General features: G+C 34.2%; 3 protein-coding genes and 1 long non-coding RNA gene across 7 annotated transcripts; all 4 read right to left on the reverse strand.

Annotated features, from left to right (window-relative positions):
• Positions 1-9,055: 9,055 nt before the first annotated feature.
• LOC114393380 (DNA-(apurinic or apyrimidinic site) lyase, chloroplastic) lies at positions 9,056-14,518 on the reverse strand. 4 transcript variants are annotated; one of them, XM_028354704.1, is made up of 12 exons: positions 14,373-14,518; positions 13,964-14,139; positions 13,757-13,857; positions 13,570-13,649; positions 13,142-13,378; positions 12,644-12,966; positions 12,147-12,257; positions 11,545-11,682; positions 11,401-11,448; positions 10,727-10,807; positions 10,019-10,178; positions 9,056-9,387 (listed from the first exon to the last, which is right to left on the reverse strand). In XM_028354704.1, the coding sequence occupies exons 2-12, from the start codon at positions 14,084-14,086 to the stop codon at positions 9,266-9,268; spliced, it is 1,524 nt and encodes a 507-aa protein (XP_028210505.1). In that variant the 5' UTR covers positions 14,087-14,139; positions 14,373-14,518; the 3' UTR covers positions 9,056-9,265. The 4 variants fall into 4 exon arrangements, 3 of the variants coding, with proteins under 3 accessions (XP_028210505.1, XP_028210495.1, XP_028210513.1); XM_028354694.1 differs by having other exon boundaries at positions 13,964-14,147; positions 14,373-14,517; XR_003662556.1 differs by having other exon boundaries at positions 9,251-9,387; positions 10,019-10,150; positions 13,964-14,147.
• A 4,198-nt stretch (positions 14,519-18,716) lies between these two features.
• On the reverse strand, positions 18,717-19,028 carry LOC114371618. Its single transcript, XR_003658064.1, has 2 exons — positions 18,988-19,028; positions 18,717-18,909 (listed from the first exon to the last, which is right to left on the reverse strand). It is a non-coding gene; the product is annotated as an uncharacterized LOC114371618 (long non-coding RNA).
• A 971-nt stretch (positions 19,029-19,999) lies between these two features.
• On the reverse strand, positions 20,000-21,779 carry LOC114375810. The gene is made up of 5 exons (XM_028333678.1): positions 21,474-21,779; positions 21,168-21,386; positions 20,811-21,074; positions 20,131-20,732; positions 20,000-20,009 (listed from the first exon to the last, which is right to left on the reverse strand). Exons 1-5 carry the CDS (start codon positions 21,777-21,779, stop codon positions 20,000-20,002), a joined length of 1,401 nt encoding a protein of 466 aa, XP_028189479.1.
• Positions 21,780-64,528: 42,749 nt separating this feature from the next.
• LOC114375829 (zinc finger BED domain-containing protein DAYSLEEPER-like) lies at positions 64,529-66,216 on the reverse strand. Its single transcript, XM_028333694.1, has 4 exons — positions 65,649-66,216; positions 65,110-65,442; positions 64,918-65,025; positions 64,529-64,725 (listed from the first exon to the last, which is right to left on the reverse strand). The coding sequence occupies exons 1-4, from the start codon at positions 66,214-66,216 to the stop codon at positions 64,529-64,531; spliced, it is 1,206 nt and encodes a 401-aa protein (XP_028189495.1).
• Between the last annotated feature and the right edge of the window lie 4,884 nt (positions 66,217-71,100).

Below are 71,100 nucleotides of genomic sequence, written 5' to 3' on the forward strand. Positions count from 1 at the left end.
AATAGGAATTTACTTAATCTTTCATACCAAGCCCTAGGTGCTTGTTTTAGGCCATAAAGTGCCTTCTTTAATCTATAGACATGGTCTAGTTTTTGTGAATCTTCAAACCCAGGAGGTTGTTCCACATATACCTCCTCCTGAATTAGACCATTTAAGAAAGCACTTTTGACATCCATTTGATATAGTTTAAAATTCATAATAGATGTATATGCTAATAACATCCTAATGGCTTCTAATCTAGCTACAGGTGCAAAAGTTTCTTCATAGTCTATACCTTCTTCTTGGTTATATCCTTTTGCTACAAGTCTAGCTTTATTCCTAATTACTATACCATTTTCATCCAATTTATTTCTAAATACCCATTTAGTTCCTATGATTGGATAATCTGAAGGTTTTTCTACTAATTCCCATACATTATTTCTTTCAAATTGATTTAATTCTTCGTGCATAGCTACTATCCAATGGTCATCTATAATAGCTTCTTTAAAGTTTTAGGTTCTATTAATGAAACAAATGCCATATTATTGCATAAATCTTTAAGAGAGTGTCTAGTTGTTACCCCTTTTGAGATATCACCGGTGATGTTATCAAGAGGATGATTTCTTGAAGTTTTCCATTCTTTAGGAAGATTATCATTTTCTTGTGTTGTGTCATCTTGATCATCCTTTTCTTCATCATCTCTCTTTCTTTTCATTTTGAGTATCTTCCAAAGTATCTGCAATATCATCAACAAACTCCTTTCTCGGGGCGGTAATGTTAACTTCATCAAAAGTAACATGTATTGATTCCTCAATCGTCATAGTTCTTTTGTTGTATATTCTAAATGCTTTACTATGTAAGGAATACCCAAGGAAGATACCCTCATCTGCCTTGGCATCAAACTTTCCTAGACTTTCTTTACCATTGTTTAGAACAAAACATTTATATCCAAACACATGTAAATGTGCAATATTTGGTTTTCTTTTGTTAAAAAGTTCATATGGGGTTTTCTTAAGAATAGGTCTAATTAAGGCTCTGTTCATAATATAACATGCGGTGTTAACTGCTTCTGCCCAAAAGTATTTTGGAAGAAGTGTGTCATTTAAAAGAGTTCTAGCAATTTCTTCTAGGGCTCTATTTTTCCTTTCTACTACTCCATTTTGTTGGGGTGTCCTTGGTGCAGAAAAGTTGTGTTCTATGCCATACTCATCACAAAACATTTCAAAATCATTATTTTCAAATTCACCTCCATGATCACTTCTGATGGAGATGATTTTGAGATTCTTTTTGTTTTGAATGACTTTGGCAAGCCTTCTAAATGCATGAAATGCATCATTCTTATGAGTAAGAAATAAAGTCCAAGTATATCTAGAATAATCATCAACAATTACTAATGCATAGTAACTTCCACCGAAACTCATTACCCTAGATGGTCCAAACAAATCCATGTGTAATAATTGCAATAGTTGAGTGGTAGAAACAATATTTTTAGATTTAAAGGATACCTTTTTTGTTTACCTTTTTGGCATGCATCACATAACTTATCTTTTTCAAATTTTAATCTAGGCAATCCAATAACTAGATCTTTTAAAATTAACCTATTTAGATGATCCATGTTAATATGAGCAATTCTCTTATGCCATAACCATGGATCACAATCTTTACTTAAAAAGCATCTATCATTTATAGATTTTTGTTTTAGATCAATCATGTAGACATTATTTTCTCTAAAACCTATATGTTCAATATCTTTGTCATGCTCATGCTTAATAACACATTTTTCAGAATCAAAAGATACTTTATATCCTTTATCACATAATTGACTAACACTTAATAAACTATGCTTCAAACCTTCTACAAGCAACACATTTTCAATAGGAGTAGAAGAACTCTTACCTATTTTACCGACTCCAATAATTTTGCCCTTGTTGTTGTCGTCGTATGTAACATGTCCACTTTTCTTGGGAGAAATAGTTGTGAATTTGGATACATCACCAGTCATGTACTTGGAACATCCACTGTCTATGTACCATTTCTTCCTTATAGAATCTTCTTTGTTATTTTCATCATATTTTGTCATGAGACACAAGTTGACTTGGTCTTCATCATGATCTTTGAGTAACCTGTTCCTGAAAATACTTTTTAAAGACAAAGAATCTAAAGAGGCCATTCTATAAGAAACCTGCTCTGATACCACTTGTTGGATCGAGTGGCCTCAGCATAATTAAGAAGGGTGGTTGAATTAATTATTCCTAAACCTTTGCCAATTAAAAAAATTACTCTTTTAAGGCTTTTACTTTTGTTGTTAAGAGAATATGGAGTAGAAGAGAAACTTAACAGAAAGTAAAAGCGGAAATTAAATGCACAACGGAAAGTAAAAGAGTAGGGAAGAAGGAAACAAACACACAAGAGTTTTTATACTAGTTCGGCAACAACCCGTGCCTACATCCAGTCCCCAAGCAACCTGCGGTCCTTGAGATTTATTTCAACCTTGTAAAAATCCTTTTACAAGCAAAGATCCACAAGGGATGTACCCTCCCTTGTTCTCTTTGAACCTAGTGGATGTACCCTCCACTAGAACTGATCCACAAGAGATGTACCCTCTCTTGTTCTCAGCCAAATCCAAGTAGATGTACCCTCTACTTGTACCACAAAGGATGTACCCTCCAATGTGTTAAGAAAAAGATCTCAGGCTGTTAAACCTTTGATACTTTGTGAATGGGGATACAAAAGAATTCTCAAGCGGTTAGTCCTTTGAACACTTTTGTATTAGGGAATGGGAAGAATCAAAAGAATTCTCAGACTGTGTCGTTTTGAATTCTTTGACAAGGGAGAAGGGAGACACAAAAGAATTCAGGCGGTTAGTCCTTTGTTCTTTTGGAAAAGGGAGAAGAGAGACACAAAAGAATTTAGGCGGTTAGTCCTTGGCGAATTCTTTTTGGCAAAGGGAGAAGAGAATGAAAAGATGAATAGTACAAGTTTTCAAGGTTTGGAAAACCAGAAAACTTCAGAAAGTTCTTGGTACAAAGAAGAAGAAGAAGTTCAAAGAGATTCAAGGCTTGTAAAGGATTGATTGGAAAAGTAAAAGTATTGAATGAATTAATTGAATTTGCAAAACAAAGCCTTGCTTTTATAGACTCTTCGTGTCTAGTCAAGAAGACCATTTAGAAGAGTTATAACTTTTAGAAAAACTTAAAACCAATTTGAAAAAGTCAAAAACCTTTTGAAGAGTTACATCTTTTGATTTATCAGAAACAGTCACTGGTAATCGATTACCAAATTAGTGTAATCGATTACACAAGGCTTTTAAGTGAAAGGATGTGACTCTTCACATTTGAATTTGAATTTCAACGTTCAAGGGCATTGGTAATCGATTACCAAAACATTGTAATCGATTACAACTTTTTGAAAATAATTGGAACGTTGTAAATTAAGTTTGAAAACTTTTTCAAACTCATTTTGCTACTGGTAATCGATTACAACAATATGGTAATCGATTACCAGAGAGCAAAAACTCTTTGGTAAAGGTTTTGGTCAAAAACTCGTGCTATTCAAAGTTTTGAAAAAAACTTTTTAATACTTATCTTGATTGAGTCTTTTCTTCATTCTTGAATCTTGAGTCTTGAATCTTGATCTTGATTCTTGAGATCTTGAACCTTGAATCTTGATTCTTGATTCTAGGCTTTCTTCTTGAGTCTTGAATTCTTCTTGATTCTTGAACTCTTGACTTGTTCTTGATTCACTTGAGATGTTCTTTGATTCACTTGAGTTGTTCTTTGATCTTTGAGATTTTTGTCTTGTTGTCATCATTGTTATCATCAAAACACCTTTGAATCACTTCACCATGAATTTGCGTATCTTACGAGTTAGATACGCAACTACATTTTTAGCATGTTAACTAAATTCATAATTATGCAATTACCTGTACAAAATGATTTCCATACACATGACCAATGCATATTACACAATGAACAAAAGAAGCTGGCGACGACTGACTTCTAAGAGGAAAAAATGTCATGCTTTGTTGTCGTGAAAGATAAACAACGATCACGTTGTATCGTGAAGCAATGACGTATCCCATATCCGTAATATTCATCCACTTGTCCATCGTAACCTACATGTAACAGACAACAAATAGTGGTTAGTTAAAATGTTATTTTAACAAAAAATTACATAATAATAAAATTACGCACCTTAGATAACTCGTCAACAAGTAGAGAACGCTTTAATTCTTCAAATCTCTCTGTCACCAACCAGGTTCATATACTATTCGAACCAGCTACTCAATTCTTTATGCAGATGGTTCCTCACCAATGTCCACGATTCTTCACTCATACCCAATAACACAGCTATTGCACGATAACCCAATTATCATCTGCTTTGACATCAATAATGTTTTCAATAGAATCCTAGATGCAAGGATGAAATTGATTCAACATTGGAATATTTTGTCTCTGTATTGGGTCCTAAGATGACGATGCACTATGTTTCACTGAGGAATTATTATTTTGCACAGAGTGTAACGCATCAACATACTCCCAATAAGACGGATCGCGTTTTGTTGACTTTTGATTTTTGGCAAGCGGATTTTTTGGAGCACCTTTAGTCTTCACTTTCCATGGAGGAGGACACATGGAGTTCATATCAGGGTAAACAATATCTCGTAGCTTTGACTTCAAATGTATTTTACCACAAACATCGAGCTGCTCAAAGCGTTTCGATATGGTTTCCATCTCCTCAGTTATGGTCACCTGTGTCTCACTTAACCCTTGATCTGAAAAACTAAGTCTCCTCCAAAAAATGAGAATTGTCTCCAGTGGGTACTCCTCATGACACATCCACATCGTGAAGGATTTTTGTCCGTATAAGCTACACGCTCAAACTCAACAACAATTTCATTTAAAGCATACCTTGATACCATGCCAAGTAGTTTTTTGTACAAGGTTACTTTAAACACATGTCCAACCACATGCGTGCTTGTCTCAAAAGATGCTTTAATCTGGGTGTGTTGAAGTGTCATCGTATTATTCATTGCCTCCCAAACACTGCATATGTCACCCCCAGAGTTTTGTAGGAGTCTCTTTAGTGACCAATGAGCACTCTTAACCCTATAGATGAAATATACAAAAACATGTAAACAATCACATCATTGTCATTTAAATATTCACTTCAACAAATGAAAACAAACAAAAATCAATATGCATACCTATTAGTGATTGTGTTTCCTAGATGCATCACTTTGTTTGTCCATCCTTTCACAAATCTTTCTTTGTGTGGAATGACCCATGTTTGACACACATAGTCCACAAACATAGGCCACGAAGAGCAAGCCATTTCAAAGTTTTTAAGGTACTCATCAAGAGAACTCTCATTGGGACAATCAACCAAACTCCCCCAAGCCTCCATCACATAATCCCATGCATTCTTTTGAGCAACTAGGGTTTTGCACTTTGCCTTGACATTCTTGTCAATGTGGAACCGACACAGCAAGTTCGTAGCATCTGCGAATACAATTTTCACTGCATTCATCAAAGACAAATCTCTGTCAGTCACAATAACCCCGGGGAGTGTATCAGCTCTCATGAAAAGACCCTGAAACCGCTCTAGAGCCCAAACAACATTATTAAGAAGTTCTCCTTCCAAGTAAACAAAACCAGCGGAGAATGTCATTCCTGTTGGTGTAACACCAACAATATCAAGCAACGACAGTTTGTACCTATTTGTTTTGTAGGTACTGTCGATCAAGAAAACCAAATTACAAGAATTGGTTAACTTTACTGCATCTGGATGACTCCAAAACAAGTCATGTACAACACTATCATCCTTCACCCTAAGCCAGTGAATATACTGATCTCGATCAAGCAACATCATCAATTGTTGCATTTCGGTGCTACTCCCTCTTATGGAAGAACGGCAAGCATGTCTTGCATTGTAAATTTGTTTGATTGTTGTATAATTGTTATCATCGTGCTCCTTCAACGTCAACAAGATATTTCTTGGTTTCACCATGGATATCGACAACAACATTCTTCTCATCCTTTGTCAGTCGACCTGCATATGGATGCCCATCCAATGACTTTGTCATTTCGTGATTGTGAATCCCACAAATTAACTTCACCATCCAGTCGTTTCATCCCGAAACTAGCTTCGCATGTAACTTAAACGGGAATTCACATTTTCTACTGCCACTTCATGCTCTTACCAAATTATGTTTCTTAGGCCTATATTGCCCACTCCTTTCACAAGCTATCAACAGAAATGAGACTCTTCCTCGATCACCGGTATTGGTGTCGAACCTCATTATAACGGCAACAAATCCGATGTCATGAGCCAATGATCGAGCCCATTGTAAAACTTCCTCATGGCTACCAAACAACTACACCACAATTCAAATCAGGTTTGCCATGAGTAAACATCTATGTAATATAATTACTTTACCAACAACAACAAATTGCACAAATACCTCAGAAGTATTAAAGGCATCAGAGCAATCAACTTTAACACCAACATCTTCCTCATTTTCGACATTCATTTCAACTTCTTCAGACATGATACTATCATACATCTACTGGCCTTCATCCATCTTAATAAACCATTTAACAAATTCAAATACAATTCACTCAAATATAGTTGTTTACACAATAAATATTTTTCAGGACTTTTTCATTAAAATATCATATAAATCTAATAAATACATCCTTCAATAAAAAACATTAAACACATAATCATTCTCATATAAATTTATTTAATTATTAATCATTAGTATATTCATTTTTAAGCAATGTAATATTACAAAAATTACTAAAAACATAAATTAACTAAATAATTAATAATTAATTTAACAATTGAAAACAAAAAAAAAACAATTGTATGGTAATACAGATAATCTGTATGACCCATACGGATCGCCAATCCGTAATTTTTTCGCGTACCTCTTCTTCTCTGGCAATGAAAACCAACCAAAATTTACCGTATACTCCTCACCAACACACGTACACCACCAGAGAACAAATAGGCTTCCAAACAGCCCTTAATGGAAGCAACATACACTGACTTACAGAAATTTTACAAAAAAAGCAGAAATAAAAAAATTCTACTGCTATTTATAACCGAAAATACCATATTTTCAGCATTTAGGAAATTCGTTAGGTGTCCGGTGCCCCAAGCAATTCTCTTTCTTAAGGGACACCAGCCCTAATCTTTAAAAAAAAAAAAAAAACATACAACTCGACCAGTGTCTTTTCATAGCAGGTCTGAAGGCCGGATTAAGGAGGAGGGTTGTGTTATGCCCTTTGCAGATAACATAAAACTTGATGTTATACTTATCATGGTTTTCTTAATACTAGCGCTGCTCAGTATTTAAACTTGATGTTCTAGCATCTTCAACTATGCAGTGGAATAGATTTCCTCCCCCTATCCCCCGAGCTCTATGCTTGACTAAGGTGTAAACAATTTGTCTCAAAAGTTACTCCCTGGAGGCAAAGATCTACAACCATAGAAGATGCCCAACGAAAAGCATAAGCTTCAACTACCCTCGGCTCGAGCTCTGACTCCATAAATTTTATTGTGGTGGTTATTACTTCCCCTTGAGAATCACAAACTATCAAACTCATGCTCCTGCCTATGTTATTCTTTATCTCGACATGTATCTTATATAACCCTTTCTGTGGAGCTTTCCACAATACTGGAATCTGAGCTTGCTCTTGAGGGATACTGTCACCTTGGAACAAGTTTCTCGAGTTTGGAAACATCTTTTGAAGGGTCTACTCGCAACAAGGAGTTCTGGAATTGAAAACAAGTTTATTCCTACTGTGCCACAACTACAAAAAGAAGTTTTCGCACTCACAAAAAGTGGCACAACTACAACCCTCTCACAGTAATCATAACAGAGAAACGTCGCTAGTAATCTTTGTAATCAGAGTTCAAGGCTGAAATGTCCTCGCTATCTTTTCTGATATACATGTCCTCTGCTCCTGATTTATTTTTCACTAAGCTTTACTTTTCCACTTAAACAAATTAATTAGATGGTTGAAACTCACCTGATTTGATCTTTTCAAGTGACTCATAAAAATGTATTATGAATTGAATAATCCTTAATACATTTGTATTATAAACTACTCAATATGTAACTATGAAAGTGATGAGATGCAATGCTTGGAGGTCCATGGGTCACGTGGCGGTGGTGGGTAGTTTGGGTGGCAGCACAATGGAAGGTTTGGTGCAATGTGGAAGTGGCGTTGGTTGTTGCAGTGTTGGTGGTGGTTGCGTGCGGAGGTCATGAAGGCTTGGGGGAGAAACAGTTAGGGTTTGCTTGAGAGAGGAAGAGTAAGAAGGGAATATTAGAAATTTTGGAGATGCACCAAGAAAACAAAAAAAAAAAAAAAAAAAAAAAAAAAAAAAAAAAAAAAAGAGGAGTGCATCAATTAATTACCCGTCAACAACATCTTCAATATCTTTAATATGACTAGGCCGCTATTGCCACTCCGACTTTCATTAGAGGGCATTGCTATGGCTCTCCTTAACACCTCTTGACCCGCTGACTAACTTAGTTTCCGTTTCTCACTCTACAAACATTTTCATGCTAGTATTTTCTATTCTCATCGCAATTTGAATTTGAACTCAGGAAAACATAATGCCTGCAAAATTTATCGAGGATACATAAAATGAATTAGACGGTCTAGGGAAATTATATTGAATTTGTGTAACACAAGTTCGAAAGCATAAAGAAAAATGTATGACCAAAGGATGGTCCACCATTGCTGACAATCATGAAACTCTCAAAGGTGATCAAACTCTCAAGGTCACCTCAGGTACAGAAAAACAAAAATGTAACTGCCTCAGACGTTTTCCCTCAATTTGAAATATTTGGAAAATGTCAAATTCCTTTTCATGAGTCATTAGAAGACTAACACATCTACTGCTTATAGCATGTCTAGGAGGACGTTTAGGGACCGTGTGAGAGACCAAAACCGTGTTAAACCACTCAAATGATAAAACAGGCTACAATAAAATACTTTTAAAAGACGTGGATCGACATCTACGTGACTAAAGCAATTATACACTTATTCTCAATCTGTTGGGAGGTTCAAATTTCTGCAAGTTCATTTCATTAACATAACAGGACTTGATTCCCTGTCAAAATCTGTTAGCCAAGTCAAAATCAAGATATAGTATGTACAAGGATTACAGATTTTTCCAAGTTGAAGCTTCTAGACAAAAAAGCAAAAATCCCTGCTTGCAGTATATAATATAGGCTTGCCCATAACTTGGTGCTTGGATAGCAAAACTAAAGCTTGACAACAAGGCCAATAGGACAATGATCACTACCGGTAACATCAGGAAGAATGTATGAATCGTGAACTTTGTCAGCAATGGATTCTGAGACAAGGAAATAGTCAAGACGCCACCCTGTTTTTAAATTTTGAAACAAATCAACGAGAGAACAAAGAAGGAAGTTTACATGAAAGGCAATCAAAACTGAGAAAAAGGAACTTAAGTATTTTATTAGACTAATTGAAGAAATACGCACCATTACCTGTGTCATGTATGTACTTCCTCAAAAGTAATTCTCATAACAAGCAAATTTTAATTAGATAATCATAGACATGAAAAAAATGGTAAAGACCCCCACAGGGGTGACTTATGGCATGTGAGGGATGGAAGAACACAGTTATAATGCATAAATCTATCCACAGAACAGAAATTGACTAATGGAAACTCATGCATTTTCTTTTGTGTAGAATTGTGAAATCCTATTGAGTGCATTTGTCTCTGGAATACCCGACTCCCATCTAGAAGGAGCAAACAAATTGAGGAACATATGCAAAGGGTAAGGACTAAGGAGCAATGGAGAACTAGCAATACCATGTGAGCAAAATATGCATGTGCTTGTGCTCATATAAAAGCGTAACACAATCATGTAAAAGATAAGTGAAGCAGTTGAATTGAAATCTTATTAATATCTATACATAATACCACTAGATTCTACACACACAGTAAATTATATAATAAATCAATTTTAAGAGTGTGCTAGAAATACCTCTGTTAAACTTGCGTCCACCATGACGGTAACCCCAATATGTATATCCAATAACACCAGGATGCTGCCTTCTAAAGGTATCTACAAATCCCCTAGATAAGAAGTTCTTTGCAAATGATTTCCTCTCTTCATCTGTAAACCCAGCACTTCTCTTGTTACCCTATGGATATAAGTAACAATCAATACAGATTTTATGCACTTGGCATTCACATTTCAAACATACTGAATGGCATACTAGATGTCTTGCTCTCACTAGTCAGAACGATGAGACTTGGAGTATCAGTTATCACAGCAGGCCACTTAATTTAAGACAAAATCAGTCCACCTTTTCATCAGGGAAAATATCAAGCAAATTATAAAAATGATTGAACAGAAAATGCTAACAGCTTAAGCTTGTAACCTAACAATCACAAGGATATCCCATCAGGTGACTCGGTATACATCTGTAAATATTTACATGTAAAACTCTTCAAAGTAAATATTAAAAAATGTAATACTGAAATTTGATTTCGAATTTTATAGCAAGCCATAATGAGAAGATCGAATTATATTTGAAATGAAATTTGACGATGCATACTAGCTTCTTGATTACTTCTTCTAAATCCAGTAATTTCTACCAGAAATAAGTGTCTGGTTTTATTGCTATTATTTACTAAGGCTTAAATCTGATACGGTTATCAGGGATAATAGTAAATCGGAATCACTTACAGCAGGGTTGTATATATCTATCTCTTCATGAGCACAATTTAGATCACCAGTCAAAATTACAGGTTTTGACTTCTCCAGCTCCTGTATCCAGCATAAAAAGAATCATTAATCCTAATAATACATAACAAAATTATTTTAATAAAATGGTAATAATCCTTCTGAGAGAAGCATTTTTACCTGAAAAGAATAGTAAGCAATGACCAAGGAAAAAAAGATGGAAAAAGGGTATACAACATTGGACATCATCCTGCTCTTCTTCAAATTTTTTGTAAAAATAAAGTGATGCTTTCCAAACATTATTAATATTTTGGGCTCATACTTATAGAATCACAATACTAGGATTTTCAGATATAGAACTACTACGTAGAAGAATTTGTTACTCTAAGATCACACAGATCATAGCTGAAGCTGAAACAAGAATCATGCTCCAAATGCCCAACATTATTAGATAATTTGGTAAGTAATTTAATGTAACAACAATAACATTACAAATTTTTCCAGCAGATGCCAACATGAGAAAAAATTATGTCTATGTTGACAAAGGAAAAGACGAATCATAAGATGGATGGTGTATTCTGACAAGACAAGAAAGTATAAGTGTTAAAGGAGCCATTATACATACAACACCACATTAAGCCTTATCCTACTAGGTGAGGGAAAGAAGCTACACATACTTTCAAATAATTGCTGAGAGATGGATCCCATTCAGTCACCCTGTAAGACTAGATTCAAATACAGAAAGATTAGTTGGATGAGGATACATTTTCAGAATGAAATGGGCATAATATAATGAAAGAAAAGTACTTTAATACAATTACCAATCTTTTCAAGCCATCTCCAGAATTAGGGACGTATCCACATATCAAATAAAATGTATCAAACTCAGCAGTTACAAGTCTACCCTCACTATCATGATCTGGTATACCTAGACCATATCTAACTGAAAGTGGCTTGATCTGCCAGAATTGAACAATATTAGAAAAAGTTATTAATATGAACACCATTCTTGCAATTTATAAAATGAGGATGCAAATGTCCAGGCTATCAAACAGAATGAAAATCATGTCAATCAGTATGAAAAAAAATGTAATTAGTATTTAGCTTGGTTGAAAAAGAATATTACTAAAGTAGGCAGCAAGGGCTTCACCTCAATTATATACAGAATCATTTTTTTCCATTATCATTAATCTCATTGCTAAAAATTTAACTAAAAAATGTGTACAACACATCATCACATAAACATTATGCAGCCTTAAGCATTAAGTTTCCACAAAAATGGCATGAGTATATTGTACAAGGAATAATCACTACTATAAACAGCTTTTTCTTCTAAAAGTAGAAAACATAATTTAATATTATGTGTTAAAACTTAAAAGTTTCCATTAAATATGAAGAGGCAGGATGAACACAGTCAACATACCCTTGAGATAATTGCTGTTCCAGAATAACCAAGCTTAGAAACACTACATGTCCAAAAGCTGTTAGCATAACCATCTATTAGACGCTGTTTGATTTCCTCAATATCCTTCTCCTGTAGGCAAACCAGAACATGAGCACCATGGATTTTCATACAAACAAGAAACATCTTCATCATGGTTGATAGATAATAAAAGGCAGCAACTATGGCTGTTAGGAATAGCTTCTCATGATTCACATCTTTCACAATTTTCAGATATACATTCTTTGCTATTCTCTATAAATACCAATATTTAGCATAATCCTTCAACAAGCATCAAAATATACATAACTTTACTACAATGTAACACAAAGAAGCACTTATAAACTAGCTCAAATAGTCAAACACAAGAAAAAAAGAACCAACTTTGCAATTATTCTCTATACATGTCTAACAAAACTGAAACCGAGGACTCTTGGAAAATATAACTCTGAAGCATAAAAAGACTGCCAATATTCTACCTGCAGTTTAGTCTCTTGCAAACACAATACATCAAAGTCTTCCCTTTGGGCAAGTTGAAGTGCTGAGAATCCTTCTAATTTTAGCAATGCTCTCAATCCATTGACATTCCATGACAAAAGCTTGACAAATTTCGTATCCTGAGCAAGCGATGGGGGTCTCATAGTTCTAGGATTATATGCAATCCAACCTTTTTGAGGCTTCTTGTGGGCAAGAACTGTCCATGGTTCAGTTTGAATAGTAGCTGTACTGATTTCCTCTGACTGTACAACAATGCTAGCAAAATCTGAAGATACTTTTTTCTTTGCCCTGGAAGGCTTAAAATCTGGGGGGGAAAAAACCATATAATATTGATGATTGATCCTTAGCTAAATGAGCGACATTTGAACCAAAATTGAGTCAATTGACAATTCAGAAAAAGAAAGGCGTTAAAAAGTAAAATTTGAGTAATGTTTTTTAGATGAAGAAAGTTAACGACTCTATGTATTATGCAGAAGTACCTGAATCCTCATCTGATTTCAATGAAACTTTCTTCTTGGTTGTCACTTTGATAGTTTTTCTCTCAGATTCTGATTGGTTTAACCTTCTCTTACCCTGGTTAAGTTCAGATATCTCTGGAGTTTCATTGACATTTTCAATATGGTCTTCATCCAATACTGTTTTAGCCTTCACTTCTACAGATGCATTTTCAGAAGAAATTAAAAGCCCTTGTTTTTCTTGTAAATGAGAATCTTGTTCTGCAAATGAACATACTTTCTAACCATTAGAAATTTAGAATTACACAGCTTGAGCTTGTTTCTAAAGAGCAACACAAAGGATAAGAAGTAAAGAAAGGAAGAAACTGTTTGGAGACAATAATTGATGTCGAAAAAAAAAAAAAAACTCTTCATTTCCATCCTTCCCCCAGAAGCAGTAAGAGAATGTATACCGCACATGTTATTGTCCATGAAACTCTTCAAGGCAGACAAAAGATCATCTTTACGACCTTTGGCAGGGACTTTAAATCTCCTGAGAATTCAAACCATTCCCAAGATATATAACATCAACAATATTGCATATTACTAAAACTAAAACAATAGGTAGCTACTTGGTAAGAAAAATACACATCTCCTTACTTCAAGGTTTTCCGGAGTTCATGAACAGTCATTGTGTCTACTATTGTTGGGTCATTTCTTAACCTCTGAATCTCAATCGAATAGCTATTAACATCATTCTCCTACATTATTAATGTATAGTGAAAAAGCGAAAAAAAGGGGGGGGAACAGGATTACAATACGCAAAGGTAGATAACAAAGACAATGTTACTGAAACATCAATTAGACCTCAACAACAAGCTTCTTGGAACCAGGGCTTGCTTCCAACCCTTTAAGCTTCACATTCTTCGTGTCCTCAACAAATGGTGACAAGGGTTTTGATGAATTTGAAAAGGGTCTTTTAGACCCCATTGCTTTCACAGTTGGACAAACCAATGTCTTAGCATTCAAATGCTTCAGAAACACTGCAAAGCTACAACATTCTTAGTCAGTTCAGGTACCCCAGATGGATTTAGATTCGATTAACATGCTCCAACAAGTATGGTGCAACATTTTAAATTTATTCAAAAAATCAATTAACACAAGGAAAATTAAAAATGTAACCTTTCAAGAAAAAGTACACAACATAATATGCATTTTTTTTATTTACGTGGATTTTAAAGTGGAGAATGGATAAAAGACACGGCGAAAGAGAAACCTGGTGAGATTGACAGAAGTGGTAGACACGAATTGCAGGAGGTGTTTCATGGGAGGTAAAACACCGAACAGAGAACGAAAGGACTGAGAAATGAGAAAGGGCACAGAACTAAAATAGAGGAATCAAACTTCAATCAGAAATGTTATGAAAAGTGTCTAATATGCTATTTTGAACAAGTTTTTACGGTTAACTAAAATTTATTTATTAAAAATCATATTTTTTTTATATATCTCTTTTTATTTAATGATTTTCTACTATTTTATAATTTTTAATAAATTCTAATCAATGCTAAACTGTATTAGAGAGTGTATTGTTAACACTTTTTACCTCTAATTCATGTGTTTTCATTAATTTTGGCTTTATATTATTTAATACCTAATCTTAGTCTCTCAATTTTTAGATAATAATATTTTTTTTTCTATTTTGTTAAATATGTAAGTTTTATCTCTTATTTTACAATAAAAATATTTGGAATTCAAAGAATTAATATAGTGGTATAAGACCTAGTTGCATTTATATGTGTGTAAGAACATTAGTGAATGACTGGTTTTCAATTCTCATTATATTTTAAATTTCATTGATGGCCAGTAGAATTAGTATCCAACCTAATAGATAAGGGAACATTATGGTCTCAAACTTAAGACAAAAAAATTGGTTTTTCTATTTTAAAATTTTCATAATTTTGTTTCAATCTTTAATTTTCATGATAATTATTTATTTTATTTCTTACATTTTAATTAAATCATTTCTTAGTGGTAGCTTAAATGAATACAATGTTATATCTAAGTATCTAGGATTCAATTGGATAAAAAAAAACTTAAAGCAAAATTTAGGATTGAGCCAAAATTATAGGTTTGACTAAATATCATTATTTTAAAATAAAAGAACTAAAATTATAGATTGAATAAAATAAGAAGATCAAAATTATATTTAAACTTAAATATAATAATTTTTTATAGACCACAAATATTCTCTATTAGAGATAATTTTGTTTGATCTGAATAAGATCATCATAAAAAAAAAATCTTCATCTAAATATTTAATATAGTTGTATACTCAACATTCAAACTCAAGAATTCTGATTAACGCTTAAATATAATAAATATCCACAATTATATCATGTCCAAAATAAAAGACAAATTTTCATTTCAAATAAATGTTCTCCAATTTAGTAATTGTTAAGATAAAAATATATTGATAAATTAACATAAATTTAATATCTTAATATTTATTTATGAACCGTAATTTAAAAATGATCTTTTTTTAACATCACAAAATTTAAGAATACAATGAATAATACTACATGAGAACTCGGTTTAAAGTAATGTTCTGTTTTAATATAAAAAATATTTTTTTAATATAAAAAAAATTCTTTTTTAATATAAAAATATTCTTTTTTTAATATAAAAAAATATTCTTTCTTTCATAACGCAAACAATATTTAGAAGTATCTAATGTAGTATTAATTAATATTAAATCTGGAGTAGCTCGGTTTGTTAGTTCGTGTGGCTGGCAATCATAAAGTCGGAGTTTCAAGCCCTCCTCCTAGCCTTTTTTTGTGCTTTTTCATTTATATTCTGGTTCGTAAACTCTTTTAATTTATTTTATTTTTGAGAATTTTCAACCAGCTCTTTTGTTAAATTCAAAGAATATATTCAGTGATTATTATGGTTGTTAAACTTTTTTGTTTTCTAACTTTTTAGGGAATTTTCAATCAGCCTTTTTTGTGAAAATCAAAGAAAAAAAATATCCAGTCTATATAACTAATTAAATTGATCGAAATCGAAATATTTACTAATAAGTTCAGACATTTCGGTTTCAATAGAGATCTCTTGAGTACTATTATAATGCCAAGACTTTTACCCCCCGCCCAAGAAAAAAAAAAAAGGAATGCTAAGACATTCTTAAATTCTTATAAATGTAAAAGTAAAAAAAGAAAGAAAAAACTTCAATAAGAGTTTTGACAAATCACATTCAACGTGTTTAGGTTTAAGCGTATTTTAAAATAATGTCTTCAAGAACGGAACCAGACAAAATTTTAACAAAAATGATAAACAAAACTAATAATGACTAGTTTTTACTATTAATAATTATTTAAAATTTAGTTTCATAAAAAATATCAACACCCCAAAAATTAAAACCTAACAAGTAGATGTGTGGGTTATTTGGTTAGGATATAATTGGACTTTTATTGTTTTTAATAAGAAAAAGATGTAGGTTGAATAATCAAATATATTTGGTGATTAATTGGAGACGCATGTGATGTGTGATCACAAAAGTGAAGTGAGTCTTCTAGGATTTTCCGCCTTGTGATTATATTTTGTGAGGTGTGACTATGTTGAGACAATTGTGTTCATATAAGAGGAGAGATTGTCATTAAAGAATTCGTAAAGCTTGTGAAACACCATCTTGTATTGTGACAATGAAACCCACATTGATTTATAAGACAATCTCACTCGAGAGAGTTGTTGAGGAGTCATTCTTTAGAGTTGTTGGATGACCACATATTAGTACTTGGGAAATGATCACAAGATGTATCTGTCCTTGGGGATGTGGCATCGAGTAGTGACTATTGTCACAAAGCCAGCTTGGCAACCCTGATTGAAGCAAGTCATTATCGATTGGTGAGAGTCTATCATTGTACCATGGTGGAAAGGTGTACTTCCAATAATCATCCTAACTATAATCCTGTGAGACCCGGTAAACAACCACATCACTTTGGTTAATAAATTGTGTGTGACTTCTTGAGTCCTTCTATGTGTTGTTTAATGAAATAGGAAGATTCACCCTTTTATTTTAATTCTTAGGCTCAAATGGCAGCACCTATGGAGATGATGGAGATATCATTTTCTTCACCTTCATCATGTTTCTTTTGGGGTTTAGTTTGACATGCGGTTTTGTGATAACTACTAGGATCTTTTTCTTTTTATGTATTTTGATACTAGAGTAGACCTAGACTTTAGGACTTTTGGCACATGCATATTCAATCATCTTACTTTATCACCATAAGTCTTTTTGTTTATACTTTGGGGTTGTATCTATTTCCCTTTGCTTAGGAAAACATCTATGTTATAACACTCCTTATTATATATGTATGTTTTGTAGCTAGAAATATCTTATTTTTATTCATTTTGTTACACGATACCAACTTTTGAAATTAATCAATGAAAAGTTTTTAAACTTTCAACCTACGGTTTCTTAATTTACTGTATTTGAGCAATCAAATAGTGGAAGCACTACTAGAAAATAAGGTTTTAACATCGGTTATTTAAGACTTTCAACATCGGTTATTAATTGATGTTGAAAGTACCGATGTGAAAATTAGTATCATTAACATCGGTTTTTCAAAACCGATGTTAACTAATAAATACAACTTTGGTTATTTAAATAAGCGATGTTATATGATACGAATTATGAAAAAAAAAATTATAAATCTATAAATCAACATCGGTTTTTTAAAAAACTGATGTTGTAAGTGACATTTAACATCGGCTTTTTAAATAACCGATGTTAAATGTGACATGTGACATCAGTTTTTTAAAAACTGATGTTGTAAATAACATTTCACATCGGTTTTTTAAAAAGCTGATGTTGTAAGTGATATTTAACATCGGTTAGTTAAATAGGCGATGTTATATGATACGAATTATGGAAAAAAAATTATAAATCTATAAATCAACATCGGTTTTTTAAAAAACTGATGTTGTAAGTAACCTTTAACATCGGTTTTTTAAATAACCAATGTTAAATGTGACATGTGACATCGGTTTTTTAAAAACTAATGTTGTAAGTAACATTTCACATCGGTTTTTTAAAAATCTGATGTTTGTAAGTGATATTTAACATCGGTTATTTAAATAGGCGATGTTATATGATATGAATTATGAAAAAAAAAGTTATAAATCTATAAATCAACATCGATTTTTAAAAAAACTGATATTATAAGTGACATTTAACATCGGTTTTTAAAATAACCGATGTTAAATGTGATATTTGACATCGGTTTTTAAAAAACTGATGTTGTAGGTAACATTTCACATCGGTTTTTAAAAAAACTGATGTGAAATGTTACTTACAACATCAGTTTTTTTAAAAACCGATGTTAAAAAATGTTGAGGTAAGTGACATTTAACATCAGTTTTTAAAAAAACTGATGTTGTAAGTAACATTTCACATCAGTTTTTTTAAAGACCGATGTTGTTTTAGAAATTTACTTTTAACATGATGTCTGTTTTTTCAATAAATCCCAAAAATAACCTGCAAATTTTAAAATCAGACCACACAACATTTTATTTTCATTCTGTTTTGAAACAGTTTTTACCAGAAAATTCAATAAGAAATTTACTAATTACTATGAATTTAAAACATATTTAATGTTGAGACATGAATTGTAAATTAAGCAAGTAAATATAAACTACAATTACAAGATTGTCTAAACATCCTAAGTTTCATTTTTCACTTTCAAATAGTACTTTGCCCACTGGTTGCGAAACGCCTTCAATCTTTCTGGTTCCAATGGTCTAGGATCAGTGAAATACTGCATGATATAATAAAACATAAGTTAATAATATATTAGCAATCATAATAATATGAAATTTGGTGAATCAAAAATTACCATTTCCCAATTATTCTGGAAATTTCCTAAGATTATAGTTGACATCCAATGCATGACGTAATACCCACACTCAGTACTTCCTTTTTGTCTATTACACTAAATACATTATGAAATTTAGATATGCAACGTTCAGTACAAATTAGTCTACACAATACTAAAATATAAGTGAAAACATATTGTTTAAATAACTTACTTTAACAACAATCCACCTAGCAGGAGGCTTGGATTTACTTTGTTGAGTATCGTCAAGTCCTTTCAAAGCACTATTGAATACAAACATAGATTCTTATTGTACATTTAAAATTTTGATTTACCTGACTAATGCTAATGCAAATGTATTAAAAAACAACACTGACCTATTAATTATGCCTTTGAGGTAGTTGTCTGGCTTATTATGCAACGAACAAAACCAAATGACAACATTTTCCTTAGGTAAAATGACGACCATTTGCCAATGTGCACTGCAGTGGAGACCAATATATGTTATTATACTATTATACATTATTTAAATTCATTTGTTGAGTTTAAGTTACCCATTCAAGTAGGCTCCTAGGTACACATCCCGTTTTGAATTTTGCATCCAGTCCTTAATGTAATTTTCTGATTCAAATTGTGATTGGCCAGATCTCTGGATAGACTGTGGCTCGAGGAATCCATACACATCGATATTCCCAGCTCGCATACTTGTCTCAGTCATATGCCTATTGTTGTTAACACAAAGTAAATTATGCATGAAGGTAAAACAATAAATTAGGTAACTAACAATAATCTAAATTGACTTACAGAATCCACAACTGTATAACAGATATGCTGAGACATTGACCACCATGTGCAATTTCAGACAGATCTTCATGCTTTATGTACAAGGGAAAGTTTTCATTAAATAGGCCAAACAAGATAGCATCCCACATAACCTGCAATGGCTTCAGAAAAAGCTGTGGAATGGTCAATGTCATTAGATATAGCGGATCATCGACCTCATCATCCGGCCTATTTGCAGGTTTCGCGGGTCTCACAGCTCCCTGTTTATCCAACATAATTAATTGACATAATTTAATCACAGTAAACATTTTAATTGGAAAAATAAGCATTTAATGACACTAAAATACCTGTTCTGATAAACGCTTGACTAGATGTGTCGGCCAAGCAAGGAATGTGTTAAGAGCCTGTCCCATGACCTTAACCTCTTTAGTGGGTACAGGAATGGGAGCATCTACATCTCTAATCTCCTCAACACCAACCTTAACTTGATCATGCAGCAAAGGAATGTTGTGAATTGTTGTAGATCCCTCATAAACTCTTCCCAGGGCAACCAGGCGAGAAGGATATTCTTCAATATACAACCCACATTTGTATGAGTCACCGGTGTCTACATCGTTCCCTGAGGGATCAACACAACTCTCCTTTGTGCTGACACGAGCAGCTGAAGGACCAACATCAGGTTCAGGAGGCAGTGCGAGTCCCTGTGATTGCATTTGGCTGAGGGATAACATTAGTCGTCGAGTGACTTTTTCTGTGATTGAATCCTCTAGTTGGTCCTTGATTTGTTGCGTCAACTGTTGCAGGTATTCGGGAGCAATGGAGGAGGTCCTTGAAGCTGATCCAAAGTATTGTTTGATGGTTATACCGGCTCCTATAGCACGCACACAACCAGGGTGTTCTGGTCGCCCAATGGCAGCAGTCAGTATATCATGACGTCCATGGGTAACAAAGGAACCCTGTGAGGCCTGCTCCTCAAGCGCATCCTGTGAAGAACACATTTATTCTATACTTAATCACACAATAAAAAAAATAATTACAATTATGAATTGAAAGTGACTTACAATCTTGTCAGCAATTTCCTTTGCTGCTTCAGATGTCATGTCACCAGTTTTCTTGGTGCGGGCTAGCTTCCACTTCACGTGTCGTTTGATGGGAGATGGAGGATCAATGACGGTGTCAGTGCTTCCGGATTGAGTTGCTTCCTCTAGTTTTTTCTTTCTCTTCTCATCCATCAACTTTTTTTCTAAATATTCATAACCCCTACGAGACATCACGTGAGGGGCAGTGTTTTGTTTTTGGACGGCCTGTGCTTTTTTTCGCACATTCTGTAAAAATGAAACATTAATGAAACTCATGATTACAATGTATTATAATAAGTTCATTTAAAGTTAAAAAAATGAAAATCCCAAATTAGTTACCTCCCATGAAGGGTCTCTATGGCTCTGGCAAAATTGGGTCCATTTCTCCTTGCTAATGCCGTACATTTTGCATACAGTGTCATCAACACTATCCTTGTCAGCTGCAAGTGCCCATTTCGACGTCAAATCAGACTTAAACTGTCTCCACCGCTCCCCCACAGTCTGAAGTATTTTCTTTTTTGTCCTTAAATCAGATGCTTCAGGGATATCAAATTCAGCCTAACAAAGAGTAAATTAGGTTTTATTAATACTAAATTCAAATATTTGGCTAACAAACAATATGGAACATGAAATAATACATGATACCTGAATATCCTCCCATATCAAATCCTTCTGAGTAATAGGGACATGCTTCCAATTTTCGTATGTGACATCCACCTTATCACGAGCAACGATCCCTAAATATGTTCTAAATTTCTTGCTGTGGGGACCGTCTGCTTTGCCAGTAACAGGATCCACATGGACAAGGGGTCTCTCTGCCCCAACTGGTCTAGTCGCCAATAATCTTAAGCGTGAGGCCTTTCTAGTCCGCTTCAATGGTGGTGACGACGAATGCGATGCTACACCAGTAGAAGGAGGAGGAGGCGGAGGAGAGTTTGACTGTGTAGCCATTTGGCTGTGAAAAAAAAACATTAATTCAATATGTTATAAAAAATAAATGCGTATGAATGTAATTAAATGAATTGAAATTAAGTACAAAATAAAAAAAAAATTACATTAGACAATGTTAATTAATTCTCCTTCATCGTGATCATTACGATTAGCATGAACATCGTCAGTTTCTTCTCTGACGACATTAGGTGACAATTGTGTGGACAAAGGACTAACATAAGTATCAATGTATGAATAATCATCTTCAACATTGACACCTATTGTTTTTCCATGTAAAACCACTGACCACCTTTGATCACAAGGGTCTTCGACATAAAATATTTGTTTCGCTTGTTCTGCCATAATGAAAGGATCATTCTGGTATGCGAGTTTGTTAAGATCCACCAACGTAAATCCCACATCATCGGTCCGCACACCGGTATTACTGTCAACCCACTTACATTTGAAAACACAGACAGTGAATTTGACTTAGTTAAGCTCCCAAATTTCTTCAATGAAACCAAAGTAAGGGATGAAAGCTACACAAGGATTGTCATCATGTACACTAGCGAAGTGTTGAGATTCAGCCCTTAAGGTAACCCCACTGTTTTGCATTGTACTTTTTTGGTCTTGTGCTTTTGTATAGAAGGAATACTTGTTTATATCATATCCTTGCCAAGTTATAACATTTCTTTTAGGCCCATCTGCTAGCTTTCTCAACATTTCAGAAGCATTATCATCAGCCAAGATTGTGTGTTTAAACCAATTTAGGAAAGTCTTGTTATGTTTTTTCAACACTGAGTTCTTCGACATTTTTGGATTACTTTGTTTGACTAAATTTTCATGACGAACTATGTATGGCAAAACTTCATTACTATTATTCAACACATACAAGTGAGCTTGTTGCAAATCTTCTACACTTGGAGTGATGACATGCAGTCCTCTTGAACACTTACCTCTTACTCTTTCGTCATGCCGAGACTCGGGAAGCCCAACAGGTTTAGCTTTTTCAATGTACTCTGAACAAAATTCAATGGCTTCTTCTGCAATGTACCTTTCAACAATAGATGCTTCAAGACGGTGTAGATTTTTGGTATACCCTTTTAAGATCTTCATGTATCGCTCAACCGGATACATCCACCGCAAATAAACAGGACCACAACATTTGATTTCTCTGACTAGATGAATAATTAAGTGAACCATGATGTCAAAGAATGCAGGCGGAAAATACATCTCCAACTCACACAATATAATAGCAGCCTCATTTTCCAGTTCGTCTAACTTCACAGGATCAAGAACTTTGCTACATATAGAATTGAAGAAAAAGCACAGCCGAGTTATGGCAAGCCTGACTTTGTTAGGCAAAATGTCTCGTATGGCCACCGATAACAATTGTTGCATCAAGACGTGACAATCATGAGACTTTAAGCCTACCAACTTAAGATCCTTCAAATGCATAAGGCTCTTAATATTTGAAGAGTATCCTTGTGGAACTTTGACCCGTCGTAGGCATTGACAAAAACTGAACTTTTCCTTTCTGGACAAAGTATGACAAGCTGGAGGCAAGTATATTTTTCTACCATCAGACCTTGGATGTAACGACGCTCGAATACCCATCTCAGCTAGATCTTGACGAGTATTCAAACCATCTTTTGTCTTGCCGTGAATGTTAAGGAGCGTCCCAATGAGACTATCACATACATTTTTCTCCACATGCATAACATCAATACAATGTCTAACATCTAGATCAACCCAGTACGGAAGATCAAACAAAATCGACCTTTTCTTCCATATGCAAGTCTTATTTTTGTCTTTCTTTTGGACCTTTCCAAATATTGTATTTAGGTGTTGAACCCGCTGGAAAATCTGGTCACCGGTCAACGGTACCGGTGCATTTTCATGCTCTTGACTTCCATTAAATGCTTTTTTCAATCGTCGGTAAGGATGATGAGGTTTAAGAAAACGTCGATGCCTAGTGTAAACTGTTTTTCTTCCATGTTTCAGTTGTATGTAGCTTGTGTCTTCTTCACAGATGGGGCATGCACGATGGCCTTTAACACTGTAACCGCTCAAATTCCCATATGCTGGAAAATCATTAATGGTACAAAAAAGCATTGCACGTAAATTAAATGTCTCATTCCGAAACCCATCAAACACTAAAACTCCTTCGTCCCACAACTTTGTAAGGTCTTCAATCAAGGGATTGAGATAAACATCGATGTCATTTCCTGGCTGTCTTGGGCCCGTTATCATCATAGACAACATCATGTATTTTCGTTTCATACACAACCAAGGAGGCAAATTGTAAATCACTAGCAAAACTGGCCACGAACTGTGTTGCGTGCTTAAACTGCCATATGGATTCATTCCATCAGTGGCTAGTCCAAGCCTAAGATTTCTTGCCTCTTTGCCAAAATCCGGATACAAACGGTCTATCTTCTTCCATTGCAAGGAATCAGCCGGATGACGAAGCATTCCATCACAGTTTCTCCCATTTGCATGCCATGTAAGGTCTTTTGCATCGTCTCCATTAGCAAACATACGCTTAAACCTTGGAATGATCGGAAGATACCACAACACCTTCGCTGGGGGGCCCTTGTTTGAGTTTTCATCACTACTACACTCCTCATCATCCTTGAGTTTGTACGTGATACCCCACACCTAGGGCATTTCGACATTTCTTGAAATTGATGTCTGTATAATATGCAATCATTCGGGCAAGCATGAATCTTCTGATACTCCATACCCATGGGACACAATATTTTCTTTGCTTAATAAATATTACTAATATAGTATGTTAGATTGTTAGCCTAGTTCATAATATTTATATTAATATTTTATTTTCTGTCAGATAAAGATTATATCAATAAAAATGATTTTAATATTTAATTATATCATTAAGGATAAATTTATCTAAACTAAGTAACTTTATATGATAGAATAACAAATATTAATTATTGATGAAAAAAAATCAACATCATATATATCAGCACCAAAAAAAAAATATTATGTATATTTTTTTACTGCACCATATCACGTATATGTCAAATTATAATTATAATAGGATATTGACCTTTTTTTTTCTATCTACAAATGACATTATTTACTCTACTTTCACTGATTTAAGAAAGACACTCACCATGAGCTTGCCCCACTCATTCTCTCAAGCAAAATGCTAGGTGCTAAGAGAAATCCAATTAATAGCAACTATGAAATCCAATTAATAGCAACCAGATCACAATTCTGCACCATCGAAGACCATCCAATTAATAGCAACCTTCCTACCCACATGCAAACTTTAATAAACAAGTGACTAGCCCATTCGAAGATAGCAAGAAAATCCTATCCACCATAGTCTGCGCACAAGGTTTCAGCTATTATCTATAAAAAAATTCATCTTTCATTCTATTAAGTTTCAATTATTTTTATTGCTGAAAATGATCTTTAATTTTTGTTTTAGCTTCAGAAACTAGAAGAGTTAAGATAAAACAAATTAATGGATCAATCAAGTAAAATGTATTTGAACAGAAATCATACTACCATTCTTCGAATTGCTAAGGAACGAAAGTTTGCGATGAGAAGAACTTTTTTTGTGAAAGAGAGATGGAGGAATTGGGAAGGGAACTTTTTGTTGAAGAAAGAATTTTTCAATTCAAACTTCTTCTATACGCAACGAAAGTCTATCAGGATCAATTCAGCAAAATCATCCTTTTTCCAATAATTTATTATTTTTTATCTAAAGTTAAGTAGCTTGGGCTTAACGTGCCTGAAAAAAAAAAGTAGACTTTCCTTTACAACTTATCAACTTAACGTAATTTAACTATAAATATTATTAAGCTTGGGCTTAACGTAGATTTTCCAATTATATTTTATAAAAATAATTGCAACTCCAATAAAAACAATTTAACTATATATTATTATTAACGTAATTTCTATTTCTACTACTCTTAAAAACAATTTAACTATATATTGTTATAAATCATGTGGATACATTTTTCCTTTTCCCATATAACCCCAGAATTTCAACAGTTGGCATCAATTTAACTATATATTGTTACAATCTAAACACGTCAGTGGCATCAATTTTTCCTTTTCCCATATAACTCCAGAATTTCAACAGTTGGTCAACTTGAATCTCCTATTATAGAGGCATTTTCATTCACACACCCCAAATTGTTGGAAAAATAAAATAAACAATAAGCAAGAAAAACACACACGTGCTTTTCTCCTAATAATCACCTCAAGCGCAACCAGGGAGGGGATATCCCCAAAATGCTCCACAATTAAGAAAACATGTGACATTTTCATGAATTACGGAGAACACCAAACAAAAATTAAATTAATGCAAATGGCAGAGTAATATATAAAAATGAATTCTAAAAACTGTAAAAGACAACAGAAAAGGGGGGGAAAGAGAAGCGCACCTGGAAGCGCACCTGAGTTCTTCGAGGAGAGGTATTAAATTTGAATTTGTGAATACTACTCTTGCAGTAATTGTGGGACCAATTTGAGGGTTTAGGGTTTTACAGGAGAAATGACGTATAGGCCCAATTTAAGAATTTGGTTTGACAAAAATTAGACACCATGATTTTTATAATTGGTTTCGGGTCTTATTTAACGTAGACCCAACTGAACCTAATATAGGATAACCTTTTTTAAATTTTAAAAACTTTTTAAAAATTAGTAAAATGTTTACAAGAATTTTTAATGTAATATATATTTCTTCAAAATCAATTCTTGATAATCTGAAACAAACATAAGTAAGAATTAGAAAGAACGTGAAAAAATTATTTTATTATTTTATAAATCATGATATTAAATTATAACTTTGATTTTAAAGACTTTCAGCTAGATAATTAAAATTAATATTTTTTTATTAATTGATAAAATCGTGATATTAAATTATAATTTTGATTTTTAAAGACTTTCAAGTTTCAACTATATAAATTTAAATTAATAAATCTAATTTCAATTTTATGATTAATTTCAAATATCAAACAAGCATTTTTAACATTTCAAATCCCAATAGTATATTCCCCAAGTTTAATAAAATTCATATCAACCCGTTAGTTAGGTGCACTTCACGCAGCTAGCAATAAATCAATAAATTAAATAATAAAAAAAACAAAAATCATGAACTCGGAGTTTATATAGATGCGTGGATGTACCTTGGAGTGTTGGTACTATCTAATACACTTTTTCTAAAACTATTATGATTTAGAAAATTTACTATGCATAAGCTGTGTACATAATTTTATATGGTATATGAATTTTAAATTATTTTAGAAATCATATCAATATTAATTTATGGTTAAATAATAAAATTAAATTATTTTACATTATTAAAATATCATCATTAAATTTTATTATTTGTATTCTTAATACAATACATGATTTTTTTTATGTCATTCAAATTTTTTAAGAAATGTGATTAAATAATTTGTTTTATTCTTTAAAAATTACTCTAAAAATTATTAAGATTCATTATCTTGTGTTTTTACTTTATTATTTTTCAACTCATTAATTGATTGACGTGTGTGTATATATATATATATATATAATAGTCACTTTCTTCCATCCTCACACGAGACAGAAAATGAATTTATCTTATGATTCATTTTGTCCTAAAATTGTTAATGTTTATTAGGATATACCTTTACTAAACTATAGTTTTTAAAAACTAGATGAACGAAAAATACGTTTTAATCAAATAAATAATGTATGTATACATTCTATGACTTTTTTGACAGTAAGTTATAGTATCGTAAATTTCTGTAATAATTATATTAAAAATTATATCAAAATATTTTTCAATTAATTGATATTATAAAAAAATTGTAACAATTTTTGTTTGCTACTAAGTATATAAATCAATTAATAAGATTATTTTAATTTAACTAGTGATTTTAAATTTAAGTTTTAATACAATATTAAATATTAATAAGGATGACTTTTTTATAATAAGAACTCGGTGATAATCATTTCATAAATGATAATCATACTAAATTTGAGTGTGTCGTGGTTACCAGACCAAATATGTTATTCATGTTCTCAAACTTAGTTCGTGAATTAAAATTTAAAGTTTTATTAAGTAAATCTAAAAAAAAAATATTTAATTGAGTATTAAAATAACTTTTGACAAAAAATATTCATCACTATTTAAATATAATTTTTTTTCTTTGTTTCTTCTTTCCTAAATAATTTTATTATTATTTTTATTAACAAAAAATTCACATAATTAACAAATGAAGTTAAAAATAATAAAAAAATGACAAATATAATAAAAATAAATTACATGTGGATTATAATTAACTCTATATTTAAAGACTTAAAACATAATTTCCATGTCTCATGAAAATAATTTTATTTTTGTTCTGAAAAATTTGTTTAAAAATAATAAAAATATCATTTTTTTTCAAATATAATAATTAAATAATAATATATTAATAATAAATTTTAATTTTTTTACTATATAATTATTTTTACCAACATTCTATAAAAATTCTATAAAAGTTAAACTCTATTATTAAAAACAATTTTTTTTCAAATTAATTAATATCAAATAATTTATATAAATATGTGTTATATTTAAATGATAATCATGAAATAATAAAATTAAAATTATGAAATTCATTTTAAAAATTTAGTTTAATTTTTAAATGTTTACCTTTTGAATTTATTATTGTTTATTAATTATTATATTTTTTTTAATTAAAATATAATTAATAACGCAATATATGATTTTTTTTTTAAAATATGTAAACAATTAAAAAAATTATATTAACATCAGTTATTTGAAAACTAATGTCGTTAAGCACTTACAACATCGGTTTTCAAATAACAGATGTTAAAACTGAATTTAGTATGATTTTAACATCGGTTATTTGAAAACCAATGTTGTAAGTGCTTAACGACATCAGTTTTTAAATAACTGATGTTAATTTAACATCGGTTATTTGAAAACTGATGTGGTTAAACACTTACAACATCGATTTTCAAATAACCGATGTTAAAATCATACTAAATTCAGTTTTAACATCTGTTATTTGAAAACCGATGTTGTAAGTGCTTAACAACATCGGTTTTTAAATAACCGATGTTAATAGGACGATGTTAAAACTCATTTTTTTAGTAGTGAAGTAACATGTTTATCAAACTAAGATAAGTTTAAATATTGATTATGTGAAAATATGAAATTAGGGTGTTATAAAATTACATGTAAATTACCTATAATGCAAGTTAGTAGTGAAATTTTTGAAGATTGTGATACAAGAGTATGGTGAGATAAAGCAAAATCATTGCCTTCTTTTTTTCTTAAAGAACGGAGAAAGAAATTTTTGAGTTGTCATACTTCAACTTCATTATAAGAGGTAATTTATTATAATTAAAATTGAGAGATAAAAATCAAAAAGTGTCACATAATAATAAAGACCAATTAAAAACACAATTTTAGATTTTTTGAGAGATAAAAATTAAAGGACTTCCTTTTACAAGAAATAAAATAAAATCCATCCATTTTAGGAAAACATATTTAAGTATAAAATGGATAATCGTTAAAATGTATACCTTATTCTTAACGTAAATAATGCCGAGCAAAAACAATCTTAACAAAATTAAAAATGAGTTTTGTAAAATTAAACAAGTTTTCCTTCTTTTTTTTTACTCCTATACTAACATCTCTTAATTGTTTAAAAAATATTATATCAATATCCCTTATACATTTTCACTAACCATCACACCTTTTTCTTGTCTCAACCTCCTGACCCAGTAATCTGGATTTCGACCAAAAGATAAGTAAAATATGACTAAAAATGTTAAAAAGAATTCAACCTTAATTTTATCATATTAATTATTTGTGTTCAATTATTAACCATTATATTGGGTTTCCCTATAACCAAGGTTACTACAAATGTTAAAAAGCAATGAAAAATTTGTGGAAGTTTACAAAATCTCCAAAGTGATTAGTATAATTTATTCTAAAAATATTTATAAAACTAATTAAAAGAAATCTAGAATTAAAACTCTCGAAGTAATTAGTATAATTTACTCTCAAAATATTTATAAAACTAATTAATAGAAATCTAGAATTCAAAGAAAAAGCATATTCTTTCTATCAATGACTATTATAATAAATAAATTTATTTATAAAATAAATTAAATTAAATCCTAAATAAAAAAAAGAGTTCAAACGTGAAATGTTCAATATTTGATTATAGTATAATGAGTACTAGCATAGTTTCCAATAGACGGCTAAATATGTTTAATAGATAAAGTTTATTATTTTTTAAATTTTGACTTGACACAAAATTTGCATAAAAAACTTATAGCTTCTAACGTTAAGTTATATATAAATAAGTACTAAGAAAAAGAACGGTAGAAAACTCTTTTAATTTCTTAACCAATGTCTCAAGGGTATTGGTTATCAAAACCCAAATTATAATATTAACTAATATATTGAAAATCTCTTATAAAGTAGGCATTACCACAAAAATGGTATTTTATGACGCAGTTTTACATCGGTTATATGAAAATCGATGTCGCAAGTAAAGTGGTGACATTTTTGTAAATAATTAAAAAATTTTAAAGACGGTTTTGATAAACCCGTCTTTGAAAATGTATTATGACATCGGTTCTTGTAGAATAGATGTAGAATGCGAGAGGGAATGCGAACCGCCTCTATCAGTATACCTTTATTTTAAAATCGTATTGATTTGTTTTGCAAATTAAAACCTTAAATTCCAAGACCAGCGCCGTTTCTCTCTCAGGGACCACGAGCCTCACTCCAGCGACCTTACCACCTCACCTACGGTAGTGATGTGTCTCCAGCGAGCTTCGCCTCCTCGATTTCCCAGACCATGTCCTACATCCAATAATCGATGATACTACAAGGAAAATTCTTGTGGCCTTCTAGAGCGACCTACGAGTGCGAATTCAAATCAGGTCGAATGGATGGCTTCAGAAAGTTCACCAAATCTGACCGCGACACATACCGCGGGTTGTGGAGCTCCGACAAAAAGCACGGGTAAGGTCAAAAGCGTTATGCGAACGGGGACTTGTACGAGAGGTCGTGGAAGCGGAACGTGCAGGAGGGGGAGGGGCGCTACGTGTGGAAGAACGAGAACGAGTACTACGGGGAGTAGAAGAGTGGCGTCATTTGCCGCCGTGGGACGCTCATTTTGGCTAGTAGGAACCGTTACGAGGGCCAATGGGAGAACGGGGTTCCCAAGGGACAAGGGGTTTTCACCAAGGGGTTTTCATTGATTGTGTTTTACTGTTTCTTGATTCAGGGATTTTTGGTTTGTGTTGTGTTTAGGTACTCAGTTGGGAAGGAAGCTTCCATTTCGTGAGAGCTTAAACCGAGTGATTTTGATCTGAAGGAGAAGTTCTGGACAAGGTTTTCGACTGAAGGATCTAAGATTACGCTGTCGGATCAATCAGTGGAGTTCCGCTGGAAGGACTACTGCCCTATGGTTTTTAGGTTAGCCTTTTCCTTCTGGTTTTCTGATTTTATTTTACTCTATAGACCCAATTGGTACTACAGTGAATGAATATTTTTTACTCTAATATTCCACTGATAATTACATGTGCAAATTTTGGTGATTACTGTTTAGTCTATTTGAGTTTCATAACAGCTTTATCTGCCTTTTTTATTCTGTTTTGTTATTGGCTGGATTCTGTTTTTGTATGGCAGACAATTGAGGAAGCTTTGTATTGAGGAAGTTATTATGATGGGCAATCTTTTCTGCTCAGAATATCAAATCCATAAACGATTTGACTTGAAGGGATCTTCACATGGCCAGACAACAGATAAGACCAAGGAGATTGATGAAACTACCACCCTCAAGGACCTGGATCTCAACTTTGTGTTTCGTCTACAAAATAATTGGTTCCAGGATTTCATCAAGTATGTTGTTTAGTGTGTCTTATTTAACTTGTTTTGCTCTCTGCTTTGATTTCTTGCTATTGGGATTAATTATGTACACACACAACTTGTTTTGCAGTTCAACATTGCGAATCCCACCACTGGTTGTCAGAAGAAGCTGGAGATCGATGATGACCTGAAGCTATAGTTTCTAGCAAGTAGGGATTTTTTTTGTATTTTCATGTATTTTGGTATAGGGGTGAGCTTAGCTATTATAGGGGGTGTGTTGTTAGAGTTTGTGGTCTTAGTTCCTTTGTCCCACATCGCTTGGTCTGTAAAACTTGTGTGGTCTTAGTCCCACATCGCTTGGTTTGTAAAAACTTGTGTCTCATTAGTGTTATATATAGAGACACCTTGTAAGCTTTTATGCGTAAGTAATAAAAATTTCTCCTAGTGTAGCCGTGGACGTAGGCACATACATTGTGTGCTGAACCATGTTAAACTTTGTGTCTTTTTCTTTCTTCCCTTTATTTCTTTCTCTTCTTTTATTGCTCTATACTAACAACTGGTATCAAAGCTTTTGGTTACTCCACGAGATTTCCTTAGTTTAAAGGAATTAGTGGGAGTCTTCTCAGTTTAGAGGAGGCAGTGGGAGCAATGGCATTAGAAGAGGGGAAGGTAAAGATCGAGAAGTTCGATGGCAGAGATTTCAGCTTTTGGAAGATGTAGATAGAGGATTATCTATATCAGAAGAAGTTGTATCAGCCCTTATCAGGGGTTAAGCCAGAAGACATGAAGCAAGAAGAATGGAACTTGCTAGATCGACAGGCTCTTGGCGTGATCTGATTAACATTAGCCAAGAACGTCGCGTTCAACATCGTGAACGAGAAGACTACTGCAGGCTTAATGAAGGCGTTATCAGATATGTACGAGAAGTCATCGGCAGCCAACAAAGTATACTTGATGCGCCGGTTGTTCAACCTCAAGATGGGAGAAGGTATCTCTGTAACTGATCATATTAATGAATTTAATACTATTCTTGCCCAGTTGGAATCAGTGCAGATTAAATTTGAGGATGAGGTGAAGGCATTGATTCTATTGTCATCACTACCGAATAGTTGGGCTGCAACTGTTACTGCAGTTAGTAGTTCTACAAGGGAGAACACATTAAAGCTTAGTGACATTCGTGACTTGATCTTAAGCGAAGATGTTCGCAAGAGAGATTCAGGAGAATCTTCCAGTCATGTTTCCAATTCAACATTGAATACTGAAGGCAGGGGAAGGACTACCCAGAAAGGTCAGAATGGTCGAGGCAGATCAAAGTCAAGAGGGAAAGGTCAGAGAAAATTTCAAAGTGACGTTACTTGCTGGAATTGTGACAAGAGAGGTCACTTTAGCAATCAGTGCAAGGCACCAAAGAAGAACAAGTCGCACAAAAACAAGAAGCGCGATGATGATGAATCCGCAAATGCAACAACTGATGAACTTGATGATGCATTAATTTGCAGTTTGGATAGTCCTGTTGATTCATGGATCATGGACTCAGGTGCGTCGTTCCACACTACTCCCTCTAAAGATTTATTGTCTAACTATGTTTCTGAAATATTTGGAAAAGTTTACCTTGCAGATGGAAAATCTCTTGACATTGTCGGAAGAGGTGATATCAACATCAAGACCTCCAGTGGATCCCTATGGACATTGCACAATGTCAGACATATTCCTGCCTTAAAGAGAAATTTAATATCTATAGGGCAATTGGATGATGAGGGACATCACACCACTTTTGGAGATGGAGCTTGGAAGGTAAAAAAAGGCAATCTCATTATGGCTCGTGGAAAGAAGCGAGGATCTCTTCACATGATTGCAGATAAGGATATGGTAGCAGTTGCTGAGACTGTCAATAATTCAACCATGTGGCATCAAAGACTTGGACACATGAGTGAAAAAGGAATAAAGCTTATGGCGGCAAAGGGTAAGCTATCAAGCCTCAAGCATGTTGATGTTGGTGCTTGTGAACATTGTATCCTTGGAAAGCAAAAAAAGGTCAGTTTCTCAAGGGCAGGGAAGTCTCTTAAAGCTGAAAAGCTAGAATTGGTGCACACAGATGTTTGGGGGCCAGCCCCAGTGAAATCTATTGGAAACTCATGCTATTATGTCACCCTTATCGACGACTCTACCAGAAAGGTATGGGTTTATTTTCTTAAAAATAAATCTGATGTGTTTTCTGTGTTTAAGAGGTGGAAAACAGAAGTTGAAAATCAGATAGGTTTAAAGGTTAAAAGTCTGAAATCTGATAATGGCAGGGAGTATGATAGTCAGGAGTTTAAAGACTTCTGTTCAGAACATAGGATCAGAATGATCAAGACAATACCAGGAACACCTGAGCAAAACGGTGTTGCAGAAAGGATGAATAGAACCTTGAACGAGAGAGCAAGGTGTATGCGGATCCAATCTAGCTTGCCTAAAGCATTCTGGGCAGAAGCAATAAACACAGCAGCATATCTCATCAATAGAGGACCATCAGTTCCTTTGAATTATCAGTTGCCCGAAGAAGTATGGTCTGGAAAGGAGATAAAACTTTCACATTTGAAAATTTTTGGTTGTGTTTCATATATACTGACAGACTCTAATAGTAGAGATAAATTGGATCCGAAGGCGAGGAAGTGTTATTTTATTGGTTATGGATCTGACATGTATGGCTACAAGTTTTGGGATGACCAAACCAAGAAAGTTATCAGAAGCAGAAATGTTACTTTTAATGAGAACTTATTTTATAAGGACAAATTTTCTGCAGAATCTACATGTGCAGGTAAACTATCAGAAATTTATGAGAAAAAAACACTTGAAGAAATTTCAGAAAGTGATGTAGCCAACAGAAACCAGAGTACAGGCGTAGAGGTTGAGTCAGAACCAGAACCATCAACTCCTCCAAGAAAATCTAGCAGAATTTCAGTACCACCAGATAGGTATTCCCCTTCATTGCATTATTTGTTGTTAACTGATGCTGGTGAGCCATAATGTTTCAGTGAGGCTACACAGGGGAATGACACTATTGAGTGGGAGTTAGCGATGAAAGATGAGATGACATCCCTTCAGAAGAATAAGACGTGGTCTTTAACTAAATTGCCAAAAGGAAAGAAAGCGTTACAGAATAGGTGGGTCTATAGGCTAAAGGAAGAATCTGTCGGTAGAAGAAGATACAAGGCGAGACTTGTGGTGAAAGGGTTTCAGCAGAAACAAGGAATTGATTTCACAGAGATCTTCTCTCCAGTTGTAAAGATGACTACCATCAGAGTTATTTTGAGCATAGTAGCTGCATAGAATCTTCACTTGGAGCAGTTAGATGTTAAAACTGCATTCTTGCATGGGGATTTAGAGGAAGACATCTATATGACCTAACCAGAAGGTTTTGAAGTGCCAGGCAAGGAGAATCTTGTATGCAAGCTTCACAAAAGTTTATATGACTTGAAACAAGCACCGAGGCAGTGGTACAAGAAGTTTAATGAGTTTATGAGCAACTCAGGATTCAAAAGATGTGACATGGACCATTGCTGCTATGTTAAGAAATATACTAATAGTTATGTTATTCTTGTCGTGTATGTTAATGACATGTTGATTGCAGGATCTAGTATGGCAAAAATTAACAAGTTGAAGCAGAAGTTGGCAGAAAACTTTGAAATGAAGGATCTTGGTCCAGCTAAACAAATCCTTGGTATGAGAATTCTTAGAAATAGATCAGAAGGAATCTTGAAGCTGTCTCAGGAGAAATATATACACAAATTGCTTGACAGGTTTTACCTTGGAGATTCTAAGACCAGGAATGCCCTTTTGGGATCTCATTTGAAGTTTTCAAAGAAGCAATCTTTGCAGACAGATGAAGAAAAATGTTACATGTCAAGGGTACCATATGCATCAGCAGTTGGGAGTTTGATGTATGCTATGGTGTGTACCAGACCTGACATAGCACATGCAGTGGGATTTGTCAGTAGGTTCCTATCAAATCCAGCAAAGAAGCATTGGGAAGGCGTAAAGTGGATACTCAGATATCTGAAGGGTACTTCAGAGATGTGTTTGTGCTTTCACAAAAGACAATCTCACTTTACAGGGATTTTCAGATGCAGACTTGGGAGGAGATTTTGATACCAAGAAAAGCACCACAGGCTACATTTTTACCTTGGGAGGTACTGCTGTGAGTTGGAAGTCTAAACTTCAAGATAGAGTTGCTCTCTCAACCACGGAAGCCGAGTACATAACTATCTCAGAAGTAGCTAAGGAGATGATTTGGCTAAAGAATTTTCTCAATGAATTAGGGAAAGAACAAGATGATGCTCCAATGTTTAGTGACAGTCAAAGTGCTATAAGTTTTGCTAAGAATCCAGTCTTCCATTCTAGATGCAAGCATATTCAATTAAGATACCATTTTATCAGGGAGTTGATAAATGATGGAGACTTATCTTTATTGAAGATCTTAGGATCAGAGAATCCAGCAGATATGTTGACTAAAGCTGTTACAACTGACAAACTGAGGTTTTGCATTGCCTCAGTTGGCCTTCAAGGATAATTGAAGATGAAGGCGCTACACTAGGTAAAGAGTCGATGAACTCATTGCTTACAAGGAACTACTAGAGTTTGGAACTTAGACCCCAAGTGGGAGAATTGTTAGAGTTTGTGGTCTTAGTTCCTTTGTCCCTCATCGCTTGGTCTGTAAAACTTGTGTGGTCTTAGTCCCACATCGCTTGGTTTGTAAAAACTTGTGTCTCATTAGTGTTATATATAGAGACACCTTGTAAGCTTTTATGTGTAAGTAATAAAAAGTTCTCCTAGTGTAGCCGTGGACGTAGGCACATACATTGTGTGCTGAACCATGTTAAACTTTGTGTCTTTTTCTTTCTTCCCTTTATTTCTTTCTCTTCTTTTATTGCTCTATACTAACATGTGTAGCTAAGCTCTAGCTTCTCATCTTAAAGAGGTGAGCTTAGTTATTAGAGAGGTGTGTCTAGCTGATGGAAGCTTGCTTGTGGAGCTTCTATGGAGGCTGGATCTTTGAGCTTCAATGAGGTCCTTCAATGGTGATTTTTCACCATGGAGATGCAGCGGAAGGAAAAGGAGAAGAGGATAGGGGAGGCACCATCCACTAGGGAATAAGCCAAGGAAGAAGGAGCTTCACCACCAAGAATTGCCTTGGATAAGAAGCTTGAAGAGGTTGCTTTAATGGAGGAAAAGAAAGAGAGAAGGGGGGAGCACGAAATTGAAGGAATAAAAGAAGGAAAGAAGTGGAACTTTGAAGTGTATCTCATAAGACTTTCATTCATCAAAGTTACAACAAGTGTTACACATGCTTCTATTTATAGACTAGGTAGCTTCCTTGAGAAGCTTTCTTAAGAAAACTTCCTTGAGAAGTTTCTTTGAGAAAACTTCCTTGAGAAGCTAGAGTTTAGCTACACACACCCATCTAAAAACTAAGCTCACCTCCTTGAGAAGCTAGAGCTTAGCTACACACACCCATCTAAAAACTAAGCTCACCTCCTTGAGAAGCTTTCTTGAGAAGCTAGAGCTTAGCTACACATCCCTATAATAGCTAAGCTCACCCCCATGACAAAAAAACATGAAAATACAAAAAAAATCCTACTACAAAGACTACTCAAAATGCCCTGAAATACAAGGCTAAAACCCTATACTACTAGAATGGCCAAAATACAAGGCCCAAAATAAGAAAACAACCTATTCTACTATTTACAAAGAAGAGTGGACCCAACCTTGGCCCATGGGCTCAAAAGTCTACCCTAAGGTTCATGAGAACCCTAAGGCCTTCTTTATCAACTCTAGCCCAATCCTCTTGGAGCCTCTTGCTCATGGCTCTGGTAACTGGTCCTTTCCTAGGGAGGATTGCATCACTAGCTAAGCTCTAGCTTCTCTAGGAATCTTCTCAAGGAAGCTTCTCAAGGAGGTGAGCTTAGTTATTAGAGGGGTATGTGCAGCTAAGCTTTAGCTTTTTTAGGAATCTTCTCAAGGAAGCTCAAGGAGGTGAGCTTAGTTATTAGAGGGGTGTGTGTAGCTAAGCTCTAGCTTCTCAAGAAAGTTTTCTCAAAGAAGCTTCTCAAGAAAGCTTCCCAAGAAAGTTACCTAGTCTATAAATAGAAGCATGTGTAACACTTATTGTAACTTTGATGAATAAAAGTCTTATGAGACACACTTCAAAGTTCCACTTTTCTCCCTCTTTTATTCCTTCAATTTCGTACTCCCCCCTTCTCTCTTTCTTTTCCTCCATTAAAGCATCCTATTCAAGCTTTTTATCTAAGACACATTCTTGGTGGTGAAGCTCCTTCTTCCATGGCTTATCCCCTAGTGGATGGTGTCTCTCCTCTCTTCTTCTCCTTTCCCTTCAGCTACATCTCCATGGTGGAAAATCACCATTGAAGGACCTCATTGAAGCTCAAAGATCTAGCCTCCATAGAAAGAAATAAATGAAAAAATGTCAGAGTTTTAATCTATTTTCCCTTTGTTGTGTAATTACCACCAGTGTTCTAGGACATATTGCTAACTTAATAAAAAAAAATATAAATTTGATTTATATGTTATTCTGTATAAGCTATCTGAAGAGATTGTGTTCCTTGATGTTATTGGGCTATGCAGCTTGTTAAAATGTATAGTGGCATTTCTATGCTCGCACTGGTAATTAATGGGAGTGGGAATATGTGTTGTTTTGTTTTGATTGGTTTTGGGATGTGTTTTCCTATTATAATAATTTCATTTTAATTGCAAACGAGCATTTTGGAACAAGAGGATCTCACAAGAGGTTGTTGGTGATGCTCTGGGTGAGGTATGGTTTTTGCTGGAACCCTTCCATAGTGCAGTGTTTCCTGAAGTTTCCTGAGAAACATTGATCAATGATTGGCTTATCCTTCCTTTTTTATATTTTCTACTTACAGGAATTCAAAGGCTATGTCTTCATAATTACTGGAGGTTGTGACAAGCAAGGATTTCCAATTAAGCAAGGAGTGTTGACCCCTGGTCGTGTTTGCCTCTTGCTGCATAGAGGTTTGTCTATTCTGAAGAATTTTGTTTTCTGTTGATTATAAATACATCATATTTATTAGTTTGAAGCATTCATTCAACTCATGTGTTTTATATTTGGAATTGGATATGCCTTGAATATTTTTTAAATCATACCTCTTTGTTTAACAACTTGTGTTGTTTGGTTCCTTTCAAGCAAGGTCATGTTTATTTGTTTTTGAGGTACTGTTTTTTTTTTATAATTGGACTCAGGAAACTTTTAGCCAACCTTTGTTATTTGTTCAATGTTAATTTTCATTTGTTGCTTACCCATGCAGGAACTCCTTGTTTCCGTGGTTATGGAAGGCGTAATGGAGAGCGTAGGAGGAAGTCTGTTCGTGGGTGCATTGTCAGCCCTGATCTCTCTGTTCTCAAACTTGGTAATTGTGAAGAAGGGTGAAAGTGATTTACCTGGCTTGACAGATGTTGAAAAGCCAAGGATGAGGGGTCCAAAGAGAGCTTCCAAGATTCGCAAGCTCTTCAATCTGTCTAAGGATGATGTGAGGAAGTATGTCAACACATATAGGAGAACATTTACAACTAAAAATGGTAAGGTGCCTTCTCTTTGTAAATGTTCTGTATAGATTTATTTTTTTCTTAAGAATAAATTACAAGTTTAGCCCATTTATAACCTTTGATCTTTTCTGGTGCCTGCTTCCTGCATCTATGTCATTATCATTAGTTTATTCACAATTGGTCTTGTAACTTTCTACTTTGTCCTTGTGCAGAAGCAGCGCAGATTCCCTAACAAAGAATACCTGTTGTTGGATTAGCCATTTTGGAGATTGGAGCATAATGTCAATGTCTTGGTAACCATGTGTTTAGTGCCTTGGTTAACTAAAGATTAGTTTTAATTAAAAAGTCAATAACCATCCAGAAATGAGGTTTTTTGCCCCATGTTGCTTTTGAGGCCTTGGATTTGCTATAGCTTGGAATCCTATAGCCACCCCCTATCCAAATTAGACCACTAGTGTAGTGGAGTGTTGTTGGGATTGTGTTTGTGCATGAAGCCTTAGGAATGGCTAGGAGGTAAAAATAATAATGAAAATGTAGAAATCCTTCGTACCTCAGGTGTTTGAACTCAAAGGATTTAATTGCATTAGAATTAGAAGTTTGTTTTTCATCTTTTTCAAGAAAAGAAGTTTGATTTTCATGAGAAATAAATAATCAATTATTAATAAAAAAAATACAGAAGTATATTTAATAAGCTTATATTGTCATACATATATATATATATATATATATATATATATATATATATATATATATATATTAAAGTCAACAAATATGGCAGAGGTTATTGATATACTGTAATACACACAAACTTGGAGATATGATCATTTTTTATTTTTTTTGTTAAAATTTTAAAAAGCATAAAACTTACCATTATTAAAATATAATATATAAAATTAACACAAAAAATTATTTAATTAAAACAGGACAATGTTTTAGGTTATTATATTATTAATGTGAAGTATTTATCAGTTTATTATTAAAACAACAAAAACAAGATCGATACGTGGAAGAGATTTATACTTGAAGGAGAATTTTTTTAAATATAAGTATGAGATAAAGTCTCATGTTAAATAATAATGGAAAAATTGAGTACCATTAAATATAAAAACTTTATAGTATGGACATATATAAAAAAAATAAAATGTATATCTATTAAGAATGCTTGTTCAATTTCTATATTACTAATAGTACTAAAACTACTAGAAAGCACTTTTCTACTAGAAATGTTTGTTTAATTTAATGCTCTTTGCTGTATCTGTGTCGTTTGATCTGTCTTCCCTGGCTCTTGTTAAACGCTTGTTTTTCTATTCGTTAATTGGTTTGATTTGCATGGGAAATTTCATCACTTAGTTTTGTTTATTGGACATTTTCTACCACCACAATTATTCAACAATCAAAGATGTACTTAGACATGCTTGTGTGCTTTTGGTTGAGAGTGGATCATTTGTTGAAGATTGTTTTTATCTGATTAATGAGCCATTAGTTCCTTCCTTGTTGCATTTGTATCAAATTTTCATTTTCATTCCATGTTCAGGAGAAAAAGGCGTCAGTCCAAATACTGGAAAATCACTGCACTACAAGGGTTCTTTCTTCCATCAGATCATAAAAGGTTCCATTGTGCAGGTAGGTTGTTTTATTTTTATTTGTATCGATTGCTATATGGTAGTTCTACTTCTATATATGTAGTCACTTTATGTTTTTATTATTTGATCATTCAGTTGTCTGGGTTGCCAGCCTTATTCCATTTGCATGTTTCCTGTGACAATGGTAATTTCTTTTCTAAGTCAACTAGGAACATGATTAACAAAGTTCCTTTACATCAACACAATTTGTTAATTTTGGATTATTTTTTGGTATTATCACTGTTAATATCAATAATTTTGTGAATATGTTAATTCACTTTAGTCATTGGGTTGGAAGTATTGTAGGATACACTGGGGCTTTCAACAATTAACCAGTGTGAATGATACCAAAATAACACTGGGCTTTGTATATGTACATTAGAACTCACTATTGTCTTGCTTTCTTTTTCTTTTTTAATTATAACTCTCAGGATAACACTGCTTTCGAGAAATAGAGTGCTATTTTTGCTTTGACAATATCAGATATTGTTCTAATAAACATGTAAGTTTTTAGGCCTAGATTATTGCTTTATAATTGATTGAATGAATTAGATTCTGGGTCTCTCATCTTATATGATAAATTTCTTTTTTTATTTTGTAGTTTTTAATAAATTTTAACTAATAATTTATTATTAACATAGAATATTATAAACACTCATCTAAAAAAGAAAATATAAGGAAAAAGTGAAAATCTTATTTATTTATATAGTAAAATAAATAACAGATAGCAAAAAATGATATTTTCTTAAATAAATAACCATGTCTTTATAAGGTTTGTAATATAATATTAATATTATATTTTGTTATAGTGGAGGGCTAAGGCTCAACCCATTTCCTTATTTTTTTTTTAGTATAAAAAACTATAATATATTATTGATAATTTATTTTTATTTTAGTTTTGTTTTTTCTTCGATGTAAAAAGATTCTCTTTTGTTCCCCACTTTCTCATGTTGACATGAACTACCCCTTTGCTCTCACAAGAACAATATTTTTCTTTTCCTTTAAAAGTAGTCCAAAAGTGACATAAGTGGAAGGTAAGAAAAAGCCAGCTCTTCTTCCCGACTTTCTTGCCATATAAGTTGAGACTGAAAAAAATACGTGGGCACGATTTTTTTCCCCCACATTTCATTTTTTTTTTGGCTAAATTAAACCCATTTCAATATCATTGGTTACTTTCTCCCTCACCCATTTCTTTCCTTTTATTTTTTCCCCCACTACATACAGGAAAAATTCTAATATTTAACAAGTCATTTCAATTAACTTATAGTAGCTCATTTGTTTAATTTATAACTTTATTCGACTAGAAGAAAAAACTTTGATGAATGAGTTTATGCGTGTATTTAATTTTGACAAGACATTGATTTAGTTAATCTATAAGTTAGTCAACCAAATTATTTGATAAAAAAGAACAAGTTATTAGAAACATTTGGTTACAAGATGAAAAAATGTTAAATTTTTTGTTTATTATTTTCAATCAAATGGTTAATGATTCCAAAAATAATAATTTAATAAATATATTTACTTGTATTTATATTCCAAACAGTATTTTCTTAAATTTTATTTTTTTTACTTTTAGGACAACAACATTTAGGAGATAAAATCCCTTTTAACTACTTATTTCTTATTTTTATTTAAGAAAACGAATATTATACTATAACCCTTTATATGAGAAATTTATAAATTATATCTTAATTAAATTTTAGCACATAATATTACTAATCTAAAAAAGGAGCAAGTGCATGCAAGCTGTAATTTTTAGTTATTACAAAAAGTGTGCACTGTGCATGCTGTATTTTTAAAAGATAAATTTAGAAAGTTTCTTTGAATACTTTTGGTATTATATTCTCTAATTAAAATTAGAGTCTTGCCTTAAAAATTATATTAAAATATCCTTAAATTATAAAAATTTAATTTTAATTAGAAAACAACATAAAAACTGCATCTACTTGCTACTTTAAACACTAGCATTATCTTATATGATTATATTTTGTTTCTGTTAAGACTATCCCATTACATTATTTTAATTTATGGTGTATTCTCCCACTCCAACCTTTGTGGGTGCTTTCTTATTATTACTACAGAGTACTGGAGATTCTAGAGCTAATGTCAAGCGACTTGAGCAAGAGACTGAAGAAAAAATTCATCACCTAAAAACTGAGGTTGCAAGAATATTGGATGATGTTGTCGCCATGCTCCTCAAATATGTGACAAGTGTGAAAAATTAGGACCCTTTGATATATATTGGTGTTGAGGACTCCTAAATTATAATGATTATTATTCTGAGTTTATTTTTTACTCTTGATATTCTAGATGTTGCGTGTTTATTAAATTAATGGAGAGAATTTATTGAGTTTGGATGATCTCACAAACATGTCACAAGAGCATATTTAAAATATGACTTAGATTGAGTTATAAGAAGAAAAGTGAGTGCATCAGCCCTCAAAGGATGCATAGTACTGTGAGTCTCTTGTTTATTTATCCTATTTGTGTGTTTGAATTGGTGGTAAAAGATAAATTACCCCTGATGTCTCATGATTTTTTTCCTTATTTTTTTAAAACTTTTCTTTAACTATTGTATATATATTGTCTGAATGTCAAAAAGTTAATTGTTGTTTTTTGCTTTGACTTTATTAGTTAGTACAACTTAGGTGCAAAATTCTTATCAGTGCTAAACATAATGAAGAAAAAACTTTTTAAGACGGTTCTTATTTGAGACCGTCTTAGAAAGTGAATATTCTAAGACGGTTGTTAACTATGACCAAGGTATACTTTCTAAGACGGTTGTTAGTTGGAAACCATCTTAGAATGTTCATTTTCTAAGACGGTTCCAGCTAACAATCGTCTTAGAACAATTATAATTAACAACCATCGTAGAAAGTTAGACTTTTCTACGACACTGACTATAAAGACGGTTAGAAACCATAGTTAAAAGTGTCTTTTAACCGTTGTTAAATGCCTTTTTTGTAGTAGTGAGGGGGCGACTAACCCCTTTAATTCACCACAATTCCATTATTGAACATCTTCATGCTATATTCATTACAAAAATTATGTCAACATGCTCAAATGACACTGAAAATACTTCTTAATGGGTTATCAACATGCTCAAATGACACTGCAGATACTTCTTAATGGGTTATCCATCTTAATCCAAGTAAAAATAGTGTTAAACAATCCATAAAAAAATGATTTATACAACTATCTTGTGAACCAAGTGATTGGATACAAGTGGTTGATATATTAAAATTAAAGTTGAATCGTTTGAGTAGTATTTGGGTTTGATCTTTGGCGGAAATAATTCTTGACCAAACTTTACTTACCTCCTAACTGAACTTCAGATTAGTTAGGGTCCCTTTCCCCTAATGAATCAGAGGGTTAAGAATAAAAAAAAAATACAACTCTTGTGTACTTAAAGATGATTGGTACAATCTTCTAATTGCACCAATCCATTGTTTCCAGTTTTACTTAGGATTGTTGACGTGAATAAAATGACACAAGAAGGGGAGATTGAATTGTGTTTTCATAAATTTAGGATTCTTTTTAATAAAAACAAGTTAATATGAAATCAATTCAAAAGTATTAGTTCAGAATGAAGAACTATTTCAAGATCGGAACAAAAACTTAATAGTTTTTGGAAAGCAAGATAGTTAGCTTAGAGCTTTAGCTTAACTCTCTTTATTAAGTTAAAAGCTTGTTGATATAATTTCGTGTATTGAGTTTCTTAAAACAATTTTGTAAAGGGTCGTTTGGAGAGAGCATGCAACACCCTAAAATCTATTACGAATAAACATACACTTTTCCTTTAAAGTAAATTCATTGTTAATGTAGTGATGTTCATTAATCCACTTTCAGAAAATATCTAACCTAAAGAAAATGTGAGTGATTTTTTTCCTTTTTGCATACAAGTCATGAAAAAAATATAAATCATTCAATACAAACAAATGTGTTTCAAAAGTAAACCATACATTTTTTTAATGAAGGGAAAAAGAAGTATTATAAACTTAAGTTGTTGAAATATATAATAAAGACTGATTCATTATAGTAAGTACTAAGTTTGAAACCGATGATATACCATAGTGTAGGTAAGTCCCAAAATACATATGATAGAAATCTTATGACCGCAAGTACATACAATGATGTAACTCCATGTAGAGCTTGTAGGCCTTGGATCTTCTTCATCAATGAAGTCCTTTGCTTCTTGAAGAACAATGGTAGCATAATGGAGAAGGAGGAAGGTGATTGGAGATGCCACTTCAAGGAGAATATGAGCCAAGAACAAGCTCACCACCATAAGAAGCCATAGATAAGAGCTTGAAGGTAGGAGAAGATGAGTGGAGGGAGAGGGGGAGAGGGGAATGAAATTTTGAGAGAGAGAAAAGGGAGAATGAGGTCTGAACTTTGATGTTCAATTTCTCAAATCATCAAAGTTGCAAAATGCACACACAAGGCCTCTATTCATAGCCTAAGTGTGACACAAAATTGGAGGGAAATTTGAATTTCTATTCAAATTTCACTTGAATTTGAATTTGAATTTGTGGAGCCAAATTTGGAGCCAAAATTTCACTAATTATAATTAGTGAATTTCAGCTATGGTTCAACCCACTAATCCAAGATCAAATCCAATATTTTCCACAAGTGTGCTTAGGTGTCACGAGGCATGTAAATCATGAAAGACATGCACAAAGTGTGACTATATGATATGGCAATGGGGTGTAGCAAGCAAATGCTCACCTCCCCCTTAGGTTGGTATGAAATTTAATTGGATTGGACTTCTCCTAATTCAATTAAATTTCTCTCTCAACACATACATCAAATAGTGCACTTAATGCATGTGAAATTAAAAAACTACCCATAATACAAAAACAAGTCTAGGTGCCCTAATACAAGGGCTGAAAAATCCTACATTACTAGGGTACTCTCCCTACACTAATGAGCCCTAAATACAAGGCCCAAAAATAATGAAATCCTAATCTATTATGTACAAAGATAAGTGGGTTTATACTTAGCCTATGAGCCCAAAATCTACCCTAAGGCTCATGAGAACCCTAGGGCCTTCTCCTGCTTCTCTGACCCAATCTTCTTGGAGTCTTCTATCCAATGCCCTTGGGGAAAGGATTGCATCATCCCCTCCCCTTGAAAAGGATTTGACCTCAAATCCAGAGGTTCTTGAAACTCTGGGCTTCTTCCCTCAACACCTATAAAAAGAATAAAAACATATATATTATTGGGTATGTTAAAGTAGGGTAAAGTCTGAAAGCCCCTTTCTTGGGCATCTTCCCATGAGGGAAAATTTTTCCTCACCAACTCAATGAATAGTGCTACAAGTATAGAAAAATATGGGACAAACCTTTTGTAAAAGTTTGTTAAGTCATGGAAACCCCAAATTTCCCTTATACTTGGTGGAGTGGGCCACTCAAGAATGACCTTTATTCTCTTAGGGCCCATGAGAACCCCTTTATCACTATTTAAAAAATTTAGGAAAGTAATGCAATAAACCATACATTTTTCTGTATTTTCATGTTGATTATTCCTACCAAAAAGCACAACAAACCTAAGGCGTCCCATATGAGCAACTAGGTTTGTATTGAAACCAAAAATAAGAGCAAACCTACCTAAAGAGTCCATATGTACGCGAATCATGAAGATGTTAGGTGCATGAGTGATTTTACAAAAGAGGGTTGGACCACTCAACACATTCATCATACCACCATCTTAGGGATTTGGTGCCTAATAATACCTATTTTGGGCACCAACAAAGCATAAGGATTTAAGCTCTTACGAACCAAACTCTCATCCAACAACTTCTTTACTTGAGGAATAACCTCAAGCCACAGAGGTGTGGCGATGCTAACAAGTGTCCTTTTACAAAGGAGAAGATGTGGAGGTTGTCTAAGAAGGTAAGTTTCTTTAATATTTATCTTTATTGCAGAATGACTTTCCTCCTCAACTAACCTCTTGGAGGAGACACTTACCTCCTTACATTTCTCCTTAACCATTAAAGGTTGTTCTTCTTTTCTTTTTCTATTCTTTTCATCATCCCGTTTGAGTTTTATTTGTACTTAATCCCCAGCCACTAGTGAAGTTGTCAAGGGAACAAGTTTGAACTTTTTGCTTCCATGGGTGACGGTTATTTCATTGGTGAGACCATTCTGGATTACTTTCTTGTCAAATTGCCATGGTCTACCCAACAATATGTACTTTGCTTCCATAGGGATTATATCACATAAAACTTCATCACAATAGTCTCCTACAGAAAAGGGTATCTTTACTTGTTGATTGACTATCATTTTCCCTTGCTCATTGAGCCATTGAAGTTTATAAGGCTTTGGGTGGGAAATAATAGTGAGACTCAACTTGGATACCAAATTTGTGCTACAACAATTGCAGGAAGACCCACTATCCACAATGAGAGAACAATTTTTGTTTAAAACCTTGCATCTTGTATGAAATATGTTCTCTCTTTGGGTTTGGGTTAGGTCACAAGATTGACTCCCAAGGAGCCTTCTCACCATTAGAAGATCACCTTATTCATAGGGGTAAACCTCTTCAATATGCTCATCACCCTTGGCTTCACACTCACTTCCACTTGAGGAAGGAGAAGAAGTAGTCTCTTCTTGACTACTATAAATGTCTTGACCCCTCATGATCATGATTTTCTTTGTGGGGCATTGAGAAGTGTTGGATCAAGTGGCCTTGGAATAATTAAGAAGGGGGGGGGGGGTTAAATTAATTATGAACGTGTCTTGACTAATTAAAAATTTATCCTTCTTAATATTACTAGATTCAATTAGGCTTTACTACTAAGTTAAGAGAAAGTAATGAACAGAAACAATAACTTAGACAAAAGTAAAGTAGAAATAAAATGTACACAGTGGAAAATAAAGAGTGTAGGGAAGAAGAAGACAAACACAAGATTTATATTGGTTCGGCAACAACTCGTGCCTACATCCAGTCCCCAAGCAACCACCAGTTCTTGAGATTTCCAATAACCTTGTAAAATCCTTTACAAGCAAAGATCCACAAGGGATGTACCCTCCCTTGTTCTCTTTGAACAACCAAGTGGATGTACGCTCTACTTGAACTGATCCACAGGAGATGTACCCTCTCTTGTTATCAATATCACAACCTAAGTAGATGTACGCTCCAATGTGTTAAGACAAAGAATTCTTACGCGGTTAGTCCCTTGAATCTTTGTAAGGGGAAACAAAAGATATCTCAAGCAATTAGACCTTTGAAATATTTTGTTTAAAGGGAAAGGAAAAAGATATCTCAGGCGGTTAGTCCTTTGAAATATTTTGTAAGAAACAGAAGATATCTCAGGTGGTTAGTCCTTTGAATCTTTTGACAAGAGAGAAGGAATGAAGAAGAAGAATAACACAAGTTTTTGGTCAATGAACTTTTCTGGAAAGAGAAAGTATTGAACAAAAACTTTTAGAAAGATGAAAGAAATCTGTTATGCATAAAAGGAATCAGTATTTGAAATTCGTGCCATGGTCATATATTTATAATCATTTGATGACTCAAGTTAAAGTTTGTGACTCTTGGCAATTTCTTTAAAACTAGTCATTTTAAGAGTTGCGACTTTTGTGAAAACTAGTCACTTAAAAAGTTGTGACATTTGAAAAAATCTTCAGAAACAAGTCACCTTAAGAATTGTGACTTTTGGTAATTTATTTTTCAAAACAAGTCACTGGTAATCGATTACCATCATAGTGTAATCGATTACACATCAACAGATGTGACACTTCATGTTTAAATTTGAAAATCAAAACGTTTAGAAACACTGGTAATCGATTACAAGTATTGTGTAATCGATTACACAAGTTTGAAATAATTTGAAAATGTTTTATCACAAGTTGCGACTCTTGAAATTTGAAATCTAATGTTTTAAAACATTGGTAATCGATTACATGATTATGGTAATCAATTACAGCTTTGTAAATCAGTTTGAAAACAATGTTGGCTACTGGTAATCGATTACCGCCTTCTGGTAATCGATTACCAGAGAGTAAAACTCTTTGGTAAAAATTTTCTTTTGAAAAATTCTTTTGAACAAAATTATGCTATTCAATAGCTTTTGAAAAACTCTTTTAATATTTATCTTGATTGAGTCTTCTCTTGATTCTTGAATCTTGAGTCTTGATTCTTTACTTGAATCTTGAATCTTGATTTTTGAATCTTGATCTTGATTATTCTTGAATCTTGATCTTGATTCTTGAAACTTGTTTGACTCTTGATTCTTTGAAACTTTCTTGACTCTTGATTTTTTGGCATCATCAAAATAATCTTGGAAGGCATTGCTTCCACAATCTCCCCCTTTTTGATGAAGACAATCCTGAAATCAAGAGGATACATACAAGTTTTGTTCTACCGTTCACTCATCTCTTTCTCCTCCTTTCTTTTTGAATTTATGCTTATTTTTAAAGCTTTGAAAATATAATATCTTGATTTTTAAAATACCCATTTTCTCTCCCCCTTTGGCATCATCAAAAAGCCAAAGTGCGTAAAATAAAATCATACATAAATAATTTTAAAACATACACAAAGCATAATACCAAATGCAAGTACATACAACTAGACATATATCATGAAAATAACTAACACATAATCGTAAACATCTAAGAGCAAATAAATATAATCACCATGTTCAGTCATAATTAACTACGTAGCAAATACTAAAAACAATCCCAAATGTTCAAAGAATAATGTCATAAAAACATAGCCAAATACAAGGCTTAAGATTAAAATATAATAATAATAAACTAAATCTATGAGGATGGAGGTGGAAGGTCGAAGCACTGACGAACATAACTCACATCCTCCTCAAGCTTGGTGATGCGTGTATCCATTCCTGCAAACCATGCATCCATGACATCAATACGACTGTCCAATGAGTCAAAGCATTCACAGACGAAGGTGTGGAGTCCATCCAACCTGTCAAGAATGTTGTGCGGAGGTGGTGATGGAGAACGGTCTTCAACGACCTGTACTGAAGCGTCTTTCTTCACCCAAGAAACATCTCTCTCTTTGCGGTATCCAAAAGAGGAGACCACATTCTCACCGATAGAGAAAGATCTCTTGACTTTAACAAAAGGTTCAGAGTCAAGAGGGACATTAAAATGTTGTAAGAACAAGGTGATCAAATGATGATATGGAAGTGGAGCATTTGATCGCAATGCCTTATGCATGCGATATCTCACAAGATGGGCCCAATCGATTTGACGACCGGTTAAGAAAACCCACATAACTATTAAATCTTCCTCAAAAACCTGTGCAAGATTGGATGATCTAGGGAGTAGGATACGCACAATCAAGAAGTGTATGATGCGGCATTCGAATGCCAATGAACCAGCAAGAAGCCTTCCAGTCATATCCACTTGGTTGGTGCAAACCATCTGGCGGGCATCAGAAACACAAAAATTGAACTTCCACTCATCATCAAGTGTACCCTCAAATGGTACACCGTCACTGGATAATTGAGTGAGTTCAAAGAAAAGGGACTGATCTATGACCATCTTAATCCCATAAACTTTGGAAATCAAGGAATCTTCTTGAATTTCCAAGTTAGAATAAAAGGCTTTAACCAATTCACGGTAAAAAGGATGTTTCATGGAGATAAACTAAATTAAACTAGAATTTAGAAATGCTTGAAAGCAATCAAACACTTCATCATCAAAGAAAGCTAAGTCAACGAACTTAGGGTCGATAATGGAACAAGAAGAAAATAGAGAATTGTATAGGATTCATTGTTCTTCTGAGGAAAACAACGTAGGAGATGATATGGAGGGAGGAATTTGGGTTGTCTGCGCCTTGGATGATCCGTGAATTCGAGTTCCGATGATTATGGATGAAGTCGAAACGCCCTTTCGCTTCTTTGATGGTTCTGCCATTTGAAGGATTTTTTGGAAGTTTTGATCGGTGGATATGAAAGAGAATAAAAAATGATGAATTTTGGGCTTTGTGGGACGTGATTTGGTTGAGAAATGAGGAAGTTATGTGATTTTGAAATTTGGGAGAAAATGGTTCGTCGTGGAGAAGAAATCGCGAATGACTGCGTTTTTGACGTTTTGAATTTATAGAGGGAGACGCGCTGTAATCGATTACATAGATCCTATAATCGATTACCAGAGAACTATCCCCTAAAATCTAAGTAAAACTTATCAACACATATCATGGTAATTCTTTACTTAATACAACTATTTTGCATACCAATATAATTCTAAAAAATTCAATCATGTCAAACTATGCATAATCATTTCAAACATAATCTTTAAAAATAAATTAAATTAATCATGTATATTCAAATATACCAAACAAGAATCAAACAAGGATTGAAGGATATAGAACACAGACATTATCAAACATTTGTAAAAACAACTTCATGCTTTGAGAAAGAAAATTAACTCAAACAAACATATAAGCACAAAATTCACAATAGCAATCAACCAAGACAAACAAATAAAATTTTGTTAGTCATCATATAAACAAGTTAATTGAAAGCAAAGATTCAATCAACTTAATTTAAAAGAGAATGGTTTTGATGTTACCTTTTTCATGATTTAAGTGCCTAGATCTTCAAAGATGAAAGTCAGACTTTTTCTTTTTGCTTAATCTTCTTGAGAGATGTTCTCATCGCTCTCATATTCCTTGGATAGAAGGTTAATCTCCTTCTCCGAACCATCGGATGAGTCATTGTCATCCCAAGCAATATACGCCTTCTTGGATCTTCTTTCTTTATGGGTTTTCTTCTCATTCTTCTCTGGCCATGATTCATTTGTGGGACTGTGTGCCTTTATGTGACCGGGTCGATTACACTTATAGCATTTAAGTGTTGGGGAACCTTCTTGAGATCTCTTCCCATTATCGAAGTTATGGCATCTCTCCATTCTTTTATTTTTAACAAATTTATGAAACTTCTTCACAAAGAGTGAGAATTTCTCTTCATCATCAAATTCTTTTTTTTCTTCTTCTTCTTGCATTGAGGAGGAGGCTTCAAGTGCTATGCTTCTTTTCCTTTTGTCGGTCTCTTCATTTTGGTTGAGATGTTGAAGTTCCATTTCATGTTCCTGCAATTTGCCAAAAAGAGTGGCAGGAGACATAGAAGAAAGATCTTTACTTTCAGAAATGGCAGTTACCTTGGGCTTCCATTCCCTACTTAAGCATCTCAAAACTTTATTAATTAAATCTTCATTAGGAAAGGCTTTTCTTGAGGAGGCAAGGTGATTGACTATGTGCATGAATCTTTTATGCATGCTTTGGATGTTCTCATTAGTGTTCATCCTAAATAATTTATATTCATGTGTAAGGGTGTTGACTCTAGATCTTTTCACATTAGTGGTGCCTTCATGTGTAAGTTGGAGAGTATCCCACATCTCCTTTGCATTTGAACAGTTTGACACTCTAAAATATTCATCCATTCCTAGGGCAGAAGTAATAATGTTTTTGGCTTTAAGATTATATTGGATTCTTCTTCTATCCTCTTCCGTCCATTTATCTCTAGGTTTTTAGAGGGGGAGGTGAGCATTTGCTTGCTACACCCCATTGTCACATCATATAGTCACACTTTGTGCATGTACTTCATGTTTTACATGCCTCATGACACCTAAGCACACCTAGTGAAGAATCTTGAACTTGATCTTGGATTAGTGGGCTGAACCATAACTAAAATTCACTAATCACTAATCATGATGTGGCTCCATGTGGAGCTTGTAGGCCTTGGATCTTCTTCATCAATGGAGTCCTTTGCTTCCTGAATATCAATGATAAAGATGATTGGAGATGCCACTTCAAGGAGAAGATGAGTCAAGAACAAGCTCACCACCATAGGAAGCCATGGATAAGAGCTTGAAGGTAGAAGAAGATGAGTGGAGGGAGAAGGAGCATGGAATTTTATGCCTCAAATGAGGTCTTAACTTTGAAGTGCAATTCTCAAATGATCAAAGTTGAAAAAATGCACACACAAGACCTCTATTTATAGCTTAAGTGTCACACAAAATTGGAGGAAAATTTGAATTTCTATTCAAATTTCACTTGAATTTGAATTTGTGGAGTCAAATTTGGAGCCAAAATTTCACTAATTATGATTAGTGAATTTTAGCTATGGTTCAACCCACTAATCCAAGATTAAGTCCAAGATTCTCCACTAAAGGTGCTTAGGTATCATGAGGCATGTAAAGCATGAAAGACATGCACAAAGTGTGACTATATGATGTGGCAATGGGGTGTAGCAAGCAAATGCTCACCTCCCCCTCTAAAATTTAATTGGATTGGGCTTCTCCCAATTCAATTAAATTTATCTCCGAACACACACATCAAATATTCACTTAATGCACGTGAAATTACAAAACTATCCATAATACAAAAATTAGTCTAGTTGCCCTAAAATACTAGGGTTGAAAAATCCTACATTACTAGAGTACCCTACTTACATTATGGAGTCCTAAATACAAGGCCCAAAAATAATGAATTCCTAATCTAATATGTACAAAGATAAGTTGGCTCATACTTAGCCCATGGGCCCAAAATCTACCCCAAGGCTCATAACAACCCTAGGGCATTCTCTTGTCTCTCTGGCTCAATCTTCTTGGAGTCTTCTATCCAATGCCCTTGGGGGGTTAGAATGCATCATTCCCCTTACCCCCTTGAAAAGGATTTGACCTCAAATATAAAGGTTCTTGAAACTCCGGGATTCTTTCCTCAACACCTGTAAAAAGAATAAAAACATATGTATTAGTGGTGTTGGGTATGTTAGAGTAGGATAAGGACTGAAACCCCTTTCCTGGCTATCTTCCCATGAGAGAACATGGTTCCTCACCAACTCAATGAGTGGTGCTACAAGTATAGAAAAGTATGGGACAAACCTTTTGTAAAAGTTTGATAAGTCATTGAAGCCCCAAATTTCCCTTTTACTTGGTCGAGTGGGCCACACATGAATGACCTTTATTCTCTTAGGGTCTATGGCAACCCCTTCATCACTATTTAAAAGTTAAGGAAAGCAATGGAATAAAACATACCTTTTTCTTTATTTTCATGATGATTATTCCTACAAAAAATTACAACAAACCTAAGGTGTCCCATATGAGCACCTAGGTTTGTATTGAAACCAAAAATAAGAACAAACCTACCTAATAAGTCCCTATCTACACGAATCTTAAAGATGTTGGGCGCATGAGTGATTTTACAAAAGAGGGTTGTAGCACTCAACACATTCATCATATCACCTATTTTAGGGATTTAATGCCTAATAATACCTTTTTTGGGCACCAACAAAGCACAAGGATTTAAGCTCTTATGAACCAAACCCTCATCCAACAACTCCTTTACTTGAGGAATAATATCAAACCCAAGAGGTCTGGCAGTGCTAACAAGTTTCTTTTTACAAAGTAGAAGATGTGGAGGTTGTCTAAGAGGGGAAGTTTCTTTAATATTTGTCTTTATTGCAAAATGACTTTCCTTCTTAGCTAACATCTTGGAGGAGACACTTACCTCCTTACGCTCCTCCTTAACCATTAAAGGTTGTCATTCTTCTTGGGGGTAGATTTCTTCGCTAGATCCTTCCCCTTTTGCTTCTTCACTTTCACAAGAGAAAGGTGAAGTAGTAGCCTCATCTTGGCTACTATAAATGTCTTTGCCCCTCAAAATCATAGTTTTCTTGGTAGGGCATTGAGAAGTAATTTGTCCTCTTCCAATACATTTAAGGCACATTATAGAGCTAGTCTTCTCTTGCATACTAGCCTTAGGGTGTTGCTTTTCTATTGTCTTCCCCTTATCATCTTTGGGCTTAGAAGGTGTCGCCCCTAAGATGCCTAGACTTTGGCTTTTCTTTGGATAAGAGTGAGAGCCATAAGATTTTGAAGTAGACTTTCTTTTAAGTTGTTGCTCTACCCTTATTTCCTAATCTAAGTAAGATTCTACATTGTCCTTCCCTTGGAAGTATGGGAGGTTAATGTTAGCCTCCTGAGGCTTTCTTTCCTTTTCTCTCCTATGGGAGTGAGGTCTAAGATTTGACCTATGCCTTCCTTCATAATAGTCACAAAGTTCTTCACTTAGGCTCTTACAAGAGTCATAACTACTATAGGTGGCATGTTTTTTCTTTTCTTAACTCTTTTAGTATTTTCCTTCTTTCTTCATCCCTTATTTGCTCCCTTTCATCTTGATTTATTTCTACCCTCTCTTTTCTTTCTAGTTTTTCTTTTCATAACTTGAGGGAACTCAACTCATCGAAGATTCTAGATAGAGGGTCCCTATGACTAGTACCCTCACCATTAACACTAGATGAATGATGACTCATGTTGGTTCCTAAGTCGTGGTTCTTTCTTGTTTGGAGTTTGTAAAAGGTAAAAGCTAGGGTTCAAAAGAACTCAAGATAAGCGTGATAAGCAAGAAGAAAGTATTATGTAATTACAAGATACACTAGGCGTGACTAGCAAAGAAAATAAGCTATGAAAGTAAGCAACAAATTAAAGTGCAAGAAATGTAAACTAGGTGAACCCTAAGAGTGTTTGGATGACCACATTTAAGGTTCCCAACAATACACTCACTACCCTAAGGGAAAATTGCCTAAAATTATTACACACAAATGGATGTTTGGTAACCTATTGGAGGCTCCCAACACACTTCTAATGAAATGCCTTTTTGTTACAAAATCTGAAAGCAATGAAGGTAAGTAAATTGCCAATTACAAAATTACAAAAACAGTCCTCAATTTTGGTGGTTATGCTCTCTTTGGTGATTCACTCAATTTGGAGTGCTTCTTATTCCAATGGCTTTTAATGTGGTTGGCCCCTTGCTTCTTGACTCAAATTCTTCAAAGGATGGCACCAATCCTCTTTTCCAGTTCCCGCTATGGCAACTCACAAACAAGGAAACAAAGAGACAAACAATAACCAAAGACCAAAAAATGAAATGAAATCTAACCCAGTAGATTTTTAACAAGACAAATTTTCAAGGATTATTCAACAATTAAAGCAATGAAAAGCACATAAAAGCAAGTTAGGACTCAAAGAGAAAAGTAGAATGACTCTAGAGTAGAGTAAAAAAACTATAAAAAAAAAGACTCAAGAAACCTCTAGTTTTGGCACTTGTTTTCACAATAATTTTCAATTGAAATTTTAGAACTAAGATTGGTATAAAATAGACACCAATTACAGAACAAATTTTGAGCCAAAACGACAAGCACACTTCCCTTTCACTTTTTTTTCCTGGACACTGATTTTCCTGCCAACTTGTGTGATTTTTGTATGTTTTTCTTTTATCCAAATCACGTTCTTTTTTACTAATTTTTGTCCAGATATCTAGAAACTTGAGTAAAAATTTCAGCTTAAAATTAGTTGTGACCAATTCCCAATAATTTGTACAAGTTCGTATGTTCAAGTTGCCCGTACCAACGATTTCAACCTTGAAATCAAGAGTATTGTTTATGTTGCTTAAGGCTTAGATAGTTACAATTTGTGTTTGCTTATGCTCAATTGTCTTGAATAAAACAATTCAAGAGAGCTTAAGACTTATTTTGATTCAAAAATCCAGCTACAACTCAGCACCACAACTTAATTTCTTCATAGGCTTCGTATAGGAAACTTAGAAAGAAAAATAAAATTCAACAACAAGACTACTTCTAGGAATTGATTTAGAACATGTTATGAACTAAATAACATGCATGAACTAGACTCAAAATTCAAATGATAGGATAAGAATTGCAGGAATACATGAACAAATGTATCTAGAATTCAACCATCAAAATCAAAATCGAACACAAACTTAGAACATAATGTGACAATTATTATGACTAAACATGACTCTAAGACAACATGAATGAAGTGATTTACACTTAGATTTTTGTGTTTTCTTTTCTAATCAATATTTTGAAAGAAAATTGAGATCTAAAAGGTTTAGCACAACAAGATTATGACTGAAAAATGATAGAACCTAAAATCAACACAAAAACATGATTCAAGAGTAGATCTATAAAATTTGAACCATAGAAATGCAAGAACACGTGTAGATCTAAGATTTAATCAGTTTATTTTTTTGAATCTACTCTAAACAAAACCAAACCACAAGACAATGGAGGATATACATGGAGAATAAGATGAAGAACAAGGAATTAAAGTGAATTGATTGAACAAAAGGATAGAGGAAGCAAAAGAACATCACCTAGACGAAGATGCTCTTGATACCACATGATGTAGCTCCATGTGGAGTTTGTAGGCCTTGGATCTTCTTCATCAATGGAGTCCTTTGCTTCTTAAATATCAATGGAAGTGGAATAGAGAAGGAATAAAGATGATTGGAGATGCCACTTCAAGGAGAAGATGACTCAAGAACAAGCTCACCACCATAGGAAGCCATGAATAAGAGATTGAAGGTAGGAGAAGATGAGTGGAGGGAGAAGGAGCACAAAATTTTATGCCTCAAATGAGGTTTGAACTTTGAAGTGTAATTCTTAAATGAGAAAAGTTTAAAAAATGCACACACAAGGCCTCTATTTGTAGCTTAAGTGTCACACAAAATTGAAGGGAAATTTGAATTTCTATTCAAATTTCACTTGAATTTGAATCTGTGGAGCCAAATTTGGAGCCAAAATTTCACTAATTATGATTAGTGAATTTTAGCTATGGTTCAGCCCACTAATCCAAGATCAAGTCCAAGATTCTCCACTAAGTGTGCTTAGGTGTTATGAGGAATGTAAAACATGAAGGACATGCACAAAGTGTGACTATATGATGTGACAATGGGGTGTAGCAAACAAATGCTCACCTCCCACTCTAAATTTTAATGGGGTTGGGCTTCTACGAATTCAATTAAATTTATCTCCCAACACACACATCAAATATTCACTTTATGCATCTAAAATTACAAAACTACCCCTAATACAAAAACTAGTGTAGGTGCCCTAAAATACAAGGACTAAAAAAATCCTACATTACTAGAGTACCCTACCTATATTATGGAGCCCTAAATACAAGCCCCAAAAATAATGAAATCCTAATCTAATATGTACAAATATAAGTGGGCTCATACTTAGCCCATGGGCCCAAAATCTACCCTAAGGCTCATGAGAACCCTAGGGCTTTTTCTTGCCTCTCTGGCTTAATCTTCTTGGAGTCTTCTATCCAGTGCCCTTGGGTAGGATTGCATTAGGTTGAGGGCTCAAAGCAAGGTGATGCATGATGCATCAACTGGTGGGAAAATATCTCTAAAAACTCATAGGGAGGCAATAAAGATCATTGAAAACATGATTGCCAATGTTATTGAATTTAAAGATGATAAAGCCATGGTTCCATCAAAGAGACTACTGGAAGTCAATACCCAAGATCATATCTTAGCCCAACAATAGCTTCTCATTAGGCAAATTGAAGAGCTTACTCAACAAATTACTGATTTATGTCAGGAATTCAAGTTGGAATTAGCTACCTCTACTCCCAAACTTAAATGTTTTGTTTGTGAATCATGTGGAAGAGGCCATGCAACAAAACAGTGTGCCATGATTCATGAGGAACTTCAACACATGAACAACTAAAGGCAAGGGAAATACAACAACTACAAAAATCAAGGATACAAATATCACCCCTAGCACAGGACAAGGTCAAGACCAAGGATGTAGTTCCAATTCCATGCCTAGGCATACTTTCCAACCATAAGAGTACTAAAGCCTCCATTAAATGCTTAGAATTTCAAGTAGGCTAACTGTGAAAACAATTAGTTGAGATAAACAACAAGACATTCTCAGCTGTGACTGAAGAAAATCCATAGGGCATCAAAGAAAGAGATCCTCAAATCTCTTATTCTCAACTACATCTAACCTACTAGTAAATTTGCATTCTCTGAGGTAAGAGTGCAAAAGGATAAATCACCCCAGTGAATTGACACCTCATTGTTGCTATTTAACCTTCTTTACCTTGATGTTTTGAGATTTCATACATTTGCCTTGGAGGAGAGGGATCTCGCCGTGGCAAATGGACCTCTTAAATTCAAAGTAAGCACTATAAGTCATTTTGCCTTGGCAGAGAGGGATGTCGCCATAGCAAAATTGAATCAAAGAAGCAAACTACTTTTTGTCTGTAAGCTCACTTTGGCAGAGAGGAATCACTCCAAAATGAGAGGATTGATTCTAAGAGTGATGGTGGAATATTGCTTGGGTACTCTGAAACATCCAAGGCATATAGAGTATACAACTCTAGATCCTTAGTAGTTGAGGAAGTTATCCATGTGAAGTTTAATGACACTAAGCCAGATAAAAAATTATTAGAGCTGGAAAAGTCTTTTGCAGATGAAAGATTGGATAAGTATCTCAGTTCTATCCAATCAAAACATAGAAGCTACAACATCCAATCCACCACTGGATGATCATTAGCTAGAAGTAAGAGGACCCACTGGATGAAACATGAGGAAGAACCACCCAGAAAGCCAAATCATTGGTGACCCTATAGAAAGAATCCAAACAAGGTCATTAATAAACCACTTTCTGGGTGATATTTGGTGTTTGTTTTTGTGCCATTATGCATGCATTTCTTGGCAAAACTCATGTTTGGACACTATTTTTTTTATTGTAAAAGTATAGTTGCTCAATTGAGTGAATGAGTTGGAAATTGCACAAATTTATGAAGATTTGAAGACTTGCACTTGATAATCAACATGGTTCATTCACTATGGCCATGGTAATCAGCATGACCATTCTAAGAAGATAACAACCCTCCCAAAACAATGTCAAGGATCCAATAACGGTTGTGGTCATCTCACCATAATTGTTGTCAACCCAAGAGAGCCATAGTGTGCCTTTTCGTGAAATATTTTTAGGAAACTATATATAGAGGTATCTATCTTTGTAAAAGGGGATTTTGATAATTCAGTTTTATTCTTGTCTTTTATGATTTTGAGAGAACCTTGAAGGCTTTTGATAATTGGAGAGCATGTACAACACCATTAGGACAGATCATGATCATTGTCTACGTTTATGATGTAACTATTGGTATGTCTATGTTTACCTTTTGTAGGTTATAACTGCGAAATTTGAGTTAATTTGATAGTCAATTCTGGCTAAGAATGATTATAATTTCTTCACTTTATTGTTGTTTTTAATGAAATAATGAAGAAATTAATATCATTGTAATTTTTTACCAGCAGGAATTATAAGAAGAAAATTTCAAGTGCTTTGGAGGAAAATTGATGCAAAAATGTGAAGAAAAAGTTGAAGATTGGGACAACTCGCTTAGTGAGCAAGACAAGCCTAGTGCGTCTTCTCGCTTAGCATGAAGAAGGCCCACCAAAAAGCCCAAAGGTGCGGTTAACGTGAATGCCCATGCTAAGCACGAGGTCGCATGGAAATTAAGCAACCTTAGGCCTATAAAAGGAGTAGAAAGCAAAGGAGAAATACACACCGGGATACCAATCCCTACACACCGAGACACAAAGACTCAGAGCTCTCTAATGAATACATCCTAAGCTTGAGTGTCTTTAATAGGGAAAACCCTCTTTCTATGTCCATTATCCCCCTCTCTTCCTCTATCCATCCTTCTTCTTCTATTCACATCAGCCCCTAAAGTGTAAAAGCCTCTCATGACAATGAGAGGCTAAAACCCCCATTGTTAGGAGCCTAGCAGCCAAATGCCCTTGTAATGTAATTTTTCCTTATTATATATTTAAAGCAATGCCAATTTTTATTATTTCTTTCATGTGTTTTATTGTTGTTGTGTGGCCTGATCATCCATACATTAGTTTTAAGGGATATACATTAGGAAATGGTAATTTCTAAAGAACTGGGAAAGGGCATCTAAACAATTCATTGCTAGGGATAGAGTGACATTGTTTTGCCTCTGCATACATCTCCATGCGATTTACTATTCTATCTTTGCAAAGGGATTTGGGAGAGAGAATAGATAAATTAGGCTTTTCATTGTGAGGGATCAAGGTTGAGTGTCTTAGCAGATGTGGGTGGAAATTGGGAAAGCATTAAATAGAGAAAAATATTAATATTGCATCAAAGGTAGTTAGGCATCCTAGGCCCCAACATACTTTAAATTCTAAATTCATCTTTTTATCATTATCTTTATCGTTTAATTTTCTTATCTTTTACTTTAATCTCTTATCTCTTTAATTTTTATCTTATCTCCTAATCTTCTATTTTAAATTTCTTATCCTTCCTCTCTCTTACTTTCTTTAAATTTTACATTTAAATTTCTTATCTCTTACTTGTAAAGTGGGTTTGCGTCAATATAAGTATAAACAAAGTCCTTGATGCAATCCAACCCCCCAAAGGCATTGGATAGAAGACTCCAAGAAGATTGGGCCAGAGCTACTGAAGAAGGCCCTAGGATTATCATGAGTCTTAGGGTAGATTTTGGGGCTATGGGCTAAGTATGAGCCCCCTTATCTTTCTACATATTAGATTATGGTTTCATTATTTTTGGGCATTGTATTTAGGGCTCCATAGTGTAGGGATGGTACCTTAGTAATGTAGGATTTTTTAGCCCTTCTATTTTAGGGCACCTAGACTAGTTTTTGTATTAGGGGTAGATTTGTAATTTCACATGCATTAAATGCACTATTTGATGTGTGTGTTGGAAGATAAATTTAATTGGATTGGGAGAAGCCCAATCCAATTAAATTTTGGACCACCTTAAGGGGAAGGTGAGCATTTGCTTGCTACACCCTATTGCCACATCATATAGTCACACTTTGTGCATGTCCTTCATGCTTTACATGCCTCATGACACCTAAGCACACTTAGTGGAGAATCTTGGACTTGATCTTGGATTAGTGGGCTGAACCATAGCTAAAATTCACTAATCATAATTAGTGAAATTTTTGCTCCAAATTTAGCTCCACCAATTCAAATTTAAATTCAAGTGAAAATTGAATAAAAATTCAAATTTCCCTTCAATTTTGTGTGACACTTAGGCTATAAATAGAGGCCTTGTGTGTGTATTTTTTCAACTTTGATCATTTGAGAATTACACTTCAAAGTTTAGACCTCATTTGAGGCACAAAATTTTGTGCTCCTCTCCTTCTCCCTCCATTCATCTTCTCCTACCTTCAAGCTCTTATCCATGGCTTCCTATGGTGGTAAGCTTATTCTTGACTCATCTTCTCCTTGAAGTGGCATCTCCAATCATTTTTCTTCCTTCTCCATTTCACTACCATTGATCTTCAAGAAGCAAATGACTCCATTGATGAAGAAGATCCAAGGCCTACAAGCTCCACATGGAGCTACATCAGTCCCTATGGATTCGACACTTGGACTTCCAAGTACTTTACTACTTTAGACAAATTGGTGCACTTGCCAACGCGTTAACAATAAGTTTCCTAGTTTTTCTTTGATCATGAGTGGCTAGTCCCTCTAGTCCAGGGATTATGATGTAACTGTCCAAATGTAGTGCTTTTCTTGTTCTTAATGGAATTCGATATCTCAACTTTCGAGTCCATTGTTACTATTGCGTAGGATACACTTTCCATTGTGTGAGCCAAACATATTTTTCTTTTATTTTTTATTTAATTTTCTGCTATTTATATTTTTATTTCTCATTGCACTTGACCTTCTCCTCTGTTTTGTAGTGCATGCAAACTAGGTCCCAAAATCCACCACTGCAATATGAATCTGATATTGACAAGCGAATCCGAAAACTTCATGTACAGGTCTGTGAAGAGAGAGAAAAAACAATAGCAACTAATCAAGCTCAAACCCTAATGGATTAACTCACTCTACCTTGGGGGACATTAATCCCATCTTATTGCTCGAGCTACCAGGAGTCAATTTTGACTTCAAGCATAGGTTCCTATAAATGTTGGAGAACAACCTGTTTAGTGATGTTGCCCATGAAGATCTTATGCAGCACCTAAGGAAGTTCATCAAGTTGACCAACATGGTGAGATAGAACCATGTACCAACAGAGTACATTAGCCTCTATGGCTTTCCTTTCTCTCTAAATGGGAAGGCATGGGATTGGATGCGCTCACTATCTGAGAACAACATCACTACATGAAACTAGTGCACAAGTGCCTTCTTAAGGACATTGGGAACTTTGTACAGAGGGAACAAGAGAGTCTACCTAAGAAAGATTGCAAGTGATGATCAGAAGATGTCCACGTCATGGCTTTTCCACATAGAGGCTAGTTCACATATTCTATGGTGGAGTGTCCTCACATAATATGAAAAGTTTAGATGTTGCATGTGGGGCTAACCTCATTTAAAACCCCTGGCTGATTCCATTAGGATTCTTGAAGATTTGTGCTTTCATCCCTACAACAACTCAGGGGATAGGAGGATTATGAAGAGAGGCATCAACCAAGTGGAAAATGATTCCCAAACTGAATTGGGAAAACAAATGCAAGCTTTGACACTGAAGATTAAGAAACTCATGAGATCTCAAGACCAAGCCCCATCACTATAGCTTTATTCCCAAACTATGATAGATGTGGGAGAATGCACTATTGATGAAGAGCTTGATGCAACCATGAATGAGATAAACTTTATTGGGGAAGAAATAATTCTTATAATCAATACCCCAACAACTTCAATCAAGAACAAGGCTTTAGGCAAAGTCAAGGGATGTATAGGCCTCAACCCATGTAAAAGCAGAGGCCTAGACAAGAGAAAAGACAATTGATTCTTCAAGAGACCATGCTTCAATATATGGCCCAGAATAATCAAAGAAGAAACTGGTGGAGTCTCAACCCACCAACATATAATCCCTCTTGTCACAAAGACATTCGGGCAACCTTCCTTCATAACCTGAATCAAATCCTAAGAAGAAGGATGTTAATGATGTGATGACTAGAAGCAAGAATGCTTAAGAAGACTTCAAAGAGAAGGAAGGTTTTTTTCCTAAAAGTTGTAGATGATGTCCTTATTGAGAAAGACCAAGCATCTATGAAAGTTGAGGTTCCTACTGATGAGAATCCAATGGCAAACAAAGAGGATGAGAATGAGGTACTGAAACCTCCTCAGGCAAGTGTCCCTTTCCCTCAAAGATTGAAAAACAAGAGTGAGGATGGACAATTTGATAGATTTGTTGAGATGCTTAAAAGGGTCCATATTAATATCCCATTCGTTGAGGCAATTTCTCAAATGCCAAAGTATGCCAAATATTTAATAGAAATTATTTCAAATAAAGGAAAGTTGACAAACTTTGCTACAATTGGTCTCAACGAAGAATGCTCTGGTATAGTTTTAAGGAAGTTGCCACCTAAGATTAAGGATTCAGGGAGTTTTTTAATTCCTTGTATTATCAAAAACATGCAAATTAATAGAGTTTTATGTGATTTCGGTGCCAACATTAATCTGATACCTTATTCTGTGTATAAGAAGTTGGGGTTACAAGAACCCCAACCACATATCTTGGAATGGATGAGGAATCAAAGAAGGTACCCAATATAGAGCTATGATAGGATTACTCCTATATCTCATTGTGTCTAGACCTAATATCATGTTTAGTGTATGCATGTGTGCTAGGTTTCAAGAAAAAAACCAAGAGAATTTGACTTAATTGTTGATAAGAGAATCTTTAAATATCGTATTGGAACTCCTAACCTTGGTTTTTGCTTTAAGAAAAGAAAATATGTTAGGTTAGTAAAGTTACTATGATAATGATTATGCCGGTGACAAGCTTGAAGGGAAAAGCACAAGAAGAAGTTGTCACTTCATTAATGGAAACTTAGTCATTAAATTTGCAAGAAACAAGGCATAATTACCTTATCTACTACTGAAGTAGAATATATCTCAACTGCTAGTTGTTGTGCACAACTGCTATGGATAATATCTTATATTTCATGCTATTGTTCCTCCACCAGTCCAAAGCAGTAAAGGAATTAGTGTTAGGAACATAAATACCTTCATCAAGATAATCTTGCAATTCTGATTTTATAGGAGAAACTACCTCCTTTTCACAAAGCATGCTCATAATTTTGTCAAAACTAGTGACAACTGAAGTATTCAATTAGGAGGATAATGAACTTTTCACCTTCTTTATATTCTCATTAGCAACTTCTTTAGAATATATCAAGGGAAAACATGTACTCACCATATGAAATTTGCACCTAGGATCCAAAACACTTGCGATAGCCATCAACATATTACATTCCCCCCAATATTTGTCAAAATTTTTCTTCATTGGACCTGCCATTTCCCTTATGAAGAGATCTTCGTCTTCAATCTCCTTATCAAGTATTTGTTTAACCTTCCAAACTTCTGCCAAATACAAATTTGCAGTCGGATACTCACTACCTGCGTTTAAATAATAGTTATATTAAAGACTTTTAGGGATAACAGAGTGATCTAATAAAATACAAAAAAAAATTGTTATTGTACCTGAGATGACATGAGTAGCAAGATTAAAAACTTCCAGCAGCTTACAAACTTTCTCAACTTGATTCCACTCCTCAAGTGAAGGTGCATAATTATAGTGAGGCTCTTTTTCTTTGTAAGAAGCAAATGCAATCTTAAATTTCAAAGTAGTTGAAAACATATTAAAGGTTGAATTCCATCTTGTTGGACAATCAATAACAAGTTTCATTTCTTTCAAGCGTTTTTGCTCAACAACAACACAAAATGCCTTTAGTCTTGCATCGTTGAGGTTAATATATTTGACACTTTCATGAATATTGAAAATGATATCCTTAATTGTATTAAGGCCATCTTGCACTAACAAATTCAATATGCGAGCACAACATCGAACATGAAACAAAGAGCCACCAAGGAATAACTTACTAGTTAGAGATATATTCTCTTTGAGACATCTTATTCATGAGTCATTGTAAGAAGCATTATCCACAGATATTGAAAAAACTTTATTTTCAATCCCCCCCAAGTTTTCAAACACTTAAAAATAGAATCAGCAACATCAATACCACGCCTTGGAGCAGGCACTTTCACAAAACTTAAAACTCTTTTTTGAAGATTCCATCTTGCGTCAATGAAATGTCCAGTAATAACCATATATTCAACTACTTGATGGCTAGATTTCCACATATTTGTAGTTAAAATGATCTTGCTCACACTTTTTAAGAATTTCTTCAATGTTTTCTTCTCCATCTCAAACAATGCCAAACAATCATTTCTTGCAGTTTTATGTGTAACCTTATGAAAATCAGGGTTTGCATATTGGAAGGCCCACATCCAAATAGAATCCTCAACAACACTAAAAGGATATTCATGAACCATGATAGCAGTTGCAATTATTTCCCTCATCTTTTTGTTAGAGTATCTAACACCGGGAATCATAAAAAGGTTATTTGAATTTGAAGGCTGGAATGGAATGGTGGGTTGTCTACTTTTAGCAGTTGTTTTAGCCTTCTTTTGAATGCAAATTTTGGAATGTCTTTTCAAATGGGTAGTACTTGACCCATTTCCACCAGTAGCAAATTTACTTTTGCAATATCTGCAAACAGCTTTCTTCACCTCGGGGGAGATTTCCATTTCATCAAAATCATTCCAAACAACTGAAGTTTTTTTCCTTTTTCTCTCGACAACTGGTTCTTCATGTTCATTTTATTGATTGTTAGCTTCTACTTGAGTTGAATCTGCAGGAACTTTGATGCAATCCTACCCCGCAAGGGCATTGGATAGAAGACTCCAAGTAGATTGGGCCAGAGATGCAAGAGAAGACCCTAGGGTTCTCATGAGCCTTAGGGTAGATTTCGGGCCCATGGGCTAAGTATGAGCCCACTTATCTTTGTACATATTAGATTAAGGTTTCATTATTTTTGGGCCTTGTATTTAGGGCTCCATAATGTAGGTAGGGTACTGATGCAATCCTACTCCCCAAAGGTATTGGATAGAAGACTCCAAGAGGATTAGGCTAGAGTTGCTAAAGAAGGTCCACTCTTTTTTGCAAATATTAGAATAGATTTTTCCTCCTTTTAGGCCTTGTATTTTGGCCATTCTAATAGTATAGGGTTTTAGCCTTGTATTTCAGGGCATTTTGAGTAGTCATTGTAGTAAGGACTTTTTTTATATTTTCATGTATTTTGGCATGGGGGTGAGCTTAGTTATTATAGTGGATGTGTATCTAAGCTCTCAAGGAGGTGAGCTTAGCTATTAGAGAGGTGTGTGTAGCTAAGCTCTAGCTTCTCTAGGAATCTTCTCAAGGAAGTTTGTCAAGGAAGCTTCTCAAGGAGGTGAGCTTAGTTATTAGAAGGGTGTGTGTTGTTAAGCTCTAGCTTCTCAAGGAAGCTTCTCAAAGAAGCTTCTCAAGGAAGTTTCTCAAGAAAGCTTCTCAAGGAAGTTTCTCAAGGAAGCTACCTAGGCTATAAATAGAAGTATGTGTAACACTTGTTGTAACTTTGATGAATGAGAGTCTTGTGAGACACAACTCAAAGTTCAACTTCTCTCCCCCTTTTCCTTCTTCAATTTTTTGCTCCCCCCTCTCTCTTTCTTTTCCTCCATTGAAGCATCCTCTCCAAGCTTCTTATCCAAGGCACATTCTTGGTAGCGAAGCTCCTTCTTCCATGACTTATTCCCTAGTGGATGGCACCTCCTCTCACCTCTTCTCCTTTATCTTCCACTGCAACTCCATGGTGGAAAATCACCATTGAAGGACCTCATTGAAGCTCAAAGATCCAGCCTCCATAGAAGCTCCACAAGCAAGCTTCCATCAAGTGGTATCAGAGCACAAGAGCTTTAAGTAGGTGCTCCTTAAACCTCCATTAATTTTTTGCTTTACCTTCTCTTCCATTTTTGTTTCTTCATTTTTCTCCATGTATCTCCTCACATGTCTTGTGCTAAATGTTTTTAACATGATTTTTTAGAGTTTCCACCGATTAAACTTGTTATAGAAGCTATATTTGATTTTCTATGGTTCAAATTTCTTGTTCTTGTTCTTGAACCATGAATTGTGTTGAGTTTAGGTTCCTTTGAGTTTTGTCTTGCTATTTTTTATGGCTGAAACCTGATCGAGGTCGTACCCTAATCAAATAAACATTAAAAATGCAGTATCTAGGAAGTGATCCTAGGTCATCTCACAACGAGCAATGGTCAACCAAACATTCATAATAGATAGTAATAAAACTGTAACGAATTGGGGGGGTTGTTTGTTTTTGTAAATTAAACAACGAATAAATTTGAATTAGAAAATATCAGAATTAAAACATGTTGCTTCCCCTTGATTCACAAGCAAGTCTCTTATCCTAGGTTACGAGAATTTATCCTTTATCAGTTCAACCACTTAATCCAACCCTAAATTAAATTACTAAGCGAAATTTAACATAAGACATTCATTATGTGATTAAGCAACACATACACCAATTAATCATGAACAATCATTAAGCATGAACATAAAGTAAGCACAAAGACAATTAATCAAGCACTAAGCATGCATGGATTAATAGCAACAAATACAGAGTAATTGGTGAAGAGGAAAAAATGATTAGAATTTAATAGTAATAATAGAACCTCAAAGAGAGCTATGCTTGATCCTCAAGAGAAAACAACGCTGGAGACTTGGCCTTCCATTAATCAATAGAGAAAGAAATTATAGATTGAAGCAAGAACAAAATTTTATTGCTAAAACAAAAAGTGACTAAAATGAAAAAGAGAGTAGCACTCTGAAAACTAAAACGAAAAAGAGAGAGAGGGGAGAAAAGAGAGAGAGAGGAAGGAGAGAGAGAGGAGAGAGGAAGTGGTGCAATCCTACCCCGCAAGGGCATTGGATAGAAAACTCTAAGTAGATTGGGCCAGAGATGCAAGAAAAGGCCCTAGGGTTCTTATGAGCCTTAGGGTAGTTTTCGGGCCCATGGGCTAAGTGCGAGCCCACTTATCTTTGTAAATATTAGATTAAGGTTTCATTATTTTTGGGCCTTGTATTTAGGGCTCCATAATGTAGGTAGGGTACCCTAGAAATATAGGATTTTTCAGCCCTTGTATTTTAGGGCACCTAGACTAGTTTTTGTATTAGGGGTAGTTTTGTAATTTCACATGCACTAAGTGGATATTTGATGTGTGTGGTTGGAAATAAATTTAATTGAATTGGTAGAAGCCCAATCAAATTAAATTTTAGAGGGGGAGGTGAGCATTTGCTTACTACACCCCATTGCCACATCATATAGTCACACTTTGTGCATGTCCTTCATGCTTTTCATGCCTCATGACACCTAAGCACACTTAGTGGAGAATCTTGGAATTGATCTTGGATTAGTGGGCTGAACCATAACTAAAATTCACTAATCATAATTAGTGAAATTTTGGCTCCAAAGTTTGGCTCCACAAATTCAATTTCAAATTCAAGTGAAATTTGAATTTCCCTCCAATTTTGTGTGACACTTAGGCTATAAATAGAGGTCATGTGTGTGCATTTTTTTCAACTTTGATCATTTGAATATTAAACTTAAGATTTCAAAGCTCATTTAGAGCACAAAATTTCATGCTCTTCTCTCCCTCTCCCTTCATTCATCTCCTTCTTCCTCCAAGCTCTTATCCATGGCCTCCTATGGTGGTGAGCTTCTTCTAGACTCATCTTCTCCTTGAAGTGGCGTCTCCTCTCTCTCTTCCTTTCTCCATTCCGCTGCCATTCATCTTCCAAGAAGCAAAGGGAATCCATTGATGAAGAAGATCCTAGGCCTACAAGCTCCAATGGAGCTTGCATTAGGAAGGAGAGAGAGTTTAAACTAGAACCTTGGTGTTGTTATATAGTTTTCAGCCCCAAAGCTTTACAAATTTGTTTTAAATCCAAGCCCATAAATAAAATAAAATCTAGATAAGATAAGATAAGATCTAGATGAAATAATATCTAGATGAGATCAAATCTAGATAAGATAAGATCTAGATGAAATAATATCTAGATGAGATCAAATCTAAATAATATCTAGATGAGATAAAATTTAGATAAGATTTGCTAGAATAAAATACTCTGCTCTCTTCAAGTCCAAGCCCAATTATGGATTCAAGCCCAATTGCTTATAATTCTCTTGAAATTGAATTAAAAACACAAAATTAGTCCAGTAGGTCCAAATGATAAAACTACATAATTAATTTGACAAGATTAAATGTCAAATGGCTCCACTGCCATCACCTAAAATTGTTAAGTGATTAAAACATACACTCTGAGGGGTCCCTGAAGAGGTTTGCAAAAGATAGGATGAGGTTTCATGAGTTATCACGTTTGTCAGAAAGAGACAGTCAATCTATAGTTTTCACACACAAAAAAATCACAAAAAGAGGAAAGAATGTCATGAGCATTGAATGATTTTCATGATTCAAAACCTTTTGCATTGCTAGATACAAAGCCTACATTTTACTGCATTTAAGACGAAGGTAACATGCCTCTACATTCCAAAACTCATGTTCATATCAGGCTATAAGTGCATAGATTTCTCTTTATATACCAATTTCCAAAATCCAATGTCCTATCTTTTGAGTTTAGGATGAGAGGCCCTCTCAAAGAGTCAACCTCTTACTTTCTTATAAGGTTAAGCCCTTGGGTACTATTACCTATTGGCATGTTTCATAGGACTCGACATCATTTGCTTTATGTTTTCATATGACTTAACATCCTTTATTTTTGTTTCATAGGACTCAAAGTCCTCGCCTTTATCTTTCATAGGACTCAAAGTCCTCACCTTTATCTTTCATAGGACTCAAATTCCTTGCCTTTATCCTTCGTAGGACTCAAAGTCCTCGCCTTTATCTTTCATAGGACTCAAAGTCCTCACCTTTATCTTTCATAGGACTCAAAGTCCTCGCCTTTATCTTCCATAGGACTCAAAGTCCTCGTCTTTATCTTTCACATGACTCAAAGTCCTCGTCTTTATCTTTCATAGGACTCAACATCCTCATCTTTATCTTTTGTAGGACTCAAAGTCCCCGCCTTTATCTTTTATAGGACTCAAAGTCCTTGCCTTTATCTTTCATAAGACTCAACATCCTCGCCTTTATTTTTCCATAGGACTCAATGTCCTCTGTCGTTATGTTTTCATAGGACTCAACGTCCTCTACCTTTATGTTTCCTTGAACTCAACGTCCTCTGTCTTTATGTTTCAAAAGACTTCAATGTCTTCTATTTTATGATTTACAAGACTTCAATGTCTTATGTCTTTTACGCTTTCTAAGACTTCAATATTTTTTATCTTTTACACTTTGAAAGACTTCAATGTCTTCTGTTTAACAATTTTTCAAAGACTTCAACGTCTTCTGCTTTATCTTTCATAGGACTCAATGTCCCCGTCATAGGACTTAATGTCCTTGTCTTTGTGTTTCTTAGGACTCAACGTCTTTTTTTTTTATGCTTTCAAAGACTTCAAGCGTCTTCTACTCTTATGCTATAGGACTCCAATGTCCTCTATTTTATGTTTTGTAGGACTTCAAGGT

This window comes from Glycine soja, chromosome 2 (genome assembly GCF_004193775.1).
Source record: "Glycine soja cultivar W05 chromosome 2, ASM419377v2, whole genome shotgun sequence".
NCBI classification, from domain to species: Eukaryota; Viridiplantae; Streptophyta; class Magnoliopsida; order Fabales; family Fabaceae; genus Glycine; species Glycine soja.

Bases quoted from the DNA above. Each gene is read 5' to 3' on its own strand.
- LOC114375810 (XM_028333678.1), bottom strand. From the start codon at position 21,779: ATGGCTACACAGTCAAACTCTCCTCCGCCTCCTCCTCCTTCTACTGGT. The intron at 21,075-21,167 runs GTAACTAATTTG...TCATTTTTACAG, and splicing joins ATAGAGACCCTTCATGGGAG to AATGTGCGAAAAAAAGCACA. The intron at 20,733-20,810 runs GTAAGTCACTTT...TGTTCTTCACAG, and splicing joins AGGAAATTGCTGACAAGATT to GATGCGCTTGAGGAGCAGGC.
- LOC114393380 (XM_028354694.1), bottom strand. From the start codon at position 14,422: ATGAAACACCTCCTGCAATTCGTGTCTACCACTTCTGTCAATCTCACC. The intron at 13,858-13,963 runs GTCTAATTGATG...TTAATAATGTAG, and splicing joins CCAAGAAGCTTGTTGTTGAG to GAGAATGATGTTAATAGCTA. The intron at 10,179-10,726 runs GTAAGTGATTCC...TTATATCCATAG, and splicing joins TAGATATATACAACCCTGCT to GGTAACAAGAGAAGTGCTGG.
- LOC114375829 (XM_028333694.1), bottom strand. From the start codon at position 66,216: ATGGAAATCTCCCCCGAGGTGAAGAAAGCTGTTTGCAGATATTGCAAA. The intron at 65,443-65,648 runs GTATTGATGTTG...TGAATTTGTTAG, and splicing joins AGTGCCTGCTCCAAGGCGTG to TGCAAGATGGCCTTAATACA. The intron at 64,726-64,917 runs GTCCAATGAAGA...TGAATACTTCAG, and splicing joins CTTCATAAGGGAAATGGCAG to TTGTCACTAGTTTTGACAAA.